General features: G+C 58.0%; 2 protein-coding genes across 7 annotated transcripts; one reads left to right on the plus strand and one right to left on the minus strand.

Annotated features, from left to right (window-relative positions):
- Window positions 1-3990: 3990 nt before the first annotated feature.
- CARD19 (caspase recruitment domain family member 19) lies at window positions 3991-18788 on the plus strand. 2 transcript variants are annotated; one of them, XM_045578751.1, is made up of 7 exons: window positions 4030-4122; window positions 12031-12086; window positions 12845-12982; window positions 13893-14046; window positions 17146-17196; window positions 18162-18233; window positions 18554-18788. In XM_045578751.1, exons 1-7 carry the CDS (start codon window positions 4116-4118, stop codon window positions 18667-18669), a joined length of 594 nt encoding a protein of 197 aa, XP_045434707.1. In that variant the 5' UTR covers window positions 4030-4115; the 3' UTR covers window positions 18670-18788. The 2 variants fall into 2 exon arrangements, with proteins under 2 accessions (XP_036286064.1, XP_045434707.1); XM_036430171.2 differs by lacking the exon at window positions 12031-12086 and having other exon boundaries at window positions 3991-4122; window positions 12840-12982.
- An 8741-nt stretch (window positions 18789-27529) lies between these two features.
- Window positions 27530-37687, minus strand: NINJ1 (ninjurin 1). Of its 5 annotated transcripts, XM_045578754.1 has the most exons (6): window positions 37498-37642; window positions 34077-34239; window positions 33284-33360; window positions 30857-31082; window positions 28877-29035; window positions 27530-27797 (listed from the first exon to the last, which is right to left on the minus strand). In XM_045578754.1, the coding sequence occupies exons 3-5, from the start codon at window positions 33299-33301 to the stop codon at window positions 28881-28883; spliced, it is 399 nt and encodes a 132-aa protein (XP_045434710.1). In that variant the 5' UTR covers window positions 33302-33360; window positions 34077-34239; window positions 37498-37642; the 3' UTR covers window positions 27530-27797; window positions 28877-28880. The 5 variants fall into 5 exon arrangements, 4 of the variants coding, with proteins under 4 accessions (XP_045434710.1, XP_045434709.1, XP_036286066.1 ...); XR_006741038.1 differs by lacking the exons at window positions 33284-33360; window positions 34077-34239 and having other exon boundaries at window positions 27530-27705; window positions 27746-27797; window positions 37498-37687; XM_045578753.1 differs by lacking the exon at window positions 34077-34239.
- Window positions 37688-65995: the final 28308 nt, after the last annotated feature.

The following is a 65995-nucleotide window of genomic DNA, read 5'->3' on the forward strand; positions in this document are numbered from 1 at the left end:
TGAGTTTATTCTTGTGTATGGTGTAAGTTGGTGGTCTAGTTTCATTTTTTTTTTTTTTTTGCATGTATCTGTCCAGTTATTCCCAACACCATTTATTGAAGAGACTGTCTTGACTCCATTGTATGCTCTTGCCTCCTCTGTCAGATAGTAACTGAGTGTAATGGCTTGGGTTGGTTTCTGGGGTCTCTGTTCTGGTCCATTGGTCTCCCTGTTCTTGTGCCAGAACCAGGCTGTTTTGAGTACAGTGGCTTTGTAGGATAACTTGATATCTGGTATTGCGATCCTCCAACTTTGCTCTCCTTTCTCAAGATCGCTTCAGCTTTTCGGGGTCTTTCTTAGTTCCCTATAAATTTTTGGAGTATTTGTTGTAGATCTGTGAAATATCCATTGGTAGTTTAATAGGGATTGCATTGAATCTATAGGTTACTTTGGGTAGTAAAGACATTAATGAGGTTAATTCTACCAATCCATGAACATGGTATATTTTGCCGCTTGTTTCTTCCTCTATCTCTTTTTTCAATGCCCTGTAGTTTTCTGAGTACAAGTCTTTTACCCCCTTGGTTAAGTTTATTCCTAGGTGTCTTGATTTTGTTGTTGTTGTTGCAATGGTAAATGGTCTTATTCCTATTCTTAAGGGAAACATTTTTAATAATTTTTGGACATTGAGTATGATGTTGGCTATAGGTTTGTCACATATGACCTTTATTATGTTGAGATATGATCCCTTTATTCCCACTTTTCTGAGAGTTTAATAAAAAAAATGGGAAATGCTATTTCTGCATCTATTGCTATGATCATGTGATTTTTTTAATTTTGTTTATGTGATGTATCACATTTATTGATTTGTAAATATTGCACTAGCCTTGCATCCCTGGAATAAATCCTCATGGTCATCATATGTGACCTTTTTAATATATCCGTGGGAGCCTGGCCAGCCCTTTTGCTTCTCTGCCCTTCCTCCCAGCCTCTGTGTGGTCTCCACTTTCCTTGTTTATCAGGGTTCTCTCCAGCTAGTCTTCAGTTGACTCTTCAGGATGGGTTTTTGTTTTTTGTTTTTGTATTTTAATTTTAATTTCAGTTTGTTCCTGGGAGTGCTTCTGTGTAGCATCCACTTACTCCACTGCCATTTTTAATCTGTGCAAGCAGTACTTTCCAAAACGTACCGTCGCAGAGTCCACTGTATTCCAGACTGACAAGCAAACCAGGAAAAGCAGCTGCGAGTAGCAATATCATCAATACCAGCTAACATCACAAGCCTCACCAGAGAGAAGCAGTTCTAGCCATCACATCAGGGGGGATTTCATTCAATGTTTGACCAAATATAGCAAGCTAATTTTTAAGTTGATAATTTTTATGGCCCATGATGATGCTGTAAATATCCAGTGACCCTGAGCAGAAAAAGGATTGCCCAACCCTGTTCTCGAGGGTGAAATGAACTAAATGGTAAATGCTAGGAGCCGTGACACAGGGTGACAGACGTGGGTAACCGAGTTCGGGCTGGGTCCTACTGTGTGCCAGAGGACCGCCCCCAAGGTCCCTGCCAGGACTGTGCAGGGCTTTCCGAGGAGAGCAGGCTCAGGCTGGGCCTTTGGTGGAAGCCGGGCCGGGGCACCCTCAGTATTTGGGGGCCAAGCGTTTGGGGTGTCCAGGAGATAACTGCACCCATTCTCTGGATACCCCAACTGCACAAACCTACTCCTGTTTTACAGAGGGCAGCTGAGGCATAGACATGGAGGGGGACATGTGGGTGTGGGAACCTGAGCATCTGTGCTGTCCAAGAAGTAAATACTGAGCTTGAGCCCCCAAGTCCAGCCCCAGCATCCCAAATGAGAGCACGCTAATGGGGGACAGCCAGCACGGGCAGAGAAGGAAGCAGGTATAAAACCAAATGGCTGCTGGGAGGCCCTGCTTTCCTTTCCCCACAGCTCTCCATTCTGTGGAGGGAGCCCTGTGCGTTCGCAGTCTGCGGGCCTGGGGGCTTCCTGGGGTGGGCACAGAGCTGGAAAGGCCAGGTTTGTCACAGAAAGGGAGTGGACTCTGGGGAAGGAGATATTTGTCCAAGGACACCCATTTTACAGACTGGAAACTGAGGTTCAGGCAACTTAAATGACCTACCAGTCAGGGTCACACTGATAGACTGGTGGCCCCCTTTTTCAGATGGGGGCCCCAGAGAGGGGAGTACCCCACTCAAGTCCATCTTCAGCCTCGGATGCAGGCACTGCCCTCTTTGGCTGATCCCTTTAGGGTGCTAGACATTCACCCACCTTTTGCTTCCAGTTGGTACCCCCATGACCTGACCTTCTACATGACCTTAAGTTAAGGTGACCGGATTTTAACATTGGTAAAGCAGGACACCATTGGTGGGGGTTGGGGGGGGGGTCTTGATTAAAAATTTGGTCTATATGGAGCAACAAAAATTTTCATAGAATGCAAAAATAGTATTGTAATATATTTCTTTAAATTTCAACATAAGTACAATTTACAAATATAATAAAAAATTATGTATAGTATTATTTTATTCTTTGGCACATTTCTCATTTGAGTGAAATTTTTTTAGTAGATTGCTGTCTTTTAAAAGGTCATGACATTTTTCACAAGAATTTGTTAAATTATATTTCACACATAAAATGGCTTTCAAAGTCTCAACACTTAATTTAACATAAGCCGTGTCACTTTCAAAGCCAGCACTAGACTTTTTGCCGCCACTATAAAATATAAGTAATATGAATACTGTCTGCTAAATTCAAAAAAATTATGTATTTATGAAATAAATAACTTACCTAATTATCTGAATAGCTGATTTGTATGACATCACTTGTTTAACTAGCTTACTAGCACGTAGTACACAGTACGATGTGTATCATGTGTATCATCTGAGAGACAGTTACAAAATGTTTTCATCGTTTCGAACTTTGATAAGCAGTTCTCAATAATCAGTTCTCAACAATTATTTGTTATTATTAATGTTTAACATTATGCCAAAACCGGTTTGGCTCAGTGGATAGAGCATCGGCCTGCGGACTCAAGGGTCCCGGGTTCGATTTCGGTGAAGTGCATGTACCTTGGTTGAGGGCACATCCCCAGTGGAGGGTGTGCAGGAGGCAGCTGATGGATGTTTCTCACATTGATGTTTCTAACTCTCTCCCTCCCTTCCTCTCTGTAAAAAATCAATAAATATATTAAAAAAATAAAAATATTAAAAAAATAAAGTTTAACATTATAAAATTAACAAAAATAATATAAAACTCATATCCTGGCTAAATAGCCACATGGCCGCCGAAAACCATATATTCCCTTCCCTTTCTCCCGCCATTCCCTAGCCTATCGTGCATTCTTTCCAAAAATCGAGTCTTTTTAAAAACACCACGGGACAAATTGTTAAAAATCCAGGGTCCCTCCAAAAGCGGGACGTCTGGTCACCTTACCTTAAGTCACTTCCTCTCTTAAAGCCTCAGTTTAAAAAAAAATAAAAAAAAAAAAAAAAATATATATATATATATTGGTTTAAATTGACTTTTAGAGCGAGGGAGAGAGGAGGAGGAAACATTGAGGTGAGAGTAACCTCCTGCACAGCCCTGCAGCCCTTGAGCCCAGGCTGCCAGGAGGGACCAGTGCGGAGGGAGCCCGGGAGGGTGCGCGGGCCGGGGAGCGGCGCCGGCGCGCCCAGAGGCGGCCTCGGGCTGGGGGCGTGGCTAGAGCAAGGGGCGGGGCCAAGGGCTGGAGAATCCGTGCTTGCGGGCGGGGCCCGTGAGGACGGTTCAGGGCGTGGGCGGGACGTCGCCGGGGGCTTGTAGGGGAGGGCGGGGCTTAGAGCTTTGGGCCGGACGCGGCCTAGGACGCCCTGTCAGCTGGGGGCGGGGCTAAGGCTCCGGCGGCCTCTTAGCTGGCGCTAAGGCGGGTGAGGGGCGGGGTTAGGGCCCAGGGGCGGGCCTAACGGGAATGCCGGGCCTCATGAGTGAGTTGTGCGAGTGACGTCACGACGCTGGGGCGGGGCCGTCGGGAGGGCAGGCCTCCTGGGGCGGTGGGCGGAGGTCAGCGGGGGTGAGGGCGGCCGCGGCGCGGAAGGACGGGGCTGCGGGGACAGGTCGGTGCCGCCGGGCACCGGTGCGGCCAGCATGACAGGTGAGCGCGGGCTGCGGTCGTGCCTGCAGCCCCGGGACGGGCACGCGACGCCGGTGGTCTTCCGGGCCCGCTGCCCCCGGTCGCCCTGGGGGCCGCTCCACGCCTCGCCCCAGTGACCTTGGCCGTGACGTGACCGCGAGCCTGTGACCACCTTCCCGCTCGGCGGCGCTACGGGGCCGAGGGCGTGGTCAGGCCTGGAGGGCTCGGCCGGCCAGGGCTCTCCTGGGGCGAGGCGGCGCTGGTGAGGATGCCCCCACCGGAGGGAGGTGAGCTCTGGGTCCTGCTGTGCTTCCAGGGGGCGTGGCGGGCTCCCCGGCCTGCCTCCTGGGCCGCGCTGCGCGGCGCTCCGGGCTGTGGGACCAGAGACTGGCACCCCCTGCGCTGTCCTCCTAGCAGCGCAGGGACAGGGTGAGCCTCTAGCAACTACCCTCTCCTCCCGTACCTCTGAACTGGAGCTCTCAACTCACTCGGGACCTAGCAAGCAGGGCCACACTGTTCTGTGGACCCTCCCAGGTGGAGAAGCCCCAAGGGGCCACGCAGTCCCATGCAGAGTGGTCAGGGAATGTGGGGCTCCCAGGAGTCACACCTCATCCCTGAGGGCCCATCTTCTGCCTCATGGGACAGCAGTCACCTGGGGGTGCCCAGAAGTCCCCTTCCTTTCCCCCCAGAACTCCCTGGAGCCTCAGAATGGATCCTGCACACACAGGACTTCCTGGGCTGGAACCTGGTGACTTCCTGGATGCCAAGCCCCAGTCTAGGCCGGAAGGGACCCAGCTGTCACCTGCTCCTCCCATCATTCCTCTGAACCCTGCTACTTGTGGCTGCCGTTTCTGAGCACCCAACATGCTCCTGACCCTGCAGTGGGCCCTCGCCATCGGCAGCACTGTGGGGACGTGTGGGCTGTGTCTGTGGGCTCAGATTAGGCAGAGACCAGGTGCCCGCGGCAGAACCGGGACTAGAGCCGGGTCCTCCCCTCACCCCTCTCCCGCCATCTCTGTGTGCTGGACTGGGCCCTCTCCACCCAGCCCTTCTGTCTGGGGTGGGGAACTGCGAGCACAGCCTGGAGCATCCGATGGCAGCCCGCCTGGCTGTGGCCTGTCCTCCCTGGCCCACGCCCTGTGCGCTGACCGGCCTGCCTGCTGGTCCCGCCTCCGGGAGGGTTGTGGAGTGAGTGTGGGGCCCACGGGACTGCGGTGTGCCTCGGCTGGTGCCGGTGCCGTCCGGTGGCTGTGGGGTCAGGCCCTGCCGTGTGGTATGCTAGAGAGTGAGCAATCTCAGCTCAGCTCTTTGGTGCCCAAGGCCAGGTGGGACCCTGAGACAGGAGGGAATCCGGGGAGATTCCATTCGGGAGGGGAGGCTGAAGCCCCAGCATCTGCAGTGTGTGGGGCAAGGCCTGGGGGCGGGGGCGGTGTGTGCGGCGGGGGCTGGGGCCAGGAGAGAGCAGGGGGCGGGCTCCCGCCAGGCCACTGTACAGGCGGTGTAACGGGTCTGTAGTTCTAGTGCCCGCGGGGCAGGGAGGTGGGGCTTGGCAGAGGGAGCTGGCAAAACCTGGTGGGTTTTGTACCAGAGCATTTTCCTCCTTTATCCTGTAAAACCACCTGGCGGTGTGTCAGGACCCAGACCACAGTGGTTTCCTGTTCCGGTCCTTTCCGTGCCTCCGAGGCCGCCGGTGTGGTGTGCGTGCAGTGTACAGCGGCCACAGGGAGCAGCAGAGCCTGCGGCCCCCTCCAACGCCGGGCCCTGTGCGCCCCCTCCCACGCCGGGCCCCCTCCCACGCCAGGCCCTGTGCGGCCCGTCCCACGCCGGGCCCTGTGCGCCCCCTCCCACGCCGGGCCCTGTGCGCCCCCTCCCACGCCGGGCCCTGTGCGGCCCGTCCCACGCCGGGCCCTGTGCGGCCCCTCCCACGCCGGGCCCTGTGCGCCCCCTCCCACGCCGGGCCCTGTGCGCCCCCTCCCACGCCGGGCCCTGTGCGCCCCCTCCCACGCCGGGCCCTGTGCGCCCCCTCTCACGCCGGGCCCTGTGCGCCCCCTCCCACGCCGGGCCCTGTGCGCCCCGTCCCACGCCGGGCCCTGTGCGGCCCCTCCCACGCCGGCCCCTGTGCGCCCCCTCCCACGCCGGGCCCTGTGCCGGTGGTTCCCGGGCAGCGGCCCACCTGGCTGTTGGCCCGGGGCTAGAGGAGCTGCTGCAGGCACCGGCCTTGGTGAGCGACCGGCGCCCGATCACCGGGTTCTGGTGAGTGGCTGCAGGGCAGCGCGCACAGGCACAGGCTGGGCAGGAGGCTGGGCCTGCCCTGGGGGCCGCTGAGCAGCAGACAAGACACAGCTGAGGGCACGGCTCGTTCGCAGTCACTCAATGGGCAGAGATTCTGGATGTGAGAGGTGTTGGGTCCACCTGATCCATCACTCCCTCGCTGGCTGAGTTGTCCTTGCTGTGCCTCGGTTTCCCTGGCTGACATCAGGGGAGGGTGTGCTCGCACTGCCCCAAGGACCAGACGGCCTGTCTGTAGACTGCGCACTCGGAGCCGCGGGCCTGGCGATGGAGCCGCAGGCCCTGGCGCTCTGGGGCTGGCAGGCCCCTGCAGCCTGTGCCACTCGCTCACTGCGATGGGGCTGCTGGTGTCTGTGTTCACGCAGATTTCGGGGCTGGGAGAATTTAGAAGCTAGGACTTGTTTTCTAGGGTAAAAAGACCCAGTGAAAGTGGGCACTGGGAGAGCAAGATGAGGAATGCAAATGGTCTGCTTGTCAGCCCCACAGAGGGAAATGGGGAGGAGACCCACTTGTTCCAACGTGGTAACCCCGTTTTTATTTTTATTTTTTATTTTTTAAATATATTTTTTTGGTTTTTTTACAGAGAGGAAAGGAGAGAGATAGAAAGTTAGAAACATCGATGAGAGAGTGACATTGACAAGCTGCCTCCTGCACACCTCCTACTGGGGATGTGTCTGCCACCAGGTACATGCCCTTGGCCAGAATCAACCTGGGACCCTTCAGTCCGCAGGCTGACGCTCTATCCACTGAGCCAAACCGGTTTTGGCGTGACCCCGTTTTAAAAACCTCCTTTACTGGGTATAAATTTCTTATAAGGAAATGATCGTTTTTAGTGAATAATTGATACGTTTGGACAAGTGCGTGCACATGGGACGACTGTGCGGCCCGTCACACCTCCGTCATCTCCGTCACACCGCTGGCGTGCGTGCTCCGTCCGCATCCCCCGCCGGGCACCTGCCTGCTTTAAATTCAGCATTTCCCACTGGGGTTTCTCTTAATTACTAGCTTTGTTTCAGGGCAGTTTTAGTTCATAGAAAATTGAGCAAATAGTACAGAGGCTCCGCCCCACCCACTTCAGCTCCCAGGATTGTTGACATCCTGCACCAGTCTGCATTTTTGGCGCTTGGTAAACCCATTTCATAGGTCAGTGCTAACTGTAGTCTACGTGAGGGTTCACTCCTGTGCTGCACATTCTACGAGTTTTGAACAATGCCAGCTGTCCCGTGTTCACCATTATTGTCACCGAGCAGCCCCTCTGCCCTGAAACCCTTGGCTCATCCGTCCGCCACTCCCTTCCCCTCACCTCTGGCAGCCGCCAAATTTCCCTGTCTCCGTGGCTTTGCATTTTCTGTTGGAATCGTGCAGCATGCAGTCTTTTCAATTAGTGTCTTTCACTTTTAGAAATATGCATTTGTTCCTCCTCATCTTTTCATGACTCCATAGGTATTTTATCACCAAGTTATAACCACAGTTTAAATAACCATTCACTTTTTTTTGTTATACCACTTTAACAGCATTTCAGTGGCATTATACATTCACACGTGTTGTGAAACCATCACTGCTGTCCATTTCTAGAACTTTTTTATCAAGCAGAAACTCTCTCCCCAATAAACAGTAACACCTCTTTCTTCCATGCCCGGCTCCTGAGCTTACTTTCTCTTTCTAGAGTTTGCCTGTTCCGGATATGTCACATACATGGAGTCACACATGTTTGCCCTTCGGTGTCTGACTTATTTAAACTTAGCATAATGTTCTAGTGTCCACCCATAGCAGGCACCAGCGTCTCCTTCTTTCTGAGGCCACATTCTGTCTACTCATTCCTCCATTAGCTGTTGCACCTTTTGGCTATTGTGAATAATGCTACTCTGAACATGGATGTTTATTCAAGTAGCTGTTTGAGTAATTATCTTTTTCCTTTTTATTCATTTGTTGATTTTAGAGAGAGAAAGTGAGGGGGAAAGAGAGAGAGAGACATCAATTGGTGGTTCTACTTTTTTATGTAATCATTGGTTGACTCTTGTGTGCCTGATTTGGTGTATCGCAATGGCACTCTACCAACTGAGCTGCCTGGCCAGGGCTAAATTCTTTTAGTATATACCTAGAAGTGGGATTGCTCAATTATATGACAATTCTGTGTTTAGCTTTTTGAGGAGCTATCATACTCTTTTCCCACAGTGGCTGCCCCATTTTACATGCCCACCAGCAATGCATGAGAATTCCAATTTTTATATCTTCATTCTCCACGTGTATATATCACACTGAATTCAGCAGCACATTAAAGGAGAATGCAAGGATAGTCACCCTAATAATATGAACTGATATCTCATTGTGGTTTGATTTGCATTTCTCTAATGACTAATGATAGAGCAACTTTTCATGTGATAAGTACCCACTTGTAGATATATCTTTGGAGAAATTCCTATTCGAATACTATGCCTATTTTTTAATTGTATTGTTTATGTTTTTGTTGTCGTTGGGTTTTAGAAGTTCTTTATATGTTCTGAATATCATTCCCTTATTAGATATATGCTTTACAGATATTTTCTTCCGATTCTGTGGGTTATCTTTTTCACTCTGTTTTTTTCCACTCAAAATACTATTTATTTCTGGACTCTTTATTCTAGTCCATTGGTCTATATGTCTGTCTTTATGCCACCAGCACGCTGTTTTGATTCTTGTAGCTTTTAAGTTTTGAAATTAGGAAGTGTGAGTCCTCCGACTTTGTTATTTTTCAGTATTGTTTTTGATATGAAGGTTTCTTTATATATGAATTCTAGGATGCTTTTTCTGTTTCTGCAAAAATCATCATTGGGATTTAGATTGGGATTATATTGAATTTGCAGATCACTTTGGGTAGTGTCGTCATCTTCACAATATTAAGTCTTCTAATCTATGAACATGGGATATCTTTTCATTTATTTATGTCTTATTTCACTTCATTCAGCAATTCTTTTTGTAATTTTCAGTGTACCAGTCTTTCACCTCATTGGTTAAACTTATTCCTTAGTATTCTATTCTTATTTATACTACTATAAATTGAATTGTGTTATTTTTTACTTTTCACTATTAGTGTATAAAAAAGCTCAACTGGTTTGTGTGTGTTGATTTTATATCTTGCACCTTTGCTGTGAATATATTAGTTCTAAGAGGTGTCTTTTTAAAAAACATTGGCGTTTTCTATATATAAGATCATGTCATCTGCAAACAGAGATAATTTTACTTCTTCCTTTCCAAATGAATGCTTCCCCCCCCCACTTTTCTTGCCTAATTTCTCTGATGAGGACTTCTAGTACTATGTTGAATAAAAAATAGTGAGAGTGGGTATCCTTGTCTTATTTCTTATCTTAGAGGAAAAGCTTTAGTCTTTCATCATGCTCTAGACTTTTCCTATATGACCTTTATTATGTTGAGAAACTTCTTCTATTTCTAATGTATTGTGTGTTTTTTTAAATCAAGAAAGTGTATTAAATTTTGTCAAATTGTTTTTTGCATCACTTGAGATGATCTTTGGTTTTTCTTCTATTAATGTGATCTATTATAGTAATGGTTTTCATATGTTGAACCATCCTTGCATTCTTGGAATAAAATTTTTTTTCAAATACATATATTTTTATTGATTTCAGAGAGAACAGGAGAGGGAGAGAGAGATAGGAACATCAATGACGAGAGAGAATCATTGATTGGCTGCCCCCTGCACACCACCTCCTGGGGATCGACCTTCTGGTTCATAGGTTGATGCTCAACCACCGAGCCATGCCACTGTGCCTGGAATAAATTCTTTTAACATGCTGCTGAATTAAATTGGCTAGTATTTTGCTGAGGCTTTTACATCAGCATTCATAAGCAATATTAGTCTGTAGCTTCCTTGTAGTGTCTTTGTCTGGCTTTGGTATCAGAGTAAAGCTGGATGGACTTTGCTACCAAAGCCAGAGTGGAGTGATCCTTCCTCTCCAGTTGTTTGGGAGTTTGAGAGGGATTGGTGCTAGTTCTTTAAATGTTGGTGGAATTCACCAGTGAAGCTGTCTGCTCCTGGGCTTTTACTTGCTGGAACAATTTTGATTACTGATTTAGTCTCCTTACCTGTTACACATCTATTCAGACTTTCTGTTTTTTCATGAGTTAGCTTTGGTAGAGTGTGTGTTTTTAGGAATTCGTTCATTTTATCTAGGTTGTCCAATTTGTTGTCATCCAGATGTTTATAGTGCTCTATTATAAGCTGTCCCCCCGCCCCACCTCCTGTAAAATTGGTAGTAAATTCTGCTGTTAGTAATTTGAGTCTTTTTGTTGTTGTTGTTAGTTTGGCTAAAGGTATATCAATTTTGTTGATTTTTTTTACTATTTTTTTCTCTATTTAATTTATCCTCACTAATATTTTTAAAATATTTTTTAATTGATTTCAGAGAGAGGAAGGGAGAGGGAGAAAGAGAAAGAAACATCACAAGAGAAAATAATTTACATGTATCAGCTGCCTCCTGCACTATTTGGGGATTGAGTACAAAACCAGGCATCCGCCTTGACTGGAATCGAACTGTGATCTCCTGGCTCATAGGTCGACTGAGCTGCACCGGCTGGCTGCACCCTAATCTTCATTATTTCCTTCCTCCTGCCTCTCTGGGTTTAGCTTGCTCTTTATTTTTTATTTATTTTTATTTTTTAAGTTTCCTGAAGCTTTAGGTTAGGCAGTTAAGATATTTCTTCTATAAACTCCCCTCTCAGCACTGCTTTCACTGCATCCCTTAAGTTTTGATAAGCTGTGGGGGGGTTTTCATTTGTTTCAAGGTATTTTCTAATTTCCCTTGAGACTTTGATTTGTTGGTTATTTTATTTTCACATACTTGTGAATTTTTCAGTGTCCCTTCTGTTATTGATTTCTAGCTTTATTCCCTGTGATCAGAAAGATCCTTTGTATAATTTCAATATTTTTAAATCAATTAAGACTTGTTTTGTGGCCAAACTTGTTTTGACGTCTACCTTGGAGAATGTGCATGTGCACTTGAGGAGAACATATATTCTGTGGTTGTGTGTTGGAGTGCCGTTTGTGTGTGCAAGGACTTTCTGCCTGGGCGGTTTTGCTCAGTAGTCAGAGCAGAAGGGTCGTGGGTTCGGTGAGGGCACATAGTTCGGTTGCAGGTTCTCCAGCCCCGGAGACAACCAATCCATGTGTCTCTCTCATGTCTACGCCCCCCACCCCCGACCTCCCCCCGCCTTTCATAGAAATCAATGGGAAAAATATCCTTGGGTGATGATTAAAAAAAAAAAAGGAAAAATTCCAGGGTTTCAGGAACTGTGTGCCAGGAAGCGGGACAAAGACCAAATATACATTTCTTATAAATCATAACATTACAGATCCACTTTGCCAGTCTCTGCTTTGATTGGACAATTTAATATTTAGATGTAAAGCAATTACTGATGTAAATAACTGCTTCTGCCTCGGCTATTTCTTTTCTGTGTGTCTTGTAGCTCTTTTGTCCTTCAACGGCTGCCATCTTTGTGTCTAGTTGGCTTTTGTAGTAACAATACAGTGTGGCTATTTTCTTTGTGGTTACCATGAGATCATACATACCCTCCTAAACTTACAACCATCTGATTTGAATTGGTATCAACTTCACTCCAATCACATACAAAAACTCTCCTGTCCAGCTCTGCCCGCCCCCAGCCCGTGCCGAGCAGGGAACGGGACCAGCTGGCACAGGCCGGTAAGTGAGGTGGTGCGTCTGTCCAGGCAGCTGGCGCTCGGGGACTCAGCATCCTCCCTGGGAGACCCTGTGCCCCCCGCCAGCCTGTGCCCCACCTTCGTCTTTAAAGGCTGTCATTGAGAATGTTTCTTTTTTTTTTTTTTAATTATTATCTGTGTACATATTTTAACATTGCCCCCCCCCTTCCCGAGAAGAATGTTCTTGATGGAGAGAAGGTGCAGCAGAGATGTTTGCATGGTGATTCTGGAAGAAGAGACAAAAGCAGCAGCCTTCCCTGGCACCGGGGCAGCACGCGGCCCCCGCAGCAGGCTGGGGCGATGCCGTCTTCCTGTGACTTGGGGTCCTGTGGCCCTGCCACCGCCCCGAGCCTGCGCTCTGCCCGGCACATGGAGCTGTGAGCGGTGGGTCGGGCCTCGCCCAGGCTGCCCGAGCCCTTCCCAGGCCTGGCTTTCTCTGGCGGGCTTGGTGGGGGCCAGGGAGCAGCAGGATCTTAGCCCTGAGTTTGTTTTCCGAGAAGAGAGGGCAGAGGCTCCGTCCCGCACTCCGGACAGCCCTCACTGCCCATGGCGAGCAGGACAGGGAAGGCTGGCTGTCCTGAGGCCATGCAGCCGGGAGTCAGACCGGGAGTCAGCGTGGTCCCGGTGCTTACCGCGGCATGCCTCCCTGGCCGGGGCCGGCTGGGGGTTCGCACTGAGGCTGCACTCGGTGGTGGGCCCACTGGCTGAGGCCCTGCCTGCTCTCTGCCTGCTTCAGAGCAGACCTACTGTGACCGGCTGGTGCAGGACACGCCTTTCCTGCTGGGCCCCGGGCGCCTGAGCGAGCAGCAGGTGGACAGGATCATCCTGCAGCTGAACCGCTACTGCCCCCAGATCCTCAGCAACAAGGATGCGGAAAAGGTGAGGGGCGGGCCGGCCTCTTTGGGGTGACCTTGGACCCGGGGCTGGAAGTGACACAGGAGACATGTGACAACACGCCGCCACGTGACATCCCTGGGAGCGGGGACGGTCGGACGGGAAGCCTGTTAGATGTCCCCTGGCCCAGCTGTCCGTGGACACCGGTGAGAGTGGGTGATCTTGCCCGCTATCTCTGCTTCTCTGCTCCCGCGTGGGGCTGGGTGGTGCCAGGGACCAGCCAGGGCTTTGGGGTGCAGAGCCGCCGCCCGCAGGCACAGGGGCCTCTCCTGGCAGGGACTGGCCTGGCTGCTTCCTCCAGTCGGGGAAGTAGCACAGGACGTGAAAACGGAGGAGCCCACTTTTGCGTTGTGCTGCTGAAATGAAAACTCTGATGCACATTCACTGTAAAACCGTCTGAACAGTTTCCCATGTCTGTACAGGAAAAGGGACACTCAGGCCTGCACTTACCTCCCCATTGTGTCCATGTAGAAAGGTGTTTCGCCACTAGGTGGCAGCACCAGGCCACCGCCTCCCGCTCCTGGAGGTCACTGCCACGTCCCTGCCCACTGGCCTTCAGACGCACACATTTCTCCATCATACACATCAGACGAGCCGATTCTTTTCTCCTTACGCCTTTTTAAAGGCTCGCATCGGATTCCTGTAGACGACAAACCGCTGAAGTTGTGCTGTCACCACAGCCCTGCAGGGGGCTCCGCACTCCCTTTTCATCAGGAGCACGGGGTTTCCACACAGCTCCTGTCCCTGCCGCCTTCCGTGGTGGCTGGCCTCCCGGCCCGGGAGTGCGGGGAGCAGCGTGCTGTGATGGGGGGTGTTCGGAGGCACCTCCCAGGAGAGAGGGGAGCCAGCGGGGAGGGTGGGCACAGCCCGGTGACCACCCTCTGCCCTCTGCCAGTTCCGGAACCCCAGGGCGTCCCTGCGCGTCCGGCTCTGTGACCTGCTGGGCCACCTGCAGCGGAGCAGCGAGCGGGACTGCCAGGAGTTCTACCGCGCCCTCTACATCCACGCGCAGCCCCTGCACGGCAGCCTGCCCAGCCGGCACAGCAGGCGTGAGTGCACCGCCGGCCTCGCCAGGCCCTCCCACCATCTCCTCCCTGGTCCCAGGCCCTCCCGCCACCTCCTACATGGTCCCAGGCCCTCTCACCCCATCTCCTCTCTGGTCCCAGGCCCTCCCGCCACCTCCTACGTGGTCCCAGGCCCTCCCGCCACCTCCTACGTGGTCCCAGGCCCTCCCACCCACCTCCTCCGTGGTCCCAGGCCCTCCCGCCCACCTCCTCCGTGGTCCCAGGCCCTCCCGCCCACCTCCTCCCTGGTCCCAGCCCTCCTGCCCCATCTCCTACCTGGTCCCAGCCCTCCCGCCCACCTCCTCCCTGGTCCCAGCCCTCCCGCCCACCTCCTCCCTGGTCCCAGCCCTCCTGCCCCATCTCCTACCTGGTCCCAGGACCTCCCGCCCACCTCCTCCCTGGTCCCAGCCCTCCCGCCCACCTCCTCCCTCCCGCCTATCTCCTCCCTGGTCCCAGCCCTCTCACCATCTCCTCTCTGGTCCCAGGTCCTCCCGCCCATCTCCTCCCTGGTCCCAGCCCTCTCACCATCTCCTCCCTGGTCCCAGCCCTCCCGCCCATCTCCTCCCTGGTCCCAGCCCTCCCGCCACCTCCTCCCTGGTCCCAGGCCCTCCCGTCCCATCTCCTCTCTGGTCCCAGCCCTCCCGCCCACCTCCTCCCTGGTCCCAGCCCTCCTGCCCCATCTCCTCCTGGTCCCAGGCCCTCCCGCCCACCTCCTCCCTGGTCCCCGCCCTCCCGCCCACCTCCTCCCTGGTCCCAGCCCTCCTGCCCCATCTCCTACCTGGTCCCAGGACCTCCCGCCCACCTCCTCCCTGGTCCCAGCCCTCCCGCCCACCTCCTCCCTGGTCCCAGCCCTCCCGCCTATCTCCTCCCTGGTCCCAGCCCTCTCACCATCTCCTCTCTGGTCCCAGGTCCTCCCGCCCATCTCCTCCCTGGTCCCAGCCCTCTCACCATCTCCTCCCTGGTCCCAGCCCTCCCGCCCATCTCCTCCCTGGTCCCAGCCCTCCTGCCACCTCCTCCCTGGTCCCAGGCCCTCGCGCCCCATCTCCTCTCTGGTCCCAGCCCTCCCGCCCACCTCCTCCCTGGTCCCAGCCCTCCTGCCCCATCTCCTCCTGGTCCCAGGCCCTCCCGCCCATCTCCTCCTGGTCCCAGGCCCTCCCGCCCCATCTCCTCCTGGTCCCAGGCCCTCCCGCCCACCTCCTCCCTGGTCCCAGGCCCTCCCGCCCACCTCCTCCCTGGTCCCAGGCCTCCCGCCCATCTCCTCCTGGTCCCAGCCCTCCTGCCCCATCTCCTCTCTGGTCCCAGCCCTCCTGCCCCATCTTCTCTCTGGTCCCAGCCCTCCTGCCCCATCTCCTCCTGGTCCCAGGCCCTCCCGCCCATCTCCTCCTGGTCCCAGCCCTCCCGCCCATCTCCTCCTGGTCCCAGCCCTCCTGCCCCATCTCCTCCCTGGTCCCAGGCCCTCCCGCCCACCTCCTCCTGGTCCCAGCCCTCCCGCCCACCTCCTCCCTGGTCCCAGCCCTCCTGCCCCATCTCCTACCTGGTCCCAGGACCTCCCGCCCACCTCCTCCCTGGTCCCAGCCCTCCCGCCTATCTCCTCCCTGGTCCCAGCCCTCTCACCATCTCCTCTCTGGTCCCAGGTCCTCCCGCCCACCTCCTCCTGGTCCCAGCCCTCCCGCCCCCCTCCTCCCTGGTCCCAGCCCTCCTGCCCCATCTCCTACCTGGTCCCAGGACCTCCCGCCCATCTCCTCTCTGGTCCCAGCCCTCCTGCCCCATCTTCTCTCTGGTCCCGGGCCCTCCCGCCCATCTCCTCCCTGGTCCCAGCCCTCCTGCCCCATCTCCTCCTGGTCCCAGGCCCTCCCGCCCATCTCCTCCCTGGTCCCAGCCCTCCTGCCCCATCTCCTCCCTGGTCCCAGCCCTCCCACCATCTCCTCCTGGTCCCAGGCCCTCCCGCCCATCTCCTCCTGGTCCCAGCCCTCCCGCCCATCTCCTCCTGGTCCCAGGCCCTCCCGCCCACCTCCTCCTGGTCCCAGGCCCTCCCGCCCATCTCCTCCTGGTCCCAGCCCTCCTGCCCCATCTCCTCCTGGTCCCAGGCCCTCCCGCCCCATCTCCTCCCTGGTCCCAGCCCTCCCGCCCACCTCCTCCCTGGTCCCAGGCCCTCCCGCCCATCTCCTCCCTGGTCCCAGGCCCTCCCGCCCATCTCCTCCTGGTCCCAGGCCCTCCCGCCCATCTCCTCCTGGTCCCAGCCCTCCCGCCCATCTCCTCCTGGTCCCAGCCCTCCTGCCCCATCTCCTCCTGGTCCCAGCCCTCCCGCCCCATCTCCTCCTGGTCCCAGGCCCTCCCGCCCCATCTCCTCCTGGTCCCAGGCCCTCCCACCCCATCTCCTCTCTGGTCCCAGGCGGAGGGAGGGTGAAAGCCACACAGATGTCCGTCTTCCTGTTTCTGCCTCTGTCTCTTTCTTTTGTGCCAGTTTTTACACAAAAGGCAGCACCTGCCTCCTCCACCTGTAACCCTGTGGGCACCCTCCCCTTTCTGCGGGAGCTGGCCGGTGCCGCTGGGTCCCTGTGGCTGGCGGACGCCGCCCAGGCCTGAGGCCTCCGCACCAGGCCCAGGAGGAGGGGCCACTGTCCGTGCTTTGGAGTCAGAGGCCCAGGAATGGGGTGGCGTCTGCCCACGGCGGGCCCACAGCACCCACAGTGCCACACGCCAGCCGTGGCACCCCCCGGCCCCGCGGCCCGGCTCACGGGTGCCCTCAGGGTGTCTGGCAGGTGGCCACTTGGGGCGGCCCGGGAGAAAGCACCTGCTGGTGTGGGCATCGTCAGACCTTTGACAGGCTCCTCAAGGTCACGGGGAACAGTGACCCCCTTCACAACCCCCAGAACCCCAGAAATGGACAGGAGACCCCCAGCTATGCAGGGTCCCTTCCCGGCTCCGACTCCACCAAACAGGCCGAAGTCCAGTAGCAGCACACTTGGTCCGGCTGTGGGCCCGGGGCCGGGGGCGAGGGACCTCGGCAGCCCCTCGGCCTCCTGTGGCAGCAACTCCTTTCCTCTCTGCCCCACCAACCGCGCCCTCTGCTTCCGTTCCCAGAGAACTCCGACCTGGACTTGGACACCGCCAGCCACACACTCAGCGACAGGGGTAACCGCCCCCTCCCCAGGGCTCCCCCCCCCCCGGCCTCCCCCATCGGGGCTCCCCCCACGGGCTCCCTACACTGGGCTCCCCCCCCCCGGCCTCCCCCATCGGGGCTCCCCCCACCGGGCTCCCTACACTGGGCTCCCCCCCGGCCTCCCCCATTGGGGCTCCCCCCACCGGGCTCCCTACACTGGGCTCCCCCCACGGGCTCCCCCATCGGGGCTCCCCCCTCGGGCTCCCTACACTGGGCTCCCCCCTGGCCTCCCCCATCGGGGCTCCCCCCACGGGCTCCCCCATCGGGGCTCCCCCCACGGGCTCCCTACACTGGGCTCCCCCCTGGCCTCCCCCATCGGGGCTCCCCCCACTGGGCTCCCCCCACGGGCTCCCCCATCGGGGCTCCCCCCACGGGCTCCCTACACTGGGCTCCCCCCACAGGCTCCCTACACTGGGCTCCCCCACTGGGCTCCCTCCACCGGGGCTCCCCCCACGGGCTCCCCCATCGGGGCTCCCCCCACGGGCTCCCTACACTGGGCTCCCCCCCCCGGCCTCCCCCATCGGGGCTCCCCCCCGGCCTCCCCCACCGGGGCTCCCCCCACGGGCTCCCCCCTGGCCTCCCCCATCAGGGCTCCCCCCACGGGCTCCCCCATCGGGGCTCCCCCCCGGCCTCCCCCCCCGGGGCCCCCCCCACGGTTTCCCCCCTGGCCTCCCCCATCAGGGCTCCCCCCACGGGCTCCCTACACTGGGCTCCCCCCCCCCGGCCTCCCCCATCGGGGCTCCCCCCCGGCCTCCCCCACCGGGGCTCCCCCCACGGGCTCCCCCATCGGGGCTCTCCCCACGGGCTCCCTACACTGGGCTCCCCCCACCGGGCCCCCTCCCCAGGGCTCCCCCACCGGGCTCCCTCCACCGGGGCTCCCCTCCGTGGTGGGCTGCCCGTCTTAGAGGTGCGAGAGCCGCTCCCCTTGCTCCCCCAGGACCCATGGCCTTCCTGGCCTGCCTCGGCCTGGCCGCCGGGCTGGCCCTCCTCGTCTACTGCTGCCCTCCAGGTGGGTGCCCTCCAGGTGGGTGCCCTCCAGGTGGGTGCCACTCAGCCTGCAGGGGGATGAATGGCCCTCGGTGACCCCTCCAGGGTCAGAGAATGGGGCCCCTTTGGGAGGAGGGGTGCATGAAGCAGGGTCAGGGGTCGGAAAGCCCTGTCTGCATGGGGCCCGGGGTCCCCTTCAGTGTCATGGCCGTGACGGTGGGCAGAGGCCCCCGGGCGTCCCCGCCGCCGCCTGTGGCATTGGAGATTGCCGGCCTCTCGGCGCTGCGCCCAGCACCCGGGCGGCTGGCAGTGCCGAGAGCCCTGAGACGCCGTGTGCTCCAGACCCCAAGGTGCCGCCCGCGGCCCGGCGCGTCCTGGGCTTCTCGCCGCTCATCATGGACAGACACGTCAGCCGCTTCCTGCTGGCCTTCCTGGCGGCCGAGCAGGGCGGCCTCTGACGACCAGCCCTCCGCCCGCCGGCCTCCCTCTCCTGAAGGCCGCACCCGCTCTCCGGTCCCTGCGAAGGCACCTCCTCCGGCCAGGGAGTGATTAAACGTGGGGGTCCCCTTCCTTCTCAGGAGTGCTTCTGGGTGATCCTGACTGAGGCCCTGCGCAGCCCCCCCCCCCCCCTCCCGCTGCTCCCTGAGCTCCACGCCCACACCCACGCCTCTCCCCGCGGCCTGCACCGCCCCAGCCCAGGCTGGGAGCACTCCCCGCCGCCTGGGCCCCAGCCTGTGCCATCGGCGCGGAGCGAGGCCGAGGTGGAGGCTGAGCCACATTTTTGCGCGCCCCCCCCCGCCCTCCCCGTCCCCAGGAGACCCGCTGCCTTCCAGGGCCTGCTGGCCCCACAGGCACCGAGGCACAGCGCCCTTCATCCCCACCCACACGGGAGGGGACGGAGGTAGCAGTGGCTCGGAGCCTGGAAACCCACCACGTCTTGTCCGGGTCCCAGGAGAAAGAGAATCCAGACAGCCCAAGGAACGTTCTAGAAGTTTTAGAGATGAAAACCACCATTGTGCTCCCCAGGTCCTGAGCCCTGGCTCCTTAAGCCCGGGATCAGCTGCTGCGGTTTGGCCCTGCTGTTCCTCTTCCTCCTCAGTGTGTGGCCCCTGCCCAGGTGCAGCCGCGCCCCCTCCTGCCTCTTACCCCCCCCCCCCCTACCCGACCCCCCTCCCCCCTCCTCCAGTCACGCTGAGGGAGCAGCGCACGCTGAGGGGGAGCAGCGGGGGTCGGAGCCAAGCACCACACCGAAGCCAAGGGTGGGGCTCCAGTGCCCTCCCAGGCGTGCAGGGCACAGACACAGGCAGTCACACATGCAGGCCACACGCAAACACATGCACAGCTCTTCTGTACACGTGTGCACGCATGGAGAGCAGCCTTGGCCTTGGCCTGGCCTGATGGGTCCTCCTGAAATTGTCTCCCTCTTGCCCCCCGCCCCCCAATTGGGGAAACAGAAGCATATTTGTCAACTCAGGAATCGTGAGTTTGTGTTTTCCACGGATGTTTCCGGAGGCACGAGGCACAGAGGAACCGGCTCCAGGACACGCGTCTGCCCTCAGGAAGTGGTGCAGGGCCTCTCCGTGCCAGGCGGCAGGACAGCGGCCGGCCACTCGCTCCACCCCTCGGGGCTGCAGAACGGGCACCTGCACGTGGGCACCTCGGCACCCTGGGCAGCACTGCCCGGCCACTGTCCCTGCGTGTCCCTCCCGTGGCCCAGGCAGGCTTCTGTGGCAGCGGGAGCAGTTATGGCCCCAGAGGGCAGGTGGGCGAGGGGACGCCTCTGGGCCTGGCTCAGGTCAGGGTGAAGGCCGCAGTGAGCCTGCCGCCCCTCCCCAGTGGGAAATGTGTGGCGCTCCAGCCCCAAGTGAGCCGTCTCCCATGGCCCCAGAGGCCCAGGGCGAGCCGGGACTAGTGCCTGTCCGCTTCCGGGTGAGCTGGGCTGGGCTGCGCAGGCCAGCAGACCCCTGCGCTCAGCCTGGCACAGCCTGTCCACCTGCAGCTGCTCCCACCATGGCCCGGCAAGGTCCTGGCTCCTGAGTGAAGGTCTGTGGGCAGAAGGGGGCGTGTCCATGCTTTCCTGTGCCCTGAGACACAGCTGGGGAAGGAGACGGGCAGACAGCTGGGGAAGGTGACGGACAGCTGGGGATGGTGACAGCTGGGGATGGTGACGGGCAGACAGCTGGGGAAGGTGACAGACAGCTGGGGATGGTGACGGGCAGACAGTTGGGGAAGGTGACAGACAGCTGGGGAAGGTGACAGACAGCTGGGGAATGATGACAGACAGCTGGGGAAGGTGACAGACAGCTGGGGAAGGTGACAGACAGCTGGGGATGGTGACAGACAGCTGGGGAAGGTGACAGACAGCTGGGGATGGTGACAGACAGCTGGGGATGGTGACGGGCAGACAGTTGGGGAAGGTGACAGACAGCTGGGGAATGATGACAGACAGCTGGGGAAGGTGACAGACAGCTGGGGATGGTGACAGACAGCTGGGGATGGTGACGGGCAGACAGTTGGGGAAGGTGACAGACAGCTGGGGAATGATGACAGACAGCTGGGGAAGGTGACAGACAGCTGGGGATGGTGACAGACAGCTGGGGATGGTGACGGGCAGACAGTTGGGGAAGGTGACAGACAGCTGGGGAATGATGACAGCTGGGGAAGGTGACAGACAGCTGGGGAAGGTGACAGACAGCTGGGGAATGATGACGGGCAGACAGCTGGGGAAGGTGACAGACAGCTGGGGAAGGTGACGGGCGGACAGCTGGGGAAGGTGAGGGGCGGACAGCTGGGGATGGTGACGGGCAGACAGCTGGGGAAGGTGACAGACAGCTGGGGAAGGTGACAGACAGCTGGGGAAGGTGACAGACAGCTGGGGAAGGAGACGGGCAGACAGCTGGGGAAGGTGACAGACAGCTGGGGAAGGTGACAGACAGCTGGGGAAGGAGACGGGCAGACAGCTGGGGAAGGTGACAGCTGGGGAATGATGACAGACAGCTGGGGAAGGTGACGGGCAGACAGCTGGGGAAGGTGACGGGCAGACAGCTGGGAAAGGAGACAGGGATGCGATGTCCATGTGAAGGTGACTGACAGAGATGGCAAGGGGAAGGGGCAGAGGCCCCAGGGGGCAGGGGCAGAGGGCAGAGGCTGCAGGGGGCATGGGGCAGACACCCGTCTGCAGGCTGCAGACTGAGAAATGAGAACCTAGGTCTAAGCTGCCCAGGCTGTGGACTCCATCACAGCAGCCTGGACGGACAGATGCAGGTCTGACAGACAAGGGGCCCAGCTGCCCCTCACCTCAGGCCCACGAGGCCCACGGGTTCCTTCTTGTGTGAGGTGTGCTCAGTGCTGTCCCAGGGCTGGACTGCCTGGGAGCTGTGAGGCCGGGTGCTTGTCTCTGGCTGGGCTGGACCACTTCCTGTGACTCCTGACTTTTCCTTTTATCCACGGCCCCAGCCCACCCTGGAGCCCAGGCTGCCTTGGAGCGTCCTCAGTTCTCGGCCCGACGGGCCTGCCCGCTGCCCGGAGCTGATGGAGCGGCCAGGTCCCCCGGGCTGGGGCCCGGGAGGGAGAAGGGCAGCCGTGCCAGGGCCCCGCTGCCCGCCCTCTTGTCACTCAGCGCTGGTGACCAGGGTGAGTGAGGCCGTCCGGCTCGGAGACCGCAGGCCAGCCCTTCCTGTTGACGCGCCCGCACGACCTCACTATGTCCCCACTTCCCAGCCACACGCTGGTGACGGACAGGCTCGTGACCGCACCTCTGCGCCTGTGGACGAGCTGCCCCCTTGCCTGGAGCACTCCCTACTGTTCCCCAGGCCCCCTACTCCCACTCCGGTCCTGGCAAAATGCCTCCTCCTCCAGGAAGCCCTGCCCACTGTCCACGTGCTGCACGGCATTCACTGCACAGACCACACGTGCAACGGCCATAGATCTGACCGGAGCCTCAAGTTCCTCTCGCCTGGAGCGTCGTAGGCGGGCATCATTCACGGGCCGGCTGCGGGTCACAGAACATGTGCAGCACATGCAGCTGTGCACAGTAATAGTGAACATATGTTATTATCAGTAGTCTCTGATAATAACATATGTTCACTATTCATACATCTTCTCAGAGGCCTGGCGCACGAAATTCTGTGTGGGTGACCATCCCTAGGCCTGGCCTGCTGTCGGCCCATCTCCCCCCCACTGCCTACAGCCGGCCCGCCCCCCAATGCCACCCACCCCTGGCTCCCCCTTCGCCGTCAGCAATCAGAGCCTGCCGGCCGGAGGAAAGGGACCGAGAGGTGGTCAGTGCGCCTCCTAGTGACTGGCCAAGTGGTCGTTCTGCCGTTCGGGTCAATTTGCATATTACCTTTTATTACTCAATATATAGGGTTGTAGCGGACCTCTGTCCTGTTCCTACTTATAAAAGAAAAAGGTTGCTGTAAACAGTAAGCCAAGCTAAGCCGGCCACAGCCTCGTGCGTCTTGTTTACCGCGTCTCGGGCGCATCATTTTCTCTGGCGCTCGATTCATTCTCATGTTCTGTTCATTGTGGCCGCTCAGCAAGCAGGTCCACCGCCGAAGCAGTGAGGGACACTGAGTGACGCCTGGGAGGAAGGCAGAGATGACGAGCAAGGTTGCAAAGGTCGAGAGCCAGGCCACTGCTCGCCAGGCGGCGCCTCGGCCGCGATCTGGAACGCGAGCAGAGACAGAGCTTCCAAGCGGGAGCCCACGGGACCCACTCGGGAGTCCGCACTCACTCCCCGGGAGCGGGAGCGAGGGGTGCGCTGCGAGGCGCTGGCGTCGGGAGCTGGTGAGGAGAAGGGAGCTGCAGAGAAGCTGATGGTGAAGGAAGGACCAGAGCTCTGCCCTGTGGGTGGAGCCGCCCTCCTGGAGGCGCCGGGAGCACTGGACGCGGAGGCCGCAGCGCCAGGCCCGGCTTCCGGGAACAGAGAACAGTCTTGCTGGGGCCACGGCGGGGCCCCAATGGAGACCGTGTGTCTGGCACCGTGAGACCCGCCTTCACGCGTGTCAGCGACACGCCCGCCCGTGCCCGCAGGCAGTGAGCCTCCGGTGGCCGGCTCCCCCAGAGGCCCCTCACGTCCAGGCGGCGCCGTGGGGGGCTGGTGGGGACACCCCTCAGGATGTGCTCACTGAGGTCGGCGCCCTCCACCCCAACGCCCAGGGTGGGCACCCATACTATATAAGGAGAGTGAGGGAAGAAGTGAGAAAGAAAAGGAAGGACAAGCAACACAAAAGAAAGACTGGAAGGAACCTGTAAACCCATTGTCACAAATAGGGAATACAGTCAATGTGTTATAATGATGGTATGATGCCAACTGGGTCCTGGAAATATCAGGGAACACTTTGTAAAGTATACGATTGTCTAACCACTATTCTGTAACTAATATAAACCTGAAACCAATACAAAGTAATATTGAATGTAAAGCAATGAAAATTGGAGTGAAATTTTTATAAATTTCAAAGTTTAAATAAAGGCAGTAAAGGAAGGAAGGGGGAGAATAAAATATAGTGTTTTTCATTTTACCACTTTATTGTCTTTTCAGTTCATGAAAAAGACAGTTGTCTTTATATGGTGCTTTTATACTTTTCTAAGTCATTATCATTTTAACTTCAGGGCATGTTAAAGACAAGATAATTATTCCCTCCACTATTCAAAGAAAGGAAATCTTGGTATCTGGTCCCAATGATTCAATCCTCAAGCCCTTATTGTAAAGCAGGGTTAGTAAAATTTTCTGTGCAGGGTCATATCTATATTAATAAAAGCCTTGGGGGTGACCAGGCTGGCAGAGGAGCAGTTAGGGGGAAGCAGTTAGGGGGCAGCCAAGTGGTTAGGAGTCAGCGGTCCTGGATTGTGAGTGGGCTGTCCGACAGGATCGGGCCTAAACCTTCAGTCTGACATCCCCTGAGGGGTCCCAGATTAGAGAGAGTTCAGGCGAGGCTGATTTTATGCCCCGGGCCTCTAGTAATAATAATAATAATAATAATAATAATAATAATAATGATAATAATAATTTAAAAAAAAAAAACTGAGCAAACCGCCACTGACACAGTTCTGAACCGAGGGGCAGAGTTGGGTCCCAGTGGCTCTGGCCCAAGCTGGTACAAGCTGTATGACAAGCACTTGTTTTCAGAGCCCAAAATGCAGCTGCATCTTGCACAACACGGGGTTCCCCTTGGTGAAGGGGCCGGAGGCTGCGGGCACCAGCCTCGCAGGGCGCTGACGCTGCTGGAATGGCTTGTTTACGCTCCCACTGACTCAGCTCAGAGGCAGCGCTCCAAGAGAGCCCGCCATGCTTCCTTGTACCCCCCAAACTTCTGCATGAACCCCAGCCATACTAGGCCCCGGGTCAGGACTCTGCCAGGCGGGCCCTGGACCCACAGTCTCACAGACAGGGCCCGGCTTGCAGGGCTCAGGATGAAGGGCTGGTGGGCCTGTCCCGCCCTAGGCCTGCCCCTGGAGCCTGGATTGGCTCCCCTGTATAGCAGGGGCAAGAAGGGGACCCCTCTAGGGACTGGGGCCCTCCGTCAGCACTGGCCAGGGGGCAGCTGGGCCCCTCATCTCCTGCTGAGAGGACCCCAAGGGCAGGCTGCTGGGCCAGGGAGGCCCCTTCTCGGTCCCCTGGCCCCACCCGGGGGCGAGAGGGCCTGCCCTGGCCTCCCTCTCCCTCTCTCCTTCATGTGGGCTGGCGTCTTGAGTGTGGAAGGTGAGGGTGAAGAGCCCGGAGAGGGAGCCAGGCCTAGACACCGCGGGTCAGCCAGGCGTGAGTGGACATGGTGTGCTGGGGTGCACGAGGACACCCTTGGGCCCCACCCCGCCCTGAGCGAGGAGATGCCTGCAGGGCGCCCGGGCGCAGAGGCCCGCCCAGCTCTCTCCGAAAGGACGGAGCTGCTTCCTCACCGCCCCCCCCCCTCCCCCCCGTCTGTCCGTCTTCTCCTGTCTGGCATTTATGTCTGTTGATCTTTCATCTATCACCTATCACTTATGTATCCACGTCTCTTTTCTCTGTTGACCAAGTATTCAATTATCTTCTGTATCTATCCACCTATCACCTACCAATCAGTTCACCTGCCATCTCTTGTCCATTCATCCATCATCGCCATCTTTTGCAGAAAGAAGGTTAAGCATACAGGCCCCGGCCCTGTCCCACTCAGCCCTCCACACGCAGTTCCCCTCCCAAAACCGCTCCAGGCTCCCCAAGGCCAGTGCAGCCGCAGGCAGGACGTGTCCCTCTGCAAGGGTCCCCTGGGAGGACCGGGCTGAGCTTCAGGGAGAGGTGGGTAGGCGTGGAGTGTGAGGTCCAGGAGCCCAGAGTTGGCTCTGTTCTGCCCCCACTCTGGGCCGCAGCACCCATGGATGAGTGAGAATGCCAGAGACACCTACTGAGGACCTACTGTGTGCCAGACACAGTCGTGGGGAGACCCAGACCGACCAAGGTCCCTACGTAGAAGCACAGGCATGAATGGGGCCACTTCACCCGCTGGCAGAACTCCACGTGGGGACGGTGGGCAGGAGGGGCTGCAGCCTGGTCTTAGGCCGGCATGGCGAGGGTGGGCCCCCGCAGCTGCCTGCCACTCTTCCCCAGCCCGAGGCTCCAGGCGAGGCTTCTGACCCCAAAGGCCCCGACAGTTGATGTGGGACCAGCCACACCTCCCCAACCCTGACACGGGCACCCCAGGCCGTTGCCTTACAAATGCACCACGGGCCCTGGGTCTGAGAAGTGCTGGTGGCCTGAGCAGCAGGGCCGGGCAGGGTGTGTGTGTGTGTGTGTGTGTGTGTGTGTGTGTGTGTGTGGGACAGCAGCCAGTGCACCTGAGGTTTCTTTAGTTTTCCAGTCTCGCCAGAGGATGCGTGCTTATGGGTTTCAGAGAGGAAGACAGAGGGAGAACATCAATCACTTGCCTCCCGTACTCGCCCAAGGGGATTGAATCTGCAACCGGAGCAGTGCCCTGGCCAGTCCAGCCGCAGCCTCGGCCTCTGGGACGCGCTCGCCACCCGAGCGCCGCGGCTGCAGAGGGCGGTGGGCCAGCTTCTCACGGCCGCCGCTGGCCACCCCTGCGGGGCCCCAGAGCGGACGGCGGCTGCAGAGGGCGGTGGGCCAGCTTCTCACGGCCGCCGCTGGCCACACCTGCGGGGCCCCAGAGCGGACGGTGGCCGCAGAGGGCGGTGGGCCAGCTTCTCACGGCCGCCGCTGGCCACCCCTGCGGGGCCCCAGAGCGGACGGTGGCCGCAGAGGGCGGTGGGCCAGCTTCTCACGGCCGCCGCTGGCCACCCCTGCGGGGCCCCAGAGCGGACGGTGGCCGCAGAGGGCGGTGGGCCAGCTTCTCACGGCCGCCGCTGGCCACCCCTGCGGGGCCCCAGAGCGGACGGCGGCCGCAGAGGGCGGTGGGCCAGCTTCTCACGGCCGCCGCTGGCCACCCCTGCGGGGCCCCAGAGCGGACGGCGGCCGCAGAGGGCGGTGGGCCAGCTTCTCACGGCCGCCGCTGGCCACCCCTGCGGGGCCCCAGAGCGGACGGCGGCCGCAGAGGGCGGTGGGCCAGCTTCTCACGGCCGCCGCTGGCCACCCCTGCGGGGCCCCAGAGCGGACGGCGGCCGCAGAGGGCGGTGGGCCAGCTTCTCACGGCCGCCGCTGGCCACCCCTGCGGGGCCCCAGAGCGGACGGCGGCCGCAGAGGGCGGTGGGCCAGCTTCTCACGGCCGCCGCTGGCCACCCCTGCGGGGCCCCAGAGCGGACGGCGGCCGCAGAGGGCGGTGGGCCAGCTTCTCACGGCCGCCGCTGGCCACCCCTGCGGGGCCCCAGAGCGGACGGTGGCCGCAGAGGGCGGTGGGCCAGCTTCTCACGGCCGCCGCTGGCCACACCTGCGGGGCCCCAGAGCGGACGGCGGCTGCAGAGGGCGGTGGGCCAGCTTCTCACGGCCGCCGCTGGCCACACCTGCGGGGCCCCAGAGCGGACGGCGGCTGCAGCGACCTGGCCACGGCCTTGGGCCTGGCTGCGGGCTCCTCGCCGTTCTGAGAATGACCCGGCACTGGGGACCGGCTCTGGGCTCCGCTGGAAACCGCCTGGATGCCAGGCCCAGGTGTGAGCCAGCAGGCTGCGGGGCGGAGGGGAGGCGGGCACAGGCCGCCGGGCAGGAGGGAGAGGGCTGGGAGCCGCAGGGGAGGAGCAATCGTTTATTGGTCATTTGTGCTTAGAAAAGCGGGGCTGGGGCAGGTCCGGGGAAGCTGCTGGTCGGGGTCCCAGGCAGGAAGGGCGGGGCTGGTGGTGTGCTGGCCGGCAGGCATCTCTTTGTCCTTTTGGAAATGTCCCAAGACTCTGGCCTTTTGGAAATGTCCCAAGACAATGTCCCTGGCCTGGCCGCCCTCCTCGGCCTGCCGCGTGTCTGTGGCCACGGCCCTCCTTGGGGTCGTTCCTCCTCTGGCCTCGCTGCCCCTGCTTCAGGGGGAGGAGCCGCGGGTGGAGCAGGGCTCACTGGTGAGTGTCGTCCAGCCCGGTCCTGGCTCTGGCGTTCTCAGGGTGCAGTGCCCAGGCGGGGCCCACGGCTGAGGCCGCTCCTGGGGTCCGAGTGGCTGTGGTGGTGTCGGCTGGGCACCTGCAAAGGGCAGGGAGTGGTGAGGCTGCCAGGCGGGGCCCGGCCATCCTGGGACCCTGCTTAGTGGTGTCCAGAGTCGGGGCCACTCCGACTCCAGGAAGGCCCCATCCTGACCTGGGCAAGCCTGTTTCCCCTGCGGAGCCCTGAGGGCTGGAGGGCCTGGCCCCCCACACTGACGGCCCGAGAACAGGGCTGGAGGCGCCAGCCCTGGACTGAGGCTCGGGGAGAGCGGGGTCATGTCTGAGGTCACACTGGCCGTTGGTCCCTGGCCCGGCCATCGTGCCGTGAACAGGCACACTGGCGGCCGGTGCTCTGTGGGTCCCCAAGCGGCCATGGGCGTCCCTGCTGGGCAGACAGCTGCCCGTCAGCCGTCCACCATTCCTCTGGCGGAACCCCCCCCACCCCCCCGTGGTGTGCAGCCCAGCAGGGTCCCAGGTGCAGGACCCCTGCGCCCTGCGTGTGGGTGGGAACGCTCAGCGGCAGGCGCCACCCACGAGGCCGGGGGCCCAGCTCCGGGGAGGGCCGGAGGGCCGGGGGCCCAGCTCCGGGGAGGGCCGGAGGGCCGGAGGGCCGGGGGCCCAGCTCCGGGGAGGGCCGGAGGGCCGGAGGGCCGGGGGCCCAGCTCCGGGGAGGGCCGGAGGGCCGGGGGGCCGGGGGGCCGGGCCGGGGAGGGCCGGAGGGCCGGGGGGCCGAGCCGGGGAGGGCCGGGGGCCCAGCTCCGGGGAGGGCCGGAGGGCCGGGGGGCCGAGCCGGGGAGGGCCGGGGGCCCAGCTCCGGGGAGGGCCGGAGGGCCGGGGGCCGAGCCGGGGAAGGCCGGGGGCCCAGCTCCGGGGAGGGCCGGAGGGCCGGGGGCCGAGCCGGGGAGGGCCGGAGGGCCGGGGGGCCGAGCCGGGGAGGGCCGGGGGCCCAGCTCTGGGGAGGGCCGGAGGGCCGGGGGCCCAGCTCCGGGGAGGGCCGGAGGGCCGGGGGCCTAGCTCCGGGGAGGGCCGGGGGCCCAGCTCCGGGGAGGGCGGGGGGCCCAGCTCCGGGGAGGCTGGAGGGCCGGGGGCCGAGCCGGGGAGGGCCGTGTCCTCACTCACCGGCCTACTGCCGCGGTGCCAGGTCCGCCGCGGGCCTCTGCACGCCAAAGGCCGTGATGAAGATGTTGACCACCACGATGATGAAGACCAGGCCGGTGGCCAGGTTGTTGAGGAAGTCCAGCTTGGCGTGCTTGGCTGGGTTGTTGAGGTCGTACCTGACTGTGGGGAGAGGGTGCGCACACTGCCCAGGCCGCCCGCCGGGCCCACACAGCCCCCTCCGTCCATCAGACGCCTGCTTCATGCACGACCGACCGGGGCCTGGCCGGCTGGAAGCCCAGAGGGGCCTGCACCTTCCTGAGTGTCCTGTGAGGGGTCCTTCCTCGAGCCTCACCTTCACGCGACAGGCAGGACAACTGAGGCAGGGGGTCCCACAGCAGCCAGGAGGCACCCCGAGCCCGCTGCTCAGGCCTGACCACAGCTGGGTGCTGGGGCCCTCCCGTGCGTGGGCGGAGGGACAGAGCCACGAGGGCTCTGGGGCACACCCTGCACTGCGGGCCAAGGGAGCCCCACCCCAGGGCAGCTCCACCCACAGGGCCCGGGGTCTCACAGGGCCCGGGGCTCCCCGCTCACACCCACAGGGCCCGGGGGCTCCCCGCTCACACTCACAGGGCCCGGGGCTCCCCGCTCACACCCACAGGGCCCGGGGGCTCCCCGCTCACACTCACAGGGCCCGGGGGCTCCCCGCTCACACTCACAGGGCCCGGGGGCTCACAGGGCCCGGGGGCTCCCCGCTCACACTCACAGGGCCCGGGGGCTCCCCGCTCACACTCACAGGGCCCGGGGGCTCCCCGCTCACACTCACAGGGCCCGGGGGCTCCCCGCTCACACTCACAGGGCCCGGGGGCTCCCCGCTCACACCCACAGGGCCCGGGGTCTCACAGGGCCCGGGGGTCCCCTGCCCGGCAGCCACCGGGGGCTTCCCGCTCACACCCACAGGGCCCGGGGTCTCACAGGGCCCGGGGTCCCCGCTCACACTCACAGGGCCCGGGGTCCCCGCTCACACTCACAGGGCCCGGGGGCTCCCGCTCACACTCACAGGGCCCGGGGGCTCACAGGGCCCGGGGCTCCCCGCTCACACTCACAGGGTCCGGGGGTCCCCGCTCACACTCACAGGGCCCGGGGTCCCCGCTCACACTCACAGGGCCCGGGGTCCCCGCTCACACTCACAGGGCCCGGGGGTCCCCGCTCACACTCACAGGGCCCGGGGCTCCCCGCTCACACTCACAGGGCCCGGGGGTCCCCGCTCACACTCACAGGGCCCGGGGGCTCCCCGCTCACACTCACAGGGCCCGGGGCTCCCCGCTCACACTCACAGGGCCCGGGGGCTCCCCGCTCACACTCACAGGGCCCGGGGGTCCCGGCTCACACTCACAGGGCCCGGGCTCCCCGCTCACACTCACAGGCTTGGGAGCTCCCGCTCACACTCACAGGGCCCGGGGGTCCCCGCTCACACTCACAGGGCCCGGGGGGTCCCCGCTCACACTCACAGGGCCCGGGGGGTCCCCGCTCACACTCACAGGGCCCGGGGGTCCCCGCTCACACTCACAGGGCCCGGGGGTCCCGGTCACACTCACAGGGCCCGGGGGCCCCCGCTCACACTCACAGGGCCCGGGGGTCCCCGCTCACACTCACAGGGCCCGGGGCTCCCCGCTCACACTCACAGGGCCCGGGGGTCCCCTGCCCGGCAGCCACCGGGGGCTTCCCGCTCACACCCACAGGGCCCGGGGTCTCACAGGGCCTGGGGCTCCCCGCTCACACTCACAGGGCCCGGGGGTCCCCGCTCACACTCACAGGGCCCGGGGGTCCCACTCACACTCACAGGGCCCGGGGGTCCCCGCTCACACTCACAGGGCCCGGGGGTCCCCGCTCACACTCACAGGGCCCGGGGCTCCCCGCTCACACTCACAGGGCCCGGGGGCTCCCCGCTCACACCCACAGGGCCCGGGGGTCCCCTGCCCGGCAGCCACCGGGGGCCCGTACCCAGGAAGATGAGCAGCACGCCCACACTGATCTGCAGCACCAGGGAGATGGAGATGAGGGCCACGAGGGGCGCGAAGAAGCCGAAGCTGGGGCCCTGGTCGATGACGGCCTTGAGCTGGGAGGCGTTGGCCATGAGCAGGGCGATGTCCAGCATGCTCTCGGCCGCGCTCTTCTTGTTGGCGTAGTGGTTCACGTTGATGGGCCCGCTGCGGCCCCAGCGCGAGGGCTGCGGGGGGGGTGGGGGTCAGAGGGCGCCCCAGGGGCTCCTCCCGGGACTGGCAGGGAAGCGGGGCCCAGGGGAGGTTTGAGAAGGAAGCCTCACAGAACAAGAGGCTGGAGAGGGCCAGGAGCCCCGACAGACCCCCTCGGAACCCGTCCCTGAGGAGAAAGGAACGGCGCCTCCGCACACCGAGCTGGGGGCCGCCCTGGGGCTGCCTGTGCACCCCGCTTCCCGGCCCGCCCGGCACCCCTCCTCCCCTCCTCCGGGTCTGGGGGGGGGGGGTCCAGGGCAGAGGTGGCTTTGGGGTGGGAGCCAGATCCCTTCACAGAGCACCCCCACCCCACCTGGCCGAGCAGGGGCGCAGCAGACTCCAGAGCAGCCTGGCGTTCTCTGCTGTACAGAACCTTCCTTAACTTCATTTAAAGTGTAAGCCACATAACTGCGCCATGGCGGACAGGCCAAAAGCTGCACCTTTCACGCCGACGGTGCAGGCAGAGGCGAGTGCCCGCCCAGCCTCCACACCGACCGCTGTGTGCACAGGTATGTGAGCGCTGCCGTGTGCACAGGTGTGTGAGCGCTTGCTGGCTGCCGTGTGCACAGGTGTGTGAGCGCTGCCGTGTGCACAGGTGTGTGAGCGCTCGCCGGCTGCCGTGTGCACAGGTGTGTGAGCACTGCCGTGTGCACAGGTGTGTGAGTGCTCGCCGGCTGCTGTGTGCACAGGTGTGTGAGCACTGCCGTGTGCACAGGTGTGTGAGCGCTCGCCGGCTGCCGTGTGCACAGGTGTGTGAGCGCTCGCCGGCTGCTGTGTGCACAGGTGTGTGAGCACTGCTGTGTGCACAGGTGTGTGAGCACTGCCGTGTGCACAGGTGTGTGAGTGCGAGCACTGCCGTGTGCACAGGTGTGCGAGCGCTGCCGTGTGCACAGGTGTGTGAGCACTGCCGTGTGCACAGGTGTGTGAGTGCTCGCCGGCTGCTGTGTGCACAGGTGTGTGAGCACTGCCGTGTGCACAGGTGTGTGAGCGCTCGCCGGCTGCCGTGTGCACAGGTGTGTGAGCGCTCGCCGGCTGCTGTGTGCACAGGTGTGTGAGCACTGCCGTGTGCACAGGTGTGTGAGCGCTGCCGTGTGCACAGGTGTGTGAGTGCTCGCCGGCTACCATGTGCACAGGTGTGTGAGCGCTGCCGTGTGCACAGGTGTGTGAGTGCTCGCCGGCTACCATGTGCACAGGTGTGTGAGCGCTGCCGTGTGCACAGGTGTGTGAGTGCTTGCTGAGGCCATGCAGGCGGCACCGTGACCGCCGCACAGAAGCCTGTCCCTCCCCTCCAGGCAGACCCGGCCTCTGCTGAGAATGGTCCCACCACTCCTCACGTCTCCCCCTCCAGATGACCTCGAACTGCCCCACTTCCCTCCTCCCCCCCGCCCTGGCCCTTTGTCCCCTGGCAGCTGCTGCCAAGCTGGACGGGCCTCCTGGGGCCACAGGAGATCCTATTTCTGGACTCGGGAGCGGGGGGATGGGCGGCGGGGCGGGAGGGCCGGGCTCAGCCCCCTCCATCTGGCTCCCGTCCAGAGCACCTTCACGTTCACATTGAGTCCAGAACCACCTGCCAGAGGCGGGAGGATGGGCACCAGACCCGGCGGCTCTGCTGCCGCCCCACTTCTCTCCGTGGTGGCTCTGAAGTAGTGAATCCACTCGGTTTAAATTCCACCCGCAGGCGCGGCCCCGCCCGCCCGCCGGACGCTCGCTCGGCCGGCCTGGGCCCCCTGCCCCCACGCCAGGTCTGGGGCCGCGCTCACGGCAGTGGCCGGCCCCACGCCCAGCCTCGGGCTGCTCCCTGGCCAGGGTCTGGGGCTGTGCCCCTAGCATGAGGCCACCCCTCGCCCCGCACCCAGCACCGGTGCCCCAGCGCTTCCTAAACCAAGAGGGCCAGGCTGGTCTCACTGGGAGCACCAATGCTCACCCAGGCTCCACCCGAGGAAAGCCGGCTGCACTCACAACGGGTTCCACCTCCCATGGGCCAAGTACGTACACACGAGCTTATGCACACACACCCACTCATTCACACACACAAACAACATGCACACACACACAAAAGCCAACACATAAACACAACATGCACACACGTGGACACACATGTATCAACATGGACATACCAACATGCACACATATACATACACAATACAGGCGTGTGTACACATGCATAGATACTCACACATATGTACACGCCCATAGGAACCGCTGCCTGCCTCCCCAGCTGCCAGGAGCCTCCCTGGAACCTCCTACCAAGACCTGGGCAGCGCAGGGGACAAATGCCCTGTTAGTGTGCTCCTGGCCCACAGGACCCCACGCTGCACCGGGGCCCAGGCTGTGGACTGCTTCCCCTAAAGGCCGGGGCCGGGGGGCAGGAGCTGTGCACAGGGCTGCCCACCCTCTGCGGCAGGGTCTCGGGCACCTCTCCATAGAACACACTGCTGTGCGTCCTCCATCCAGCAGGAGGGGGACGAGGACTTGATTCGAACCCAGGATTTGAACCCAGGTCTGAGGCACCCCGGCTGCCCAATTCTGGTCACAGTATGGGGGATACTCCAGCCCACTCAGGCTCGAGTGGGGAGAGACGGAGGGGGCTTCCCAAGCCTCCAGCCTCCATCCCTGCTCTCCCGGAGACCAGGCAGGAACCTGAGGGCTGGTCACTGACCCGCCCCCTGGGCCTGGCTCCACTGCCATGGACCCAATCCTGAGGGCAGTGTGGAGTGAGGCCGCACGGAGTCCGCCCAGAGCCCACTTCACCTCTGCTGGGCGGCAGCCGAGGACCCAGCAATCTGAGGCTCAGCACCTGGCCTGCCCTGGCATCCCTGCCGGTGCCGGTTCTCCGTCTGTACACGGCTGGCGGGAGGGGCAGGGGTCTGAGGGAACGGAGCCCTAACTGGCCTGGCCACGGGGGCACTGCCTGGGGCCACACAGGCCACACCATCCCCAACTCCCGTCAGCTGGCAAGAGGTCTTGACCTGCTCCAGGCAGGAAGTCTGGTGGAGGACAGAGGGGGTGTTTCCGGAGGCAGCTGGCTGTGGGCTGGGCACACCCACTTCCTGTGGGCTCAGCACTGGCCTCTGGTGACCCTGCGGCCACGTCACCTTTTAGAAGGTGGCGAGGACCCTGTCAGCCTGGAATCTGCCGGGAAAGCAGAAAGGAGAGGCAAAGTCCCGCTCCCCGGGCTGCGCTGGCCCAGCCGGAGCCTCGCCATCCCGTCCAGTCCCTGCTGTCCTCGCTGGCGCCGTCCCAGGACCTGCTGCCGTGTCCCCAGCCGCCAGCCAGGGCCCCAGGCAGCACGCAGCCGTAAACAGCCCAGTGTGCAGGCTGCTTTCCCAGCAGCCCCACCCGCACCGGCCCTCCCGCCTTAAGAAAACTCCGGCGGCCGGGCAGACGGGCCTGCAAGCCCAGCACAGCCAGGGCATCTCGGATCTCCCCCTGCCCTGGCCCAGCGGCGTCTGCCCACAGGCCACAGGTCTGACTCCTCCAGGCCTGGCCACCTGTGCTGAGCCGCCCACCCTCACAGACAGAGCGCTGAGCTGGTGGGCTCTGCCTGCCCACGGCGCAGCACCGCCAGGCCCCGTCTGTCCTCCGTGGCCAGGGGCACGCTGGGCACACAGCCCCCTCGCCCCGAAGAGGCCCTGCAGCCCCATGTGCCCCTCCCCCGGCAATCCTTTCGGCCCGCCCTCAGCAGGCGCCTGAGGCTGCCCTGGGACGGAAAGGGAGGGGAGCAGGAGCGGGGAGGCAGCATGCCGGTGTCCGCGTCCCCCACAGCTCCTCCCGGTCCTCACGGTGACCCTGAGGAGTGCACTGCTGCCCCCACGTCACAGACGAGAAACAGAGGCCGGCCTGGGGGGAGGGGAGGGGGAGGCTGGGTGCTCCCGGGGGTGGAGCCTCAGGGCCACCCACGTGCCCTCTTCACCGGACCCTGTACCGGCCTCCGGGCCAGGGGCCAGGCCTGCGGAGGAGTCAGACATGCGGGGCGGCCAGCCAGAGGGCCTTGCTCTCCCCATGCCCTCTGCCTTGGGCCCTCTCCACATCCTCCACCCATCCATCCTCCAGGCCCCGCTGCCGGCAGGCCAGCCCTGGGCTTCCGTCTGCTCACTGGATGCAGAGCCGCCCCCTCCAGAGCCAATGCAGTGCCGCCCCCTCCAGAGCCAATGCAGTGCCGCCCCCTCCAGAGCCAGGCAGTGCCCCTCCCCCCCAGCCAAGGCAGTGCCCTCCCCCTCCAGACCCAACACAGTGCCCTCCCCCTCCAGACCCAACGCAGTGTCCTCCCCCTCCAGACCCAATGCAGTGTCCCTCCCCCTCCAGACCCAATGCAGTGCCCCTCCCCCTCCAGACCCAACGCAGTGTCCTCCCCCTCCAGACCCAATGCAGTGCCCCTCCCCCTCCAGACCCAACGCAGTGTCCTCCCCCTCCAGACCCAACGCAGTGTCCTCCCCCTCCAGACCCAATGCAGTGCCCCTCCCCCTCCAGAGCCAATGCAGTGCCGCCCCCTCCAGACCCAATGCAGTGCCCCTCCCCCAACCCAACCAAGTGCCCCTCCCCCTCCAGACCCAATGCAGTGCCCCTCCCCCTCCAGACCCAATGCAGTGCCCCTCCCCCTCCAGACCCAACACAGTACCCTCCCCCTCCAGACCCAATGCAGAGCCGCCCCCTCCAGAGCCAGGCAGTGCCCCTCCCCCCCAGCCAAGGCAGTGCCCTACCCCTCCAGACTCAACGCAGTGCCCTCCCCCAACCCAACCAAGTGCCCCTCCCCCTCCAGACCCAACACAGTGCCCCTCCCCCTCCCTCTCCAGACCCAACACAGTGCCCCTCCCCCTCCAGACCCAATGCAGTGCCCCCCCCCCTCCAGACCCAATGCAGTGCCCCTCCCCCTCCAGAGGCAATGCAGTGCCCTCCCCCTCCAGACCCAATGCAGTGCCCTCCCCCTCCAGACCCAAGGCAGTGCCCCTCCCCCTCCAGACCCAAGGCAGTTCCCCTCCCCCTCCAGACCCAATGCAGTGCCCCTCCCCCTCCAGAGCCAATGCAGTGCCCCTCCCCCTCCAGAGCCAATGCAGTGCCCTCCCCCTCCAGACCCAAGGCAGTGCCCCTCCCCCTCCAGACCCAACGCAGTGCCCCTCCCCCAACCCAACCAAGTGCCCCTCCCTCTCCAGGCCCAACGCAGTGCCCTCCCCCTCCAGACCCAACGCAGTGCCCCTCCCCCAACCCAACCAAGTGCCCCTCCCCCTCCAGACCCAACGCAGTGCCCCTCCCCCAACCCAACCAAGTGCCCCTCCCTCTCCAGACCCAACACAGTGCCCCTCCCCCTCCAGACCCAACGCAGTGCCCTCCCCTTCCAGACCCAATGCAGTGCCCTCCCCCTCCAGAGGCAATGCAGTGCCCTCCCCCTCCCGCCCCAACGCAGTGCCCTCCCCCCTCCAGAGGCAATGCAGTGCCCTCCCCCTCCAGACCCAATGCAGTGTCCCTCCCCACAGACAGCAGGTCTGCTGGGAAGTGTGCAGCCAAGGCTGGGAGGTGAGCAGGACCCCTCCCTTCAAACCGACTTCCACCCAAGGGCCTGGGGTTACTTGCTGTACCCCCCAGCTCCAGGCCAGGGCAGAGCCCAGGGGGGGAGCGCCCCCCCCACACACACACACACAGCCCAGGCTGTAAGTTCCTCCAGGGCAGGGCCACTAACCAAGGCAGCCCCGCCCGGCTGCCGTGTGAGGGAGGCCAGGGGCCGAGAGGTTAGCTGTGGGAGGAGGAGGGAAATGACGGTTGTGTGGGACTCGGCTCTGCTTGGCATCCACGCCACCTGGTGTCCTATCATCCCCCCCAGGCCCTCCAGGGGCAGAAACGGAAAGAATGTCAACCAGCCCCCCAGGCGATGCCAGGGCAGCTCACACCCCTGGGCAGAGCTGGCCCCAAGGGGCCCTGCCCAGCGCAGCGGGACCAGGGCAGGAGGGCGCCGGCCCGGATGGGGGGCTCCCCCTGCGCCCCAGGCCGGGCCGGGCAGGCTGCAGGGCGCGGGGTGGGTGCGGGGACAGCGGCCCCAGAGGCTCCAAGTTCCCCGGGGACACAAGTGGCGCCAAGTTCCCGCGGTCCAGAACCCGGTTCCCTGTGGAGGCCACGCGGGCTGTGCGGTGCTGCGCCGCTGGTGCCGGTGCCGCTGGTGCCAGTGCCGCCGGCCCGGGGCCCGGAGGCTGCGCGCCCCCCCCCCGCCCCCCCCGCCGGGCGCACCGGGCCGATAGGCGGCTGGAGCTGGAGGCTGCGGGAGGGGAGGCTCCGGCACCCCAGCCCGCGCCCCGCTCACCTGCGGGCCGGCGGACGGAGAGGGGGAGACCCCGCGGGGCCCACGGTGCCGGAGCCCAGGGAGGCGGCCCTTGGAGGCCGCGGGGGGCGGGGAGGGCTTACCCGGGCGTCCGGGGCGCCGGGCGAGTCTGGCCACAGGTCACCGTTGAGCTCGTACCCCTCCAGGGCCGAGTCCATGGTGCGCCCGGCCGCCGCCACCGCTCCGCTGCGAGCTGAGGCCGCCCGCTCCCCGCCGCCGTGTCCCGCGCGCGCCGCGGGCCCCGGACCTGACCGCCGGCCCCGCCCGCCCAGGCCCCGCCCTCCGTCTGGCCCCGCCCCGCCCGGCCCCGCCCTCTCAGGCCCCGCCTCCAGGCTGGCCCCGCCCCCACCCGGCCGGCCCTCCGCGCCGGGGACGCTGGGGCTCCTCCCTTCCCAGGCCGGAGGTGTGGGAGGCCCGCCTCCTCCGCGCCCGGGTCCGGGCAGTTTTAATCCGTAAAACCAGGCCCGGAGCCTGGCCCTCCGCCCACGCTGGGAGCCCGCGCCGGCGGCGCGCCCCGCTGTGCGCCCCCCGCCGCCTCCACCGCTGAGCCCTGCCTCCGCCCGGGCGGCGGGACGCCGGCCTCCCACGCCCCCGCCCCCCCCAGGGGATGGCGCGGCTCCCGGCGGGAGGCAGGGCCCTGCCCCGGCGGCACCGGGTGGAGCGGGTCAGGCCCGTGCTCCTGCCCCCTAACTGGACCAGAACCTGGGCCTCCCAGGTGCCTAGCGGGCTCCGGGCACAGCTGCCTTCCCGCTCCGGGCGGGGACCCACTCTGCCTTTCCCCCTCTGCTGATTTCCGCTCTGAACCCCCTCCCCCAGGCCCTGAGCAGAGCCACCCCGCCCCGGTGCTCCTGCCGCCGCCTGGCTCTCCGCGGTCAGCTTCCTGTGGGGGGAAGGGGCCTCTTAGCCCGCGGCCGGGCATGGTCCCCCCAGACTGGCTCAGAGCCGTTAGCGGCGGAGCCGGGAGCGGGGTGGTTGAGCCCGCCTGGCTGCGGGAAGCGCAGTGGTGGGAGCGGGAGGCCCAGTGGTGGGAGCCAGCCCCGGCCGCTGCGCCGTGCTCTGGGCGGCCCTGCTGGGCCCAGGGCGCCGCTTCTCTCTCCCTGGGAGCCGGTGCCCCGAACCCGCGGAGGAAACTGAGGCACAGCTGGCTGAGCGGTGGCCTGTGGCCTGCCTGCCTGCCTGCAGAGGGCACCTGTGGGGCTGGAACCCCAGGGGCCATGCCCAGCCCTGCTCTCCACACCCCCCTCCGCCCCCCTGTGGCGGCTGGTGTTTGTGTGTGAAACTGAAAGCATGGAAAATGCGAGTCACCGGGGATTTCCAGGAGAAGAGTCACCCACTCGGCCCGGCCAGGCCGCCCTGTGGCCAGGGCACGTCTGTGCCACCGGTGGCCGCCCGCCGGGCCCTGCTGCTGTAGGACTGCCGGTCCGTCTGCTCACCCAGGCATTTGGACCCGGGACCGGCCCCTCAGGGCTGTGCTCCTCTGGGGCCTGCGGTCAGGGGGGGTGAGCTGCGCCCTCAGCGCAGACATGGGGGGTAAGGGGGGGAGGAGGCAGGGCCCCTCCGTGGCAGCGGCCCCTCGCTGTCCAGGCCTGAGCCCCGCCTGGCTGCGGGAGGCCCAGGCGGCCGCTGGTGGGAACCTGCACCACGGGTGTCTTGGGGCTCAGCGGGGAGTTTGGGTGCCTGGCCTCCCACCCTGAAGATGCTGTCCTGTGGGGCTCCCGACAGCTCTGCGTGCAGGAGGCAAGAGCCAGGAAAAGGCGCGGTGGACAGTGCGCCGCCGGGCACCCAGATCTGGGTATGTCACCCTACTCTGAAGGAGACACGTGTGCGGCTAGCACACGCATGCAGACACGCACAAATGGCCGCACACGCCGCGCTGGGCTGATGCGCTTGCCCCTCTGAGCGGTGTGACTGGCCGTGCCTCCGGTGTGTAGAGGGGGTGCCGTGAAGAGGTGCCCCCTGCACTCTGGTACTTTGAGTAGGCAGCCTCGAACCCCAGGCGGACCCAGGGGTGCAGCCTCGCTCTGCTCAGGGCACCCTCACCGCCCCTCTCAGTGGCCCCTGGAGAGGCGTGGGTGTGGGGAGGAGGTGTGCTGAGACACCCTGCTTGTGAACGGGGCGGCTTCCGGTCCCTCTCCATCTCCGAGAGGCGGGAGTGGGGCGGGGTGAGCAGGCCTGGCATCCCGGCGGAGGGAGGCAGGCCCGTGCAAGGTCCTGGCCAGGAGGCTGGCTCTGCGCTGCAGCTCTGCCCTCCTGGCCGGGCCCGGGCCCACCCACACATGCCCACCGCCAGGGAGCCGCGGGCCCGGGGCAGCGGGCACTGCCACAGGGCGCCCCGGGCACCGTTACCTGGCAGCGGGTGGGGCCCAGTGCTCTTCGCTGTCAGGCGCTTTCGGGAAGGGGGGGGCGGCCCCGGGGGAGGTGCCCTCACCCCATGGAAGGCGGGAGAGGAAGCCGTGCCACAGGCGGCGGGCCGAGCCTGGTAACAGGCCGGGGGTGCGGCGGGCACTGCAGGCGCTTCGCCCCCTCGGCCCTTGCAGGACTTGGCATGCCAGGGCCACATGGAAAGGAGCAGCTGGCCCGTGAAGGCTCTGAACCCCAGAACAAAGTGGGTGCTGAGCTCCCTGCAGCCATCAGCAGAGCAGGCGCGGCAGCGGCTGGCTCCGGCGAGGGGTCTGGATCCACAGGCCGTCTGCTCGCCTTGTGCTTGTGCCCATCTCCCCCCGCGTGTGCCCCCCACCGTCTCGGAGGGGGTAAGAAAGAAACCTGTCCTGTTTTGAGGGCGCTGTAATTTTTTCCTGATGTCCACAGCTGACCTCAATCCTATTTTTCACGTTATATTTTCATTAATAAATCAGTTTTCTTTAAGCACAAGACACAGTTCAGAGTAAACACTTCCCCTACCCCTCAGTCCTGTGTGAAACGCACATCCACCGGCCAGCTCGAGCCCTCCGAAGTCTGTGCTCCCCTCCCGCCTCCTGCTTACCTCGGCCCTGCCTGGCCTCTCCTCGTCCCAGACTGCAGCCCCCTGTCCGCCTCGGCCCGGCCCTCACCGTGCCCTGGGGAGCACCGGTCTTGCTCCTGTGGGGCTGACCGTGCCCGCCTGGGGCCGGACACGAAGCCCAGGCACTGCTGACGCGTGCGCTCCCGGCCCTCGGCCCGGGGCACTCCTGGCCATGTCTCTGCTCAGCCGCCACCTCCCTCGCGGTGGCGGGTGCGGCCTGTGCTCCGCAGACACAGCCACGCCGGGGCCAGGCCGACACCGCGAGCGGGCCAGTGGCCGGGGTGAGTGTGGACCCCGGGCCGGGGGCTTGGTTTGGCGAGAGCGGGCGCTGGCAGGCCAGGCCTAGTCCGTGCCCGTTCCTCCTCCCCAGGCCACTGCGGGGTGTGGCTGTGCGGGCTCCTGGTCCGGGCGGGCGGAGGGCAGCCGGGCGGCCGCGCTGCTCCCTGTAAGCTGGGTCTGAAGCTTCGCCTCGGCCCCAGCTCCACGGACGGCTGTTCTGTGAGACCGGACCGGCCGGCGCCTCCGCCTCCCCTGTGCAGGGCCACAGCCTTTGTTCCCAGGCCTGAGTGCTGCCTCCTCCAGGGAGTCCCAGGTGCCCCTGAGGGCGACCTCTCTGTGCCCCGGTGTTTCCTGCCCCCTGGGAGGCCCCGCTCCCTGGGGCTCAGGAGCTGCCTCCTGCACCCAGGGGTCCAGGTGCTCCCAGCGGGCTGGGCGTGGCTGAGGCTCCCAGTGCGACCTGACCTCAGGGCTGTGGCCGAGTGGGGACACTGCCACCCAGAGGCGGGGCCTCGTGCTGCTCGCTGTGGAGTGTGCTCCTGCTGCAGGCGGGGAGCGGCTCCCAGAGCTGAGACCCAGCACAGCCCTCCTGGAATGGGTGCCGAGAGCCCCCTGGAGGCCACGGAGAGGCTGGAGGGCGCCCAGGCCAGCACTCTCCGGGGCCTGCGGGGAGCGAGGCTTCAGGCCTGGTGTGCATCCGAGTGGGGAGGGGACGGCGGAGGCCTCACCCAAGGGGGTGCCCTTGTCCTGATCTGGTTGGCCAGTCGCAGCACCTGGGGGTGCTCACCAGCACCCTCTCCCCCCTGCCCCCCTCTGCTTCCGTTTCTGCCAGGCCCAGGAGGGGGTTGCTCTGGGGACCTCCCTCTGTGCCCTGAGGTGGGGACTAGGGTCAAGTCATGGGTTTGACTGGGGACCCACTTCTGGGCACATGCTCCTTCCCACGCTGCCCCCTGCCCCCGCCCCTCGCCTCGCTGTCCGCATGGCCCGCATGGCTGCCTCAGAAGCACCGTTTGCAGTTGTTTCACTGGCACAATCGGGGAGGGCAGAGCTCCGTGCCCGGGCTCCTGCCTGTCCCAGCTCACAGCTGAAGGCAGATCGGCGGCAGATGCACGCACTGCGTGCCAGGAGGGTGGAGGCAGAAAAGCAGCCCGCACATGGTTTGCTGACACCTGCAGGGTGGCTGCTGGCTTCTGCCTCTCCCTCTGAAATGCTGGCTTCAACCGCCTCGGCTCCCATGTTCCTTCCCCTCCCTTCCTCCCTGTCAGCTAAAGCTGATCAAACAATCTGGGAGCTGAGCGTCCTGCAGACTAGGGAGCAGGCATGGGGCTCCGGGGCCGAGCCCCAGGCTCCAGCCGCAGAGTCGAGGCAGGCCCGAAGCTGGCCTCTCAGTGGGGCCAGCTGCCTTGTTGCTCCTGGGTGGTGTCTGCGTCTCTGGGCCGCTCCCCGAGCTCCACACCTCTGTTCATGGCCCCGATGGACAGAGCCCAGAGCATGCAGCGGCTCTCACTCAGACATCTCCCTAGTGACAGAACCTGGCAACACAAAGGGGCTTTTATCCGCTGGACGGCGGGCCCCCTCTGCACAGGAGGACAGGCAGCATTTCAGGACTGCCCCCCCGGGCTGGCTCTCCTGCTCGGCAGCTTTTCCAGTTCCTTCTCCAAGCCATTACTCACTCCGTCCTGGCAGGGCCTCCCTGGTCCCTTTCCTGCAGAAACCGTGAGAGAAGAAAGTGGAGGGGGGGAGAGAGATGGATGAAGAGTGGGAGGTGGTAGAGGGACAAAGAGGGAGAGAGATGGGGGCTGGGGGAGACAGGGAGGGAGAGGTAGGGGACACCCTCTATTAAGGTGAGAGCAGGCTTCTCACTCCAGGACATGGCTTCCTGTCCCTGAAAATGCCTGTCCTTCCCTCCCAGCAGGTACAGCATGGCCGTGCTGCTCCGTCTGCCATAACGTCCCTCCAAAACGCCCCATTAAGCAATGTTAACCCTACGAGACACCTATAGTAGCTAAACCTTTAAAGTGTTCAAACCAATGTTACTAGTCCTTTGGGAATGTTAACAAGTAGCTTGATTGTTAGTAATACAGGCCTTCGCTTTCATGTCTATACCCTTGTCTGGCCTCCCTCAGTCACTGGGCCTGTCCCTGTGCCCAGTCAATTACAGCCAGGCGGCGTGTGGGATGTCAGGGGCTGGGTCACAAAGGACATGGTGGCTTCGCCTTTCTCTCCCATCACTCGCTCTGGGGGAGCCAGCCACCTTGTCGTGAGGAGACTTGGTGTAGGGAGGAGCTGAGGCCCCTGGCCAATGGCCAGCACTGTCTGGCCATGAGGGAGTGAATCACAGGAAGTGGATCCCCGGCCCCAGTCAAGCCTTCAGATAAGTCCTCAGCTTCACAGAGACACCCACTTAGAGTCACCCTGCAGAGTCACTGCTAAACTGGCCCCTAGAAACTGACAGAGACAGTAAATTGCTCCTTTTTAAAGCCACTACGTCTTAGGGTAAGTTGTTTCACAGCCATAGGTAACTAAAACAGTGAATATTTTGGTCAAGAGACCAAATTCTGCTGTGGTGTCAGATAACCCCGACATGTTATCTAAGGGGTATTTCTCACTCATGCACATCTGCTGTGCACCCAGGTGGCATCCAGGCACCAGTACATTTCACTCTAGTAGCAAACACTTCCTGTCACTCTCAGAGGGTGAGCTGGGCCATATGATCATAGTAGATGTGTGGAACCAAGAAAGTCATTGAGCAAACTCTGAGCCTTGTTTCTGCCATAGCAATCAAAATCACTATAAATGGCTACTACCTATTTTAAAAATGACCTCAGATCTAAAGACATTCACTTTGAAATTATGAGTCACACTTTTCATTTCCTGAGGAACAAAACCTTTTTCATTTTGTTTTTTTATTTTATTTTTTAAAATATTTTTTAATTGATTTTTTACAGAGAGAAAGGGAGAAGGATAGAGAGCTAGAAACATCGATGAGAGAGAGACATCGATCAGCTGCCTCCTGCAGCCCGCCCCCCATTGGGTGTGTACATGCCCTTGACAGGAATCGAACCTGGGACCTTTCAGTCCGCAGACCGATGGCCTAACCACTGAGCCAAACTGGAAACCTTTTTAATTTTAAACCTGAGAGTATCCAAACTTCCACAGTTGTTACAAGACACACACTTGAAAACAAAGCAACTCTTCTTCACAAATATTTGATAACTAGAGGCCTGATACATGAATTCCTGCATGGGTGGGGTCCTTTGGGGTGGCCTGCGAAGATTTGGCCCAGTTTGCACCCCCAGCCTTGCAGTCCCACAGCCCCACCTGGCACCCCACCTTGGCCTGGTACCACCTCCTCACCTGCTCCACCATCCCACCTGTGGGGTGATTGATGGGGGCTGTGCCATCTTCCCAGCTCCCTAAGTGCCTGGGAGCCAGGCAGTTGTCCCACCCCTCTGCTGCCACCGGTGGTCACCATCTGCCTTGGCCTGGCTCTGCCCACTCACCTGTTCCACGGTCTCACTGCGGTCCTGCCACGATCCTGCTCTCGTTGGGGCCCATTGGGGCCAGCAGTGCCTCCACTGCTGCCTGCTGCCAGCACTGTGTCACTGATGCCTGCCATGTTCCACACCGCCCCCTGGTGGTCAGCACACATCATGGCGAGCAGTTGAACCCCCAGTCTCCTGGTCAAACAACTGCCTGAGGGGACAATTTGCATATTGGGCTTTTATCCACTAGAGGCCCAGCGTACAAAATCATGCAGGTAGGGTCCCTAGGCCTAGCCTGCAGTCAGGGCCATCTTCTGCCCATTCGCCAGACCCCAGGCTGAACACCACCTCCGCTGCCAGGGTGGGTAGGTCATGGACGCACTCCACAGCTTCCATCAGCACCGCAAGCCGCAGTGGCAGTGGCAGTGGCAGCAGCAGCAGCGATGGTGGTGGTGCCCATGTGAGTGGCCCCGAGCAGGCAGCACATTTCACCAGTGGCCGGCATGGCATACACACATGGAGGTGAAGTCGCCCGTGCCCAATTTCCCGCCGGCCTGAGCCCCCGAGCAGCTGGGAATGAGCTGGGGATCCCAGTGGCCTGACAGCCAACCCGGTCCTCCCGCCACCCATCCTGGTTCCCCCATTCACCATGGTGGTCCATCAGAGCCTGCGGGCAGGGGGAAGGACAAGAGGTCAGCTACCCACCCGCTTCCCTGTTTGCCTGTGGGTGAGGGTGAGGGTGAGGGTGAGAGGGTGGGAGGTGGGGGAGGGGAGGGACTGAGAGTGGTCAATGCACCTCATGCTAACTGGTTGAGCGGTCATCTGGTTGCTATGCCTATGGTCCCTGGACTTTTACTATATAGGATAATAATAGGGGGGAGACAAAATGGCGGAAGAATAGATGGGTGGATTCTGAGTTCTGTCCTGGAGCAGAAAGAGAGAACAGCTGATGGTTTTGAGCTGTGAGTGTTTATTAGCAAGCTGGGAGACAGCAAACACCAGAAAAAACTGCTGGGGAGCCGCTGACAGAGGTACCCCTCACAGGAAGCACTCACGCGGGGCTTCGTCCCTTCCCAGAGCTACCTACCGGCTTGGACGGGGAAATTTTGCCATCTTGAGAGGAAGATTGGATCATCTCAGAGGCCTGAATATCCACAGCCACAGTGACCACCAAGCAGCTGTGACCCCCATAATGCGGATCCCAGGCGGCGCGAACACTTGGCCTCACAGGAGTGCCCCACTGCACAGCGAAAAGGAGAGAGAGAACTACACAAGCAGACATCCTAACAAGAGAGATCCTGGGGAAACAAAGAAACAGCCCGCACATGAAAGAAAAGCAGGCTTCACCAGAAAAGGAAGTAAACGAGTTCGAGGCAAGCAACCTACCAGAGCAAAAATTCAGAGTAATGATCAGAAGATGGCTAAAAAGAATAGAAGACAAATTTGACAATGAGTAAGAACCAAGAGGAAATGAAGAAGAACCAAGAAGAAATGAAAAATGACATCACTACTGTAAGGAACTCAATAGAAAGCATCAAGAGTAGACTAGAAGAAGCAGAAGACAGCATCAGCGAGCTAGAAGACAAGGTGAAAAAAAAAATACCCAATTAGAACAGCTTCTGGAAAAAAAAAATTAAAAAGCAGGAGGAAAGTCTAAGGGAACTTTGGGACAATACAAAACAAAACAATATTAGAATAATAGGGGTTCCAGAAGGAAAGGGAACCGAGGAAGACATGGAAAACGTATTTCAAGAAATAATGACAGAAAACTTTCCTGAGATAGAGAAGAAAAAACCCACACAATCCAAGATGCTCGCAGAGTCCCAAGCAAAATGAACTGCAGAAAACCAACACCAAAGCACATTATAATTAAACTGGCAAACACCAACAACAAAAAAAGAATTTTAAAAGCAGCCAGAGAGAGACAGAAAGTTACATATAAAGGAACCCCCATCAGACTAGCAACTGATTTCTCCTCAGAAACTTATCAGGCCAGAAGGGAATGGGATGAAATATACAAAGTAATGCAAAGGAAGGGTCTCAATCCAAGAATACTGTACCCAGCAAGGCTATCAATCAAAATTGAAGGTGAAATCAGGAGCTTCACAGACAAAAAAAAGACTAAGGGAATTTATCTCCACCAAACCAGCAATGCAAGAAATGCTAAAGGGTCTACTGTAAAATTAAAGAAATAGAAAGCAAAGAAGGAACACAGGGGTATAGAATAAAAATGGGGTCAAATAAGTACCTATCAATAATAACTTTAAATGTAAATGGACTAAATGCTCCAATCAAAAGACATAAGGTAACAGATTGGATAAGAAAACAAGACCCATATATCTATTGTCTACAAGAAACTCACTTCAGAAAAAAGATGCACACAAACTGAGGGTGAAGGGATGGAAAAAGGTTTTCCAGGTAAATGGAAATGAAAAAAAAAAAGCTGGGGTAGCAATACTTATATCTGACAAATTAGATCTCAGAGTGAAGGACATAATAAGAGATAATGAAGGTCACTTCATAATACTAAAGGGAGCAATCCAACAAGAAGAAATAACCCTGATAAATATATATGCACCCAATATGGGAGCACCCAAATACATGAAAAAAAAAAAAAAACCTGCTGGAGGACATTAATGGAGAGATTAATAGCAATACAATCATAGTAGGAGATTTTAATACCTCACTGTCACCTTTGGACAAATCATCTAAACAAAAAATCAGCAAAGAAATATCAATCCTAAATGACTCGCTAGACCAGATGGAATTAATCAACATCTTCAGAACATTCCACCCCAAAGCCACAGAATATACATTCTTCTCAAGTGCACATGGGACATTCTCAAAGATAGACCACATTTTGGGACATAGGCAAAGTCTCTTCAAATTCAAGAAGATAGAAATCATATCAAGCATCTTCTCAGATCATAGTGGCATAAAACTGGAAATTAACTACAATAAAAATAATCCAAATATTGTAAATCAAGCACATGAAGACTAAACAGCATGCTATTAAACAAGGAATGGGTTACCAGAGAAATCAAAGAAGAAATTAAAAACATCATGGAAACAAATGACAATGAAAACACAACTATCCAAAATCACAGCAAAAGCTGTTTTGAGAGGGAAGTTCATATCCCTACAAGCCTATTGCAAAAAAACAAGAAAAAATGGTAACAAATTATCTAACTCTACAACTCAAAGAGTTAGAAAAAGAGCAACAAGAAAAGCCCAGTGAAGCAGAAGGAAGGAAATAAAAAAATCAGAGCAGAGATAAATGATACAGAGACCAAAGAAACAATACATAAGATCAACAAAACCAAGAGCTGGTTCTTTGAAAGGATAAACAAGATTGATGAACCTCTAGCAAGGCTAACCAAGAAACAAAGAGAGGGGACTCAAATAAACAAAATCAAAAATGAAAGAGGTGAAATAACAACAGACCCTGCCGAAATACAAAGGATTGTTACAAAATACTACAAACAACTCTATTCCAACAAACTGAATAACCTGGAGGAAATGGACATATTCCTAGAAAAATACAACCTTCCAAAACTCAATCAGGAAGAATCTAAAAATCTCAATAGACCAGTGACTTGGGAAGAATTGAAACAGTCATCAAAAAGCTTCCAGCAAACAAAAGTCCAGGGCCAGATGGCTTCACAGGAGAGTTTTACCAAACATTCAAGGAAGAACTAAATCCTATCCTCCTCAGACTATTCCAAAAAATTCAAGAAGAAGGAACACTTCCAAACTCCTTCTATGAAGCCAGCATCACCCTAATACCAAAACCAGATAAAGACAACTCAATGAAAGAGAATTACAGGCCAATATCCCTCATGAACATAGATGCCAAAATCCTCAACAAAATTCTAGCAAATCAGCTCCAGCAGAACATCACAAAGATCATACACCATGACTAAGTAGGATTTATTAGAGGAATGCAAGGATGGTACAATATCCGCAAATCAATAAACGTGATACATCACATAAACAAACTGAAAGATAAAAATCATATAGTCATATCAATTGATGCAGAAAAAAGCATTTGATAAAATCCAACACCCTTTCCTGATAAAAGCTCTCAACAAGGTGGGAGTACAAGGATCATACCTCAACACAATAAAAGCTGTATATGATAAACCCACAGCCAACATCATACTCAATGGGCAAAAACTAAAACCATTCCTTCTAAGAACAGGAACAAGACAGGGATGCCCACTATTGCCACTCCTGTTTGACATAGTATTGGAAGTACTAGCCATTGCAATTAGACAAGAAGAGGAAATAAAAGGCATCCAAATTGGAAAAGAAGAAGTAAAGTTATCCTTATTTGCAGATGACATGATATTGTACATAAAAAACCCAAAAGACTCCATTAAAAAACTAATTGACTTAATAAATGAATTCAGCAATGTAGCAGGATACAAAATTAACGCCAAGAAATCTAGGCATTTCTATACACCAACAGCGAACTTATAGAAACAGAGACTAAAAAAGCAATTCCATTTACCATCACACCTAAAAAATTAAGATACCTAGGAATAAACTTAACTAAGGAAGTAAAGAACCTATAAGCGGAAAACTACACGACACTGAAAAAAAGAGATAGAAGAAGATGTAAACAGATGGAAGAACATACCATGTTCATGGATTGGTAGAATCAACATCGTGAAAATGTCCATACTTCCCAAAGCAATCTATAGGTTCAATGCACTCCCCATTAAAATACCAATGGCATATTTCACTGACCTAGAAAGAACTCTCCAAAAGTTCATTTAGAACAATAAAAGACCCCGAATAGCCACAACAATCCTGAGAAAGAAGAGTAAAGTAGGAGGGATCTCCATACCAGACTTCAAGCTGTATTACAAAGCCACTGTTCTCAAAACAGCCTGGTACTGGCACAAGAACAGACATATAGATCAATGGAATAAAATTGAGAACCCAGATATCAACCCAAATCACTATGCTCAATTAATATTTGACAAAGGAGGCACGAATATACAATGGAATCAAGACAGTCTCTTCAATAAATGGTGTTGGGAAAATTGGACAGATACATGCAAAAGAATGAAACTAGATCATCAACTTACACCATACACAAAAATAAACTCAAAATTGATACAGGACTTAAACATCAGATGGGAAACCATAAAAATACTAGAAGCATCCACAGGCAGCAAAATCTCAGACATATGCCAAAAGAACTTCTTCACTGATGCTGCTCTTAGGGCAATGGAAGCTAAAGAGAAAATAAACAAATGGGACTACATAAAAATAAAAAGCTTTTTTACAGCAAAAGAAACCATCAACAAAACAATAAGAAAGCCCACTGTATGGGACAACATATTTGCAAATGTTACCACTGATAAAGGTTTAATCTCCAACATCTACAAACAGCTTATACAACTAAATAAAAGGAAGATGAATGATACAATTAAAAAATGGGCATGGACCTAAATAGAATATTTTCAAAAGAATACAGAAGGAAGGCCAAAAGGCACATGAAAACATGCTCAAAGTCACTAATTATCCAAGATATGCAAATCAAAACAACAATGTGGTACCATCTCACACCTGTCAGAATGGCCAACATCAACAAATCAACAAACTGCAAATGCTGGTGAGGATTCGGAGAAAAAGGAACCCTCGTACACTCCTGGTGGGAATGCAGACTGGTGCAACCACTGTGGAGAACAGTGTGGCATTTCCTTAAAAAACTGAAAATGGAACTCCCATTTGACCCAGTAATCCCACTCCTAGGAATATATCCCAAGAAACTAGAAACACCAATCAGAAAGGATATATGCACCCCTATGTTCATAGCAGCACAATCTACAATAGCTAGAATCTGGAAATAGCCTAGGTGCCTGTCAGCAGATGATTGGATCAAAAAACTATGGTACATCTACACAATGAAATACTATGCTGCCATAAAAAAGAAGGAATTCTCATCATTTGCAGCAACCTGGATAGAACTAGAGAACATCATGCTGAGTGAAATAAGCCAGTCAATGAAAGAGAAATACCACATGACCTCACTCATTTATGGATATTAAAGAACACTATAAACTGATGAACCAAAAGTCAGATATAAAGACAGTAAAGCAACAAGCAGACTGTCAAATTACAGCAGGGAGGGTAGGGAGATATGGGGGAGATAAGAGATCAACCGAAGGACTTGTATACATGCATATAAGTACAACCAATGGACACAAAACTCTGGAGAGAGAGGGTATGCATGGGAGGGGGAGCAATGTTAAGATATGTACACAGATAATAATTTAATAATAAATATATAGGATAATAATAAAAGCATAATATGACAGAATGACCATCCGGACGACCACGCTATGACACCCACTGGTTCCAGGCCAGCTAGGGCAGATGTGATGTGATTGGTTGGGGGTCCATGTTCGCCCCGCAGAGGGAGGCCCAGGCACTGAGCAGGTCGATTGATCCTGGGGCTCCCGAACTGTGAGAGGGCACAGGCCGGGCTCAGGGGACACCTTCTCCCTCTGTGTAAGAATTTCATGCTCTGGGCCTCTAGTATAGAATATGTATCAAAAGGCTAAATTATCTATTTTTTCTGATCCAAATAATTTTGCTTCTGGGAATCTAAAGAAGCATTCTTTCTCTACTGTCAGAAGCTTTACATACAGTTTGCCATGGTGTTGTGTGAAGTGACGAAAAGTCATAGGCAACTTAAATACAGACGGCAGCACCTCCTGTGAGCACGCCGTGTGACCCACCGAGCAGTGCCTGAGCAGAGCACTTCCCGGCAAAGGGCGAAGGTCGCAAAGGGAATGCGTGCAATGATGCACACACACTTCGCGGGCCAGGATCACGGGTGCTGTGTCTCCTCTGGGCGATGGGAGGGGTCGCTGCGACTTGAGAAGCTTCCTCCAGCAGCATCGTTAAGCCTGCGGGCTCCATCCATCCATCCGTGTGTAACTCCCTGCGTCATCTTACACCAAGGCAATAAGGAGAGGAGAGACTGAGACAGAGATGTCGGCATGCTGGTCCCTCACCAGAGGTGGTGAGGCTGGCTCCCCATCTTCTCCAGGCAGCAGCTCCCCCTCTTGGGAGCTTCCCAGCAGTGGGCACAGGTGGCGCAGGGGGCAGCACAGAGGATGCTCAACAGCAGCACCAGGACGCTGGTCTTGTATCCATAGGAACCAGGTGGGTGCCACCACTCAGGTCCCAGTGACAGCCAGGCCTCCCACTCACTGGTCACCTATGCCTCCTGACTCACACCGCGTGATGCCAATGACCCTCCAGGTGCCCACACCCCCTACACACCCACCCATACAATGCCCACCCCCCTACACACCAACCCATACAATGCCACACCCCTACACACCCACCCATACAACTCCCATCCCCTACACACCCACCCATACAATGTCCACACCCCCTATATACCCACCCATACAATGCCCACACCCCTACACACCCATCCATACAACTCCCATCCCCTACAAACCCACCCATACAATGTCCACACCCCCTACACGCCCATCCATACAATGCTCACCCCTACACACCCACCCATACAATGCCCACTCCTACACACCCACCCATACAATGCCCACACCCCTACACACCAACCCATACAATGTACACACCCCCTACACACCCACCCATACAATGTCCACACCCCCTACACACCCACCCATACAATGCCCACACCCCTACACACCAACCCATACAATGTACACACCCCCTACACACCCACCCATACAATGTCCACACCCCCTACACACCCACCCATACAATGCCACACCCCTACACACCAACCCAGACAATGCCCACACCCCTACATGCCCATCCATACAATACCCACCCCCTAATGCCCCCACCCCGTGATGCCCACTCTCCATAATGCCCCTATTTCTCATGATGCCAACCCCATAATGCCCACACCCCCATAATGCACATCCCCATAATGCCTACCCCATAATGCCCAAACCCTCATAATGCCAACACCCCCATAATGCCCACATCCCCATGATGTTCACATCCCCCATGGTGTCCACATTCCCCATGATGCCCATATCCCCATGATGTCCACATCCCCATGATGCCCACATCCCCCATGATGCCCACACCCCCATAATGCCCACATCCCCCATGATGCCCACATCCCCCATGATGTCCACATCCCCCATGGTGTCCACATCCCCCATGATGCCCATATCCCCATGATGTCCACATCCCCATTATGCCCACATCCCCCATGATGCCCACACCCCCATGATGCCCACATCCCCCATGATGCCATATCCCTCATGATGCCCACATCCCCCATGATGCCACATCCCCCATGGTGTCCACATGCCCCATTATGCCCACATCCCACATGATGCCCACATTACCCATGATGCCCACACCCCCATGGTGCCCACACCTTCCATGGTGCCCCAGTTCCTACGCGGTTGGCACCAGGGTCCTGAGTGGGCTTCTAGCTGGCCTCTGTTCTTGCCCGCCTCCCGCTGCGTGCCGCCCTGGCCCCTCCCTCCGGAGACCACCCGGGGCCACCTGGGCTGAGCCTGGCAGAGGGACCGGCCGGCCTTTAAGCGAAGCAACGCCACCCATTGGGAAGTGTCCCCTGCACCGACCGAGAGAACCAAGGAGGAACCTGTCTACACGCGCCTGGGCCTCAGGCCACTTTCGCTTCCTTCTTCCAGCGCCCTCCATGCAGGCCCTGGTGTCAAACCCTTCCTTCCCCAAACACACCCTTTCTGCTGGAGAGACGCCCAGTCCGTAACATTTTCAGGCGAGGGCAGCCTCCTGGGTCCGTGGCTGGGACCGCCTCCACCCTCCAGCTCATGGGAGGCCCGCCCAGCGCTCCCACCCATGGCTGAGGTGGCCCTGCTGTAGTGGGCGGTGCCCAGCTCCGTGCTGGCTCAGGCCAGGCTCAGGCTCTAACCAAGATCAATGCCACCATCGGAGCTCAGAGTGGGTGGCAGCCCCGGGCACTGCTGCAGGCGGGGGCTGGGCTGGGAGGGGGAGGAGGTCGGGTGGTGGCTGATTTTCCAGTACATCTATTATGGGTGACCCGCGAATGACGACCACCAGTCAGCCACATTGGGATTTAGGAAGCCTTTATTACGAACTCAAGTCCGGGCTCCCGTCTCAACTGACACAGCAGCGAGCAACGAGAGCCCGACCCACTCTAAGCATGCTGCTTTTATCTCCGTCTTAGGATGCCTGGCAGATTATGATTGGCTAGAAATTTTAACAAAGAAAGGTCAGTTATAAGTTATAGAAAAATTCCACTAGTGCAGTAACATTTAAAGTTTATACAACATCTGGGGTGGGGTTTTATTTTCAGCTTAAGCAGTCTCTGTTTGACCTGGTTTGGCCTGTTTGTCCTGCCTTGCGGCTACTGGTAACAGGACATGCCTGCCTGGGGGTTGAGCCTTGCAACAGAACTATTTTACGACTAACGGTTATGCTACATTCTTTGTTGTGGGTCTTGTTGCTCGTTCCTTCCCTGGCCTGGAGTCCTGCCTCGATAGGGCCTTGCTGGCCACTGGAGCTCTGCCTCCACCGGGCCTTGCCGGCCACAACATTCCCCACTGGTCTTATCGGGGAATCAAATGGTTCCTCCTCCCGAATCGGCTGATACTGGGTATGTAGGACCATGAGCTTTACTGCTTGAATTCTATCCTGTTTGAAGGTTGTCAGGCTGCAGAGGGGGCAGGGTCCAATGAGTTACATGAGTAAGAGTAGGGTGAGGGGCCCTGCTATAGCTGTTACTAAGGTCGTTAACCAGGGGGACCAGGAAAAGAACTTTTCATACCAATTTCCTTCTTGTCTTCTTCGTCTCCCATTCGTCTCTTTCTGCTCTCCCGTTCCCTTGCACATGTAGCTTTACTTAGCCCCGGACTTTCTCACTGGCTAGCAAAAATGTTCTTATACTTACCAAAACCTCTAGTACCATAAATACCATTAGTACTGTCCTCACTGAAGTCCAATTCCCCTCCTGCAGGCATCAAGTCTCCTCCTGGCCTGTGTGGAGCCCAGGCTAGGGATCTCACGGGGGAGGCTGCTGGTTGCCAGGATCCAGGTTGTTTTCTGTGCAGGAGCTGGGGGTGGTGTAGCCAGGTTTGGGTGCCGTCTACTTCAACAGCCGTGGGCGTGCTCAGGGTAACAGTGTAGCATCCCTTTCAGGTTGGGGTGAGTCCTTGGGCAGTGAACTTCTTTACCCACACTGAGTCTCCATGCTGGAAGGGGTGTACAGGGTCCACAGGGGGCACTGGCAGTGCATCTGGAACAAGCTTATACATGGCTCTCTGGGTAAATTGCAGAGCCTGTAAGGACTTGAGCATGGGAATGGTTATGAATTCTAGCTTTCAGTTTCTCCCTGACCTTACCATACATGATCTCAAAAAAAGGGGGGGCCCATCCAGGTAGGGGGTACACCTGGCCCATAAGAGGGTGAAGGGCAGGGGATTGGTCCAATTTTCACCGATTTCCAGGACAAATTTAATTAAACTTTTTAGAGTTCCACTCATGCCTGTCCTAAGGCTTGAGCTATACTTTGAGATACCTTGCTACAAAGGCTGGGCTATTATCTGATCCTATGACTACTGGCAGCTTGAATCTAGGTATAATTTCCTGGAGTAATTTCTTGACTACTATAGAGGCAGTTTCTGTCCTATGCTTCAACCTAATCTGAGAAGGTGTCTATAAAAACTAGCATATACTTGTACCTCAATGCTGATGGCTTAATCTCTGTGAAACCCACCTTCTAAGGCTCTCCTAGGGAATTTCCCTGGGGTCCAAATTCCCAGGGGGACCCTCTATTCTTGCTTAGCATTTACCTGTGCACAGACAGTACTTCTAGTGACTATGCTTTTCCTTTACTTAAGCTTCGTAGTATCTGCCTCACAGAAGTTCAGAAGTCTTGATGACGCCTAAGTGGGTAATCTGGTGTAACTGGGCGACTAACGTCCAACCTAGAGCCTCTGGGATCAACAGTCTATCATCTGGAGGGTCCACCAACCATCTGGTCCTTTGATGGCTTGCTTCTGTTCAGCCAATTCCTCCTCTTCTTTGGTGTAGGTCGGGGTCCGGCAGGGTTACTAAGACTTGTAAAGGCCCCACTGGTCTTTGGGCATCTTCCTTAGCAGTTTGGTCTGCGGCTCTATTTCCTCTGGCTTCAATTGTCTCCCCTTTCTGATGTCCTTTGCAGTGCACTATTGCAACTGCTTTTAGGAGTCAGATGGACTCAAATAAGCTAAAATCTCTTCCTTATTTTTAATGTTCTTTCTGGCTGAAGTTGGTAATCCTCTTTCCTGGGGGACGGCACTGTGTCCCCATTGAAGGGCCTGGATTATGGCCAAAAGTTCAGGAACTGTGCCCAAATGGTGTGGTCCAGGGTGACTACTGCTGCCCCTGTATATCAGATCCCATCCTGAACCCGGACAAGCCCCCATCATCCGTGAACAGTACCTCATCTGGTGATGACGGCAGGACATCTGTCAGTACTGCATCTGTTACCTCTATGCAGTCATGAATGGGTTCCTCTGGATCATCTGGAAGCAGGCTGGCAGGGTTGATGGCCAGTGTCTTATGGAACCGGACGCAGGGATGGTCCAGGAGAAGAGCTTGGCACTGGGTGATTCTGGTGTTTGACATCCATCTCTCTGGAGCACCCAAAGGAAGGTCTCAACGGCATGGGGTGTTGTCAGGGCTAGCTCCTGGCCCAGAGTCTGCTTATCTGCCCCCTTCATCAGCAATGCAGTGGTGGCTGCTACCCAGAGGCACAATAGCCACTCTGCTGCCACAGGGTCTAGCCTCTTAGACAGATAGGCCACAGGTCTCTTCCAGAGACCTAGAGTCTGAGTGAGAATCCCTTTGGCAATGTCCCTTTCCTCACATAAAGGTGGAAGGGCTTCATGAAGTCTGGCAAGGCTAGGGCAGGTGCTGAGACGAGAGCCTTCTTTAGCTCCTCAAAGGCCTGTTGTTCCACTTTGGTCCAGTTCAGCAGCTGCGTCCCCCAGTACGTGTTCCTTCTTAGGTCTACAGTCCTTCTTGATGTCCAAGGAAAACAGTCAGTTTGTCTGGTGGCTCCCTGGACTGATATCTTCCTAGAGGTCCCATCGGCTCTGTCAAGACTGAATAAACTGCCCCAGTGCTCACCAGGAAATTAATAGGTTTGCCTCTCACTTGTAAGGTTACCTGTGGGGGCTTAATGGAAAGGAGCCCCAGTCCTGTCAGTCCTCTTCCTCTAAGTTAAAAAAAGCTTCAGAGTCTAAGTCTCCCTTCTTGCCTCTCCAGCTAACCTGCCAGGACATCCTTCCTTGCTGCTGGCTTTCTCTTCCTTTCAATCCTTTCTTGTTCCCGTTCTCATCCTTTCTTTTTCCCCTTCTCATCACATGCACAACCTTCACAAAAACCTTCACTATTTCAAATTAGCCCTTAAACCTTCTTTCTATGTCCTTCAAAAATGCATAACTATGCCTCAAACCTCCTATTATTTTAAAATTTTTAGAAAAGGCAGAGAGAGGAGGGAGCAGGCTCAGTACCCTGTTCCCAGGCCTCCAGCTGCTTGAAATTTAAACTGACACATTTTTCCTACAAATGAGGATCTCAGTTTCTGATAAGCCTGAACAGGAGAATTTCAAGCTGCGCCTTTAAGCCCCCTAATAGAATACGGTGAAAAGTGTCCAAGCAGTCATGGGGGGTTTTGGGGTTTCATTGGGGTGCAGGGGGTCACAAAGGAATTTCTCTCCTTGCCGAAGTCGCCTCCAGCTACTCAAAACAACCCCTGGAGGTGGGGGGAGGCAGGGAGCACGCAGGTCCCAGGTGGCGAAGGCGGTGCTTCCACCAGGGCTTTTCCATCAGGCTGTCCGTCTTTTGCCTCTTGCTAACAAAGGAGCCTTGGGGGAACCGGTGACCCCTACACTGCAATCAGACTCCCTGAGCTTTCTGAAAAGCTCCTCTGCGTGTGTTTCCATTAATATCACTGATTTTAAAACTATAACTTAAGAGTTGACACACACACACAAGGACCAAGTTGCCCTCAAAATATTTTTCTTTTCTTCTAAACTAAAGATTTTACAATGTATTGTAATCATTTATCACATTAAACTTAGATGGCCAATTGAAACAAACAGTTCTGAGACCGTTCCTCCACCACTGATGAAGACTGGGTGGAGGCAGATGTCTGAAATAAGATTCATTTAGTTTTTGAGCTTACAGGGCAGACTTGGTGACTTTGCCAGCTCAAGCTTCCTTCTTGTAAATAGTTAATTTTAGAATTTGGTTTCTGCTTTTAACCTTTTTGGACCATAATTGTTACAACCTCATACCTTCAAATTAATAAACATATAAATCCTGTTATGTGGGCCAATTCCCCTTTGACAGAAAGCAAAGCACCCTTTGGAAAAAGAAATCCCAGTGGCCACTCAGGGCGGTTTGCTAGCTGTCAGAGCCCTCAGCTTTATTTTTTTTATTTATTTATTTTTTATTATGTAGATAAGTTTCCAAGCTTTATTATTATTTTTAAATGTATTTTTATTGTTGAAAGTATTACAAATGTCCCCTTTGTTTTTTGTTTTTTCCCCATTGATCCTGCCTCCCTACACCAGCCCCTCCCAAGCCTTAGCCACTCTATTGTCTGTGTCCTTGGGCTATGCATATATGCATATAAATTCCTCTGTTAATCTCTCCCCCCTCACCTACCCGCACCCTTCCTCTGAAATTTATCAGTCTGTTCCATGGTTCTATGTGGGAGCCCTCAGCTTTAAACAAATGAAAGGTTCCTCTCTCTCTCTCTCTCTCTCTCTCTCTCTCTCTCTCTCTCTCTCTTTTTTTTTTACAGATTTTCACACTTACATGAACAAATAATTATACCCAAGCAGACAAACAAAATATTAAACAAACATCTGTACTTATACCCTTTCAATAAACAAGTACTATTACAATGTTTCAGCAAAACAGAAATGGCCATATTGGACAAAGAAAACAAGACTAATACTCTAGGAACTGTGAGGGGAAAGTTATCCTACAGACCGGTGTTGACCTGGGAAAAAGAGTGGTTAAATCAAAAGCACTAACATCAGAGCCGTATTCGTCCGCCCGGTTTCAGAAATCCTGAAAATTCTTAAGAAAACATTGCAACGGGGTGGAGGGTCCAGATGGGCCCTGCCCCATCCTGACCATACAGAAAAAAAAAAAAAAAAAAAAAAAAGGCACAAACAGCAGACTAACAAAGACAATACAACACACAGAGACCAGACACATCTGTCCGGTCCCACTCCTGATACCACAGACCTGTGAATCCCGAGTGCCGTCACAGCGGGATTCTGGAGCTGGAGGTTACACTGCGTCCAGCCCTCCTAGGGTCCCCCAGATTGGAACGTTCCCCAGACCAGACCAGACCTTACCTCAGTCTGAGGTCCAGATGGCTTCAACTACCGGATCGCCGTTTTGTGCGGAGGTCACTCTGTCTCCCTGGAACCCGGGACGGAGATCAGAGTGTCCTCCCTGGGGTGTCCATCCACTGACAACGAGGTCAGAGTGGATCTCGCTGGGGCCTCCAGATGTTATGGGCGACCCGCGAATGACGACCACCAGTCAGCCACATTGGGATTTAGGAAGCCTTTATTACGAACTCAAGTCCGGGTTCCTGTCTCACTGACACAGCAGCGAGCAACGAGAGCCCCGACCCACTCTAAGCATGCTGCTTTTATCCCGTCTTACGATGACTGGCAGATTATGATTGGCTAGAAGTTTTAACAAAGAAACGTCAGTTAGAAGCTATAGAAAAATTCCACTAGTACAGTAACATTTGAAGTTTATACAACATCTGGGGTGGGAGTTTATTTTCAGCTTAAGCAGTCTCTGTCTGACCTGGTTTGGTCTGTTTGTCCTGCCTTGCAGCTACTGGAAACAGGACCTGCCTGCCTGGGAGTTGAGTCTTGCAACAGAACTATTTTACGACTAACAGTTATGCTGCATTCTTTGTTGTGGGTCTTGTTGCTCGTTCCTTCCCTGGCCTGGAGTCCTGTCTCGATAGGGTCTTGCTGGCCATCTGGAGCCCTGCCTCGACCGGGTCTTGCCGGCCACAACACATCCACCTCTGGTTTGTCCCTCCCCCCAGCTCAGTGGGAGCTGTGAGGCCTGAGTGGGAGAGGAGGAGGGTGGCGGCCACGGTGTGCCTGATGTTCCCTGGGGCCCTGGGCTGGGCTCGGGAGCAGGGGCTGCAGGACAAAGAGAAGAGGACGGGCAGGAACAGAAGTCTGGGGCTAGAACTGTGAGAAATGCGCATCCTGCTCTGTGGCCGGGATTGCTTTGTTCTGATCACAGAAGGCGCACGCTGGCTGTGAGCTGCACTGGGGCGGAGCTCATCTGGACAGGCGGCCGTCCTCCCCCTGGGAGCTCCTGTTACCCGGAAAGTGACCAGCCTCGTTGCAGAAGCCAGAGGCCCAGCCCTTGGAGGACCCCAGCCTTGGCACAGCCACAGGGCTTTGCAGGTCTCCAGCCCCCAGGGCCTGAACACTGCCCATGTGACTTCCCATGTGGTCTTGTCCTGCCCTATATAAGCAGCTGGCGCTGGGGGGAGGGGGAGCACTGTGGGTGACCTCCGCTCTCCCATGCTGTCAGCAGGACTGGGGTAAACGCTCACCCCCATCTCTCTGAATCGGCTCACGTGGTGAGGGGCAGCCCGGGCCCATCGATTGTCGGGCTACAAGATGGCTGCTGGGGCCCAACACTGTGCTGTGACCAGCGAGAGCGCAGCCCGCAGGCACCCTGAGGGCCCATCTGGCTCCGGTCCACAGATGGGACCTGACGCTGAGGGGAGGCTTCCCTCAGGGCCCCACAGCCAGGAGGGTCCGACCACGCAGACCACAGCTCTCAGCCTAGCATGCCTCAGCCACCGACGGAGGAGAGAGAGAGAGAGGGAAGGGGAGAGAGGGAAGAGGTGGAGGGGGTCAGAGGGAGAACAACTCAGGGAGCAGGGGTAGGCTGAGACTCCCCACTGTCCCTCAGACCAATGTCCAAGACCTGGCTGCCCTGGAAGCTGCTGCCACCGCCTCTGACTTCGCGGAGGTGCACGGGGCCCCGAGCCTCCCGCCAGAGACCGCCGCCCGCAGCGGCTGCTTGGGGCACCGGCAATGTGACCCTGACCCAGGGCATGACGACTCCTGAGCGGTCCTGGGACTGGACAGGTTCCCTGACCTGGGTGCTGCCGCTCTGGGCCCACGCCCAAGACAGCATGGGTCCCGACAGCTGCCCACACTCCTGGCCATGGGGAGGGGCAGGAAGCAGCTGTGGCTCAGTCTGCTGTGCCGTCAGCCGGGGCCCCTTGTGGGACTGAGGGCTCAGAAGCGCTTTAAAAATTCCAGCCATATTTGGGAATGGCAGCATTTATTCTTCTGCCTTCTTCCTTCTTACGCTTTCCAGAAACCACTTGGGAAACACCTGCCCATAACATGACCTCCCTCCCGGCCTCCACCCCGGGCCCGGCCCAGCCGGAGGGAGGCCCTGGAGTGGCCTTCCCGCAGCAGCCCAGGCCGGTGGTCAGGACAGCAGGCCGAGCATTCTCCCCTTCACTCGGAGGCCGGGCATCAAGGAAACAATTAAGGCAGCAGGAGATGGTTTTAAGGCAACGTGGCAAGTTGCGGTGGCAAACCAGTGTCCCCCACTGCGCTCTGCAGCCTGGCTGGGAGAGGAGGCCAGAGCACACACCGAACCCTCAGAACCACCAGGGGGCACGGTCTCAGTGGCTTCTGATGGAAGGGGTGGGCTTCACCTGAGAGAACAGCCCATCACAAGATCAGATCCAGCAGCGCTGCCTTGCTCAGAGGCTTGATGTTTTCTGAGCAGCAGCTCAGGGATGCTCTGATCTCCTCAGGGCTGCTGCCCCTGCATCACAGCAAGGCTGCCACAGTGCCAGGCATCACGTCTGTGCCTCTGGGAGAGACTGGAGGAGCCCACTAGCCATAGCAGCTGCCTCTCACCCTGGAGGCAAAGTCCAGAATTTCCTCAGCAGAATGCCCTTCAGGTCTGAGCCTCAAGGGAGGCTGAGACGATGGACAGAATTGGGTCAGTCTTGATTAGTTACTCTGTCCGAGTGATAGTCTTAACCTATTATTCGGTCTGTCCCCTGGGGCAGAGATTGCCATCCAATATCCATTCTTTCCTTCTTGGTTTTTAATAACAGAACGACCAACTTTTATTTGGATTACTATTAATCAAGACCACATCTCCTACCCTTCTAGAGCCAGTGTTATCAGGAGACTGGGAGCTGGAGTGTTATCAGCGATTGGGGAAGGGCCAGCTGGAGGGGTGCGAGGCTGCTCCTGCGGTCCCAGTGCAGATCAGGTGGCAGTGTGTGAGGACAGGTGACAGTGTGTGAGGACAGGTGGAAGTGTGTGAAAACAGATGGGAGTGTGTGAGGACAGATGACAGTGTGTGAGGACAGGTGGCAGTGTGTGAGGACAGATGGGAGTGTGTGAGGACAGATGACAGTGTGTGAGGACAGGTGGCAGTGTGTGAGGACAGATGGGAGTGTGTGAGGAAAGATGACAGTGTGTGAGGACAAGTGGCAGTGTGTGAGGACAGGTGGCAGTGTGTGAGGTCAGATGGCAGTGTGTGAGGACAGGTGGCAGTGTGTGAGGACAAATGGTAGTGTGTGAGGACAGGTGGCAGTGTGAGTACAGGAGGCAGTGTGTGAAATAGGAGACAATGTGTGAGGTCAGGTGGCAGTGTTTTCAGATAGGCGGCAGGGTCTGAGGACAGCAGGTAGTGTGTGAGGAGAGGAGGCAGTGTGTGAGGTTAGGTGACACAGTGTAAGAACAAGTGGCAGTGTGTGAAGACAGGTCTCAGTGTGTGAGTTAAGGTGTCAGTATTTGCGGACAGGTGACAGTGTGTGAGGACAGGTGACAGTGTGTGAGAACAGGTGACAGTGTGTGAGGACAGGTGACAGTGTGTGAGGACAAGTCGTAGTGTTTGCAGACAGGTAGCAGTGTGTGAGGATAGGTGACAGTGTGTGAGAACAGGTGACAGTGTGTGAGGACAGGTGACACTGTGTGAGAACAGGTAGCAGTGTGTGAGGACAAGTCGTAGTGTTTGCAGACAGGTGGCAGTGTGTGAGGACAGGTCGCAGTGTTTGCAGACAAGTGGAAGTGTGTGAGGACAGGTGACAGTGTGTGAGGACAAGTGGCAGGTTGTGAGGACAGGTGGCAGAGTGTGAGGACAGGAGGCAGTGTGTGAGGTCACATGATAGTGTGTTAGAATAGGTGGCATTGTGTGAGGACAGGTGACAGTGTTGAGGACAGGTGGCAGTATTTGCAGACATGTGGCAGTGTGTGAGGACAGGTGACACTGTTTGAGAACAGGTGGCAGTGTGTGAGGACAAGTCGCAGTGTTTGCAGACAGGTGGCAGTGTGTGAGGACAGGTCGCAGTGTTTGCAGACAAGTGGCAGTGTGTGAGGACAGGTGACAGTGTGTGAGGTCAAGTTGCAGTGTGTGAGGAAAGGTGGCAGTGTGTGAGGACAGGTGACAGTGTTTGCGAACAGGCGGCAGTGTGTGAGAACATGTGAAAGTGTGTCAGGTCATGTGACAGTGTGTGAGGACACATGGCAGTGTGTGAGTCCAGGTGTCAGTGTTTACGGACAGGTCAAAGTGTATGAGGACAGGTGACAGTGTGTGAGAACAGGTGGCAGTGTGTGAAGACAGGTGGCAGTGTTTGCAGAAAAGTGGCAGTGTGTGAGGACAGGTGGCAGTGTGTGAGGACAGGTGGCAGTGTGTGAGGACAGGTGTTAGTGTGTGAGGACAGGTGGCAGTGTGTGAGAACAGGTGACAGTGTGTGAGGTCAGATGACAGTGTTCCCAGACAGGAAGCAGTGTGTGAAAACAAGTGGCAGTGTGTGAGGTCAGGTGGCAGGGTTTGAGGACAGGTGGCAGTGTGTGAAGACAGGAGGCGGTGTGTGAGGTCAAGTGATAGTGTGTCAGAATAGGTGGCAGTGTGTGAGCACAGGTGGCTGGGTCTGAGGACAGAAAGAAGTGTGTGAGGACAGGAGACAGTGTGTGAGGTCAGGTGACAGTGTGTGAGAACAGGTGGCAGTGTGTGAGGACAGGTCGCAGTGTGTGAAGACACATGGCAGTGTGTGAGTTCATGTGTCAGTGTTTGCTGACAGCTGACAGTGTATGAGGACAGGTGACAGTGTATAAGAACAGGTGACAGTGTGTGAGGACAGGTGGCAGTGTTTACAGACAGGTTGCAGTGTGTGAGGACAAGTGGCAGTGTGTGAGGAGACATGGCAGTGCGTGAGTTCAGGTGTCAGTGTTTGCGGACAGGTGACAGTGTGTAAGGACAGGAAACGGTGTGTGAGAACAGGTGGCAGTGTGTGAGGACAGGTGGCAGTGTCTGCAGAAAGGTGGCAGTGTGTGAGGACAGGTGACAGTGTGTGAGAACAGGTGACAGTGTGAGAACATGTGACAGTGTGTGAGGACAGGTGGCAGTGTATCAGAACATGTGACAGTGTGTGAGGACAGGTGGCAGTGTATCAGAACATGTGACAGTGTGTGAGGACAGGTGGCAGGGTCTGAGGACAGGAGGTAGTGTGTGAGGTCAAGTGATAGTGTGTCAGAATAGGTGGCAGTGTGTGAGGACAGGTGAAAGTGTTTGCGGACAGCTGACACTGTGTGAGGACAAGTGGCAGGTTGTGAGGACAGGTGGCAGTGTGTGAGGACAGGAGGCAGTTTGTGAGGTTATGTGATAGTGTGTCAGAATAGGTGGCAGTGTGTGAGGACAGGTGACATTGTCTGAGGAAATGAAGCAGTGTTTGCAGACATGTGGCAGTGTGTGAGAACAGGAGACAGTGTGTGAGGACAGGTGGCAGTGTAGGAGGACAGGTGGCAGTGTGTGAGGACAGGTGACAGTGTGTGAATACAGGAGGCAGTGTGTGAGGTCTGGCGGCAGTGTGTGAGTACAGGTGGCAGGGTCTGCTGACAAGTGGCAGAGTGTGAATACCGGAGGCAGTGTGTGAGGTCAGGGGTCAGTGTGTGAAAACAGGTGACAGTGTGTGAGGACAGGTGACAGTGTGTGAGGACAGGTGGCAGCGTTTACAGACAGGTGGCAGTGTGTGAGGACATGTGGCAGTTTGTGAGGACAGGTGGCAGTGTGTGAAGACACATGGCTGTGTGTGAGCTCATGTGTCAATGTTTACTGACAGGTGACAGTGTATTAGGACAGGTGACAGAGTGAGAACAGGTGACAGTGTGTGAGGACAGGTGGAAGTGTTTGCAGATAGGTGGCAGTGTGTGAGGACAGGTGACAGTGTCTGAGAACATGTGACAGCGTGTGAGTACTGGTGGAAGTGTTTGCAGAAAGATGGCAATGTGTGAGGACAGGTGACAGTGTTTGCAGAAAAGTGGCAGTGTGTGAGAACAGGTGGCTGTGTGTGAGAACAGGTGACAGTGTTTGCGGACAGCTGACAGGGTGTGAGGACAGGTGGCAGGGTCTGAGGACAGGAGGCAGTGTGTGAGGACAGTTCGCAGTGTCTGAGAACAGTTGACAGTGTTTGCAGATAGCTGGCAGTGTATGAGAACAGGTGACAGTGTGTGAGGACAGGTGACAGTGTGTGAATACAGGAGGCAGTGTGTGAGGACAGGTGGCAGTGTGTGAGGACAGGTGGCAGGGTCTGAGGACAAGTGGCAGTGTGTGAGGACAGAAGGCAGTTTGTGAGGTCAGATGACAGTGTTTGCGGACAGGTGGTTGTGTGTGAGGACACATGGCACTGTGTGAGTTCAGGTGTCAGTGTTTGCGGCCAATTGACCGTGTGTGAGAACAGGTGACAGTGTGTGAAGACAGGTGGCAGTTTCGCAGACAGGTGGCAGTGTGTGAGGACACGGGGCAGTGTTTGTGGACAGGTGGCATTGTGTAAGGACAGGTGACAGTGAGGAAAGGTGACAGTGGGTGAGAACATGTGACAGTGTGTTAGGACAAGTGAAAGTGTATCAGAACAGGAAACAGTGTGTGAGGATAGATGGTATTGTGTGAGGACAGGTCTCAGTGTGTGAGGACAGGTCGCTAGGTTTGCGGACAGGTGACAGTGTGTGAATATAGGAGGCAGTGTGTGAGGACAGGTGGCAGTGTGTGAGGACAGGTGGCAGGGTCTGAGGACAGGTGGCAGTGTGTGAGGACAGGTGGCAGGGTCGGGGGACAGGTGGCAGTGTGTGAGGACAGGAGGCAGTGTGTGAGGTCAAGTGATAGTGTGTCAGAATAGGTGGCAGTGTGTGAGGACAGGTGACAGTGTGTGAGGACAGATGGCAGTGTGTTAGGACAGGTGGCAGTGTGTGAGAACAGATGACAGTGTGTGAGAACAGGTGGCAGTGTGTGAGGACAGGTGACTGTGTATGAGGACAGGTGGCAGTGTGTGAGGACAGGTGGCAGTGTTTGCAGACAGTTGACAGTGTGTGAGGACAGGTGGCAGGTTGTGAGGAAAGGTGTCAGTGTGTGAGGACAGGTGTCAGTGTGAGAGACCAGGTGACAGTGTGTGAGGACAGGAAGCACTGTGTGAGAACAGGTGACAGTGTTTGAGGACAGGTGGCCGTGTATTATTGCAGGTGACAGTGTGTGAGGTCAGATGACAGTGTTTCCAGACAGGAAGCAGTGTGTGAAAACAGGTGACAGTGTTTGCGGACAAGTGGCAGTGCAAGAGGACAGGTGGCAGGGTTTGAGGACAGGTGGCAGTGTGTGAGGTCAAGTGATAGTGTGTCAGAATAGGTGGCAGTGTGTGAGGACAGGTGGCTGGGTCTGAGGACAGGAGGAAGAGTGTGAGGAAAAGAGGCA

This window comes from Pipistrellus kuhlii, unplaced genomic scaffold (assembly GCF_014108245.1).
Source record: "Pipistrellus kuhlii isolate mPipKuh1 unplaced genomic scaffold, mPipKuh1.p scaffold_m20_p_102, whole genome shotgun sequence".
In the NCBI taxonomy this organism is placed as follows: Eukaryota; Metazoa; Chordata; class Mammalia; order Chiroptera; family Vespertilionidae; genus Pipistrellus; species Pipistrellus kuhlii.

Coding starts and splice junctions, on each gene's coding strand:
- NINJ1 (XM_036430173.2), bottom strand. CDS start 37,572: ATGGACTCGGCCCTGGAGGGGTACGAGCTCAACGGTGACCTGTGGCCA. Junction 31,083..37,497: donor CCGGCGCCCCGGACGCCCGG/GTAAGCCCTCCC, acceptor CCCCCCCCGCAG/CCCTCGCGCTGGGGCCGCAG. Junction 29,036..30,856: donor CGTGCTGCTCATCTTCCTGG/GTACGGGCCCCC, acceptor CTCTCCCCACAG/TCAGGTACGACCTCAACAAC.
- CARD19 (XM_045578751.1), top strand. Junction 12,087..12,844: donor GGACCAGCTGGCACAGGCCG/GTAAGTGAGGTG, acceptor GCTTCAGAGCAG/ACCTACTGTGACCGGCTGGT. Junction 12,983..13,892: donor GCAACAAGGATGCGGAAAAG/GTGAGGGGCGGG, acceptor GCCCTCTGCCAG/TTCCGGAACCCCAGGGCGTC.